General features: G+C 40.6%; 2 protein-coding genes across 4 annotated transcripts in view; one reads left to right on the plus strand and one right to left on the minus strand.

Moving 5' to 3' along the window:
• The window catches only part of LOC139761372 (pancreatic triacylglycerol lipase-like), a 22,127-nt gene extending 17,541 nt beyond the window's left edge, over positions 1–4,586 (plus strand). The window contains exons 7-9 of the mRNA XM_071685484.1: positions 1,429–1,603; positions 1,695–1,795; positions 2,570–4,586. Of these exons, the coding sequence (XP_071541585.1) occupies positions 1,429–1,603; positions 1,695–1,795; positions 2,570–2,766 (473 nt within the window). The 3' untranslated portion in view covers positions 2,767–4,586. The remainder of the gene's footprint in view (positions 1–1,428; positions 1,604–1,694; positions 1,796–2,569) is intronic.
• A 10,656-nt stretch (positions 4,587–15,242) lies between these two features.
• LOC139761374 (uncharacterized) lies at positions 15,243–55,623 on the minus strand. Of its 3 annotated transcripts, none has more exons than XM_071685485.1 (9): positions 55,432–55,623; positions 52,248–52,306; positions 50,820–50,908; positions 43,009–43,142; positions 39,940–40,015; positions 33,744–35,500; positions 24,036–24,116; positions 22,809–23,810; positions 15,243–17,624 (listed from the first exon to the last, which is right to left on the minus strand). In XM_071685485.1, the coding sequence occupies exons 1-8, from the start codon at positions 55,606–55,608 to the stop codon at positions 22,845–22,847; spliced, it is 3,339 nt and encodes a 1,112-aa protein (XP_071541586.1). In that variant the 5' UTR covers positions 55,609–55,623; the 3' UTR covers positions 15,243–17,624; positions 22,809–22,844. The 3 variants fall into 3 exon arrangements, with proteins under 3 accessions (XP_071541586.1, XP_071541588.1, XP_071541587.1); XM_071685487.1 differs by lacking the exon at positions 22,809–23,810 and adding an exon at positions 23,865–23,939; XM_071685486.1 differs by lacking the exon at positions 24,036–24,116.
• Between the last annotated feature and the right edge of the window lie 5,325 nt (positions 55,624–60,948).

Consider the following 60,948-nt stretch of genomic DNA (forward strand, 5'->3'; position numbering starts at 1 on the left):
TTTCTTTCAAAAAAAGTAATTTCATCAAAATTCTACTCTCCCTTCCTGTGAGATTTTTTGAAAAACTTGATCTCATAGTTATCCAGCAAAAACTTTGGAACATCTTTTGAAGTTATGCAAAATGTGTCTGAGATAGCTGACACTTTATTTTTTCCTTACATGATTGCCTTTTCCTGTGTTAGCAACAGGAACAGATGAAAAAAGGCTGCATTTGCTCAGATCCATTCTCTAGCTGTTGTGTAATGCACCAAACCACAGCTCCCTATCCACATCCAGGCCCCACAGACCTTTCCATGGTTTACCTCAGATGCTTCACATGCCCTGGTTCAGTCCATTGACAGCACATCAACCTCGGTACACCACATTATTCCAATGTACTCTATCCCATGCACACCTGTCACCCTTCTGTACGTTCAGGTCCCAATCACTCAAAATATTATTAACTACATCATTCCATCTCCAGTTTGGTCTTCCTCTTCCCCCCTTCTTGTTTCTTCCACCTCTGACACATATATCCTCTTTGTCAGTCTTTCCTCACTCATTCTCTCCATGTGACCAAACCATCTTCGGCTCACTCAACCACAATCATTTTATTACCACACCTCTCATAAAAACAGTTTCAAAGATTCATTCCCCCACTGAAAGTTTTTGAAAAAATCTCTTCATGTTACCAAGCCAAACCTGGAAAAAGGCTGAGAATTATGCAAATATCTCAAAAGCATAAAAGGATATATTGAGGAATGTTACATACCTCTTCTGCATAGCATGGATGGTACTGCAGAAAGAGTTGCAAGTCCAGACAAAATTACAAGCTGAAATTTGGTGCAAAAGATTTACTTTATGAAATGTCCTGTTTTATCAGTTTTAGAAATAAACATAATGATGTCATAGAATATTCCACTCTCACTGACGCTTCTTGATTAAGGTGCCTTGTAGAAAAAGTTTACTGCAGTGGACTAATGGCAAATTAGCCTTCCAAGTCCACTGAATAATTCTTTCAAATACAGAAAGTCACATTAGGCACTGAAACTGTTCAGTAACATACGAGCAGGCTCTGCTATACCATAATTTGTGGTTAGTACATTACTTGTGAATCTCATCCATTCATAATACTAATATATTATAGTACTTAGCAATAATATTCAGTTAAATTGCTTACTAAAGTACTTCAGCATCACTCACTCACATGTAAAAGTAATGTAACTTTTCCATTTTGCATATAAAATAGTTTGTTTTCGTTATTAGTTTTAGAGGTACTTTAACATTTCTTTGTTGCATATGAAAATTCTTTAACTTCTGTGTAGTTCATATAAAAATATATAGCATCTCTTTGTTGCATATTAAAGTACTTTAACTTCTCTATATTACTTATAAAAGTACGTTATCTCTTTCTGGCATATAAAAATATTTTAACTTCTTTAAATCCAGATGGCAGCAGTTGTGACCATGGAATGGCTTACGTCTTTTACATAGAAAGTTTGGCCTACACGGCCTCCACCACTCGCTTCCTGGCAAGGCCCTGTATTTTATGGGAACTGTATAACAATGGCTCCTGCCCATGTAGCCATCCTGCACAGTATATGGGGTACAATGTCAATCCCAAGTAAGTTTGAAGAACTTTTTTTTATTACCCTTTGATACATTTTTTTTATGTTTCGTACATAGCACTTAATGGTGTATTGATTTGTTTGCAGTGCCCCTGGAGTATTCTTCCTCAACACTAGCATCACAGCACCTTACGCTCTTTTAGATCCACACTGTTCCCCTGGAGTCTTCTCTGCCCTGCAGATCATTGGTAAGTCCTTGAGTCCATGCCTGTCACACTTTACAACAGTATGGATGTAGGATTATTTCCCCCTTTTCCAACACAGCCAGTCTTTTCTGTATTCTTTACTGCCTGGTGAGTGTAGTGTACGATGTTTGTGTGTTTGGCGAAGTGGAGTTTAAGACTGGGTTGGGAGGGTAGTGGCCTAGAGATAGTTGTCATTATTGTGATTCTGTTATGAATCAGTTTTTCAGAAAGAGTTTGTGTACCGAAGGCAGTACTGCAGTGATATAGAGTATCAAGAGGAATAGGAGTTTGGTGATTTGGAGGGTTTTAGGTTAGGTTTAATGCTATCACGTTTCTTGATGTTAGGGGTAAACCAAATTGGTTAGGAGAATGAAGTGAAAGTTTTAGAAGGGTTGGGCCTTGAACATGCAGAAGGGTGTGTGGTGTGCACAAAAATGAGTGAATTTGAGAAATATGGTAAACAGGGGGTGACATGCTATCACTGGAATGAACCAGGGCATAGGAAGCAGTCAGGAGAAACCATGGAGAGGTCTGTGGGGCAAGCTTGGTTTTGGATAGTGGGTTCTGGTTTCAGTTCATTATACATGACGGTTAAAGTGGATACAAGGAAACAAGCCCATTCTTTGACTGATGGTGTTAATGTTGGAAACTGCAGACAATTATGGAAAAGGTACAATAAATCCTTTGAAAATTTTAAATTTTACAATTGTTCAATGAATAATGTTAATTCAAAGTCCTTTAATTTACAGTAACATCGCTTCACTTTATCTTCCACAGGTTTAGTGCTGGTGACAGTATTTTTGGTACTCATGTTGTTGCTGGTAGTGTTGACACTCTTGCCGCTGCACTCTGGCATGCCAGTTGTTACAAGGGTGAAGGTAGCACTGGGTATGGACATCAGCAGCTGGCATGGCACAAAAGAATCCCAGTCAACCCAGTGTTTGGCTGGTGAGGACAACAAGGTTCTTATTTGAGTTAAACATTTAGTCCTTTGAAGAACAGACTTTGAGACTCGTATGGCACCTAATGTATCCTCTTCTGTCAAATGTGATGATGGCTGTACCATTTCATCTTCTGAGTGTACTCGACCAGTTTAATATTTGGTAGACATATGGTGTTCAATGCAGCTCTCATTTTACTGTTTTTATTTATTCCATGACAATACAGGTGGCTTATAGCCCAGAGGTAAGATTAACCTTGTAGGCACTTAACTTAAAGCTTTAAACAGATGTTCTCTGATGACAGTGTTCTTGTTTATAGGTATACACTCTGCATCAGACATTTATATTTGCTAACTTTGACACACCAGATGTTTTCCTTTGCTGCCTGTAATGTTAACGTAAGAAAAGGTTCCATTAGTTCGCAAGTGTTTGTTCTAGTCTGATGATGCCATTCACTGTGAAATGACTTTTAAACAAGACGTATGATAGGTCTGGTGCTGCCTTATGTACAATTGGTTTGTTTGTCTTGGCTGCAGGCAACTTGTTTGTAGCGCCTTTTAATCCTTACATGTGCTACATAAATTTTGTGTGATCTCTTATATGTGATATGGACCCAAGTTGCAGTTGACATTGTATGGCAAAATTTGAGAAGGGTAAAGTGACAGTGGACTAATAGAAAATCATGCAGTTAAACTGTTACAACTATGTAAGTTACAAAATAATTTTGAAGATCACTTCAGCACAGTTGCATTTTGCACAACATTTTGCTTTAAATATTCCCATTAACTGCATTTCGTTATTAGAATGATTATATTAATTATACATCATTAAGATTTCAGACAAATGTATTTCCTTTAAAGAATGTTTACTGCTCAATTTTTGTTACTGTTGTGAAAATTACTTTTTATGAGCTTCCGTGGTGTAATGGTTAGTGTTGCTGACTACAAATCACATGTGGGCCCAGCGGGAATCTTGGACAGGGTAGTCGGCTCACAGTCAACCCAGCTGGTCATTCTCTCCTAGAGGGCTGTAGGCTGGGATTTGAATACATTTATATACATATATTTATAGCAAATCTGAGATGGCTATGATTGGGGCATATAGTTAGTTGCCCATGCCATCTTAACTATCATTTAAATATATATATATATATATATATATATATATATATATATATATATATATATATATATATATATATATACTCTTTTGTATTGTACTTTTGAATGCAAAGGTAACCTTCTGAAGGATATAAATACATCAGGATACACTTTAGACAAAAGGTAAATTTAGAATGTTTGAATAAGCAAACCTATTCTCCACTCATTTCATAGTTATATATATCGCACAATTATCCTTTTCTTCTATAGCAATGCCATTGATATAGTCAGTGTGTTCTGAACATGTTTCCTCAAAACGTTGATTTATTTTATGGTCAAGATCTGTCATTTGGTCAAATACTTTTTTATTAAGATCTGCCGTCTGGTCAGAAAATTTTTAAAGTATTTTAACAATGCACAAACCTTTAAATAAGCTTTGCATTGGTATAAAGTAGGTAAAAAAACTGACAATGTAAAATGATTATGCAATATTTCATTATATGAAAAGTTAATGATTGAGCGTGGTTGTAAAAACTCCTTTTCACATGTTTTTCATTTACAGCAGGTATGTGCACTTATTCAGGTGAACGTGTTTCTCATCACATTTATATTCACAAATTCAGTTGTACTGGTGTGGTAATTCATATGTTAGCCCTTAGTCTCATGCCATTAATATTGTTTTTCAAGCTGCACAAATTTAATATTATTGAATACTATATACACATAATAAAGGAAGTAAAGTTATTAAAATGTTATGGTTTCTTATTCATATCCTCCCAGGCCTTTGTAGTTGATATGGCACATGATTATAGATGACTGTTTTAGAACAATAATGTTAGTGAATGTAAAATTTGAGCTATTAATGAACTACAAAGCAAAAAATTCTTGCCAGCAAAAATCTGGAGTAATATGTGGAAGGAGGCACCTGGCAGTAGGTGAGACATACACTGTCCATGGATGAACTGTACTCCCATGTGGATACTGGGAAGGATAGCCAGCATCATGCTGTTCGTCACACATACCTCAGATCACAGTTTTTGCTCTTCTTACCTTGCATACACACGGGGTGCTTCACCAATGCATCGTGTGTCTTACATTCTTCTTGCTAGCTGTTGCTGATGGAGGGTAGGGAGCAAGCCTTTTACTGTTCTATCCTTACCTCTATTTATCTATATTTCTAACACCTGTTCCAATTGGAACTCCCTCAGATGGGTGGCCACAGCAACAGTCTCCATAACTAAAGAACTCCAGTGCCACTTCTTAGCATTTAGTGCCTCACCCTTAACACGCTGCTGGCAAGAGGGCAAGTCTAGCGCAGTGTTTGCAGAGGCTCCTATCTAATGTTCCTAATGACTACTTCTACGTAATGCTTCTACCTACTACCACTATCTAGTAATCCTGCCTAAATGTTCCAACCTACAACTTCCATCTACTGCTCCTATCATTTTGCCAAAAGGCAGGGATAGCGCATAGTGCTCACCACAGGAAAATCTAGTTACAAAGAATGAGCTACGTGAGTTAAATGTTGTCAAGTATTACATATAAGGAGGAGAGCTTGTATATTTGTAGACAGAATGCCAGTAGTCCACAAGAAGAAATACATTTAAGCTCAAAATAGAAAACCTAGACATGGGCCCTCTATTGTCTCTTTCCAAGTACATATACTCCTATGTACTCTACTATCATCAGGAGGAAAAAGCATATGATTTAGATGACATACCCTCTCAAGTCTTGAAGACCTATTACACTGCACTAGCCCCAATTCTTGCTCACACCCCCCCCCCCCTTTTTTTTTTTACTATATAACTATACTTGAATTCCTTCCTCTTGAAACCATTCCTTGGTGCAGCCCATCCCTAACAATGAAGACTGCTCTAATTCCTCCAACTATTGTCCTGTTGCGCCCATTTCTGCTATCTTCAGTCTTTGAAACTCAACACTCACTTTCTCAAATACTTAGAATACCTTTCTGTTCATTCTGATTCACTAATATGCATTCGGTAAAAATGTTCATTGATCATCTTTCTTATGTGACTCAACTCAAGTCTTCCACTCCCAGAGGTTTAGGCAAAACTTCTGTCACACCCATCATCTCCAAATGACAGGGCCAAAGCACAGTGCTCATCGAAGGAAAATTTAGAGTTACTAAGAATGAGGTGTGCAAGTTAAGTGCTGTCAAATGTTATTAAGACAAAGAGAGATAGTATGTTTCTGGACACTACACCATTAGTCCATGTGTGGGTGAGGCAGAAAGAAAACACAGCTACCCAAGTCAAGAGTTGTGTAACTTGAAAACCACTGAAGTGCTGGCTCACCACACATCACTGACCCTCCCAATACCCAGGAGGTTGGCACTAGAAATATATTTCCCTGGTTGTTGACTGTCTACCAACTACTACCTTCTAAATTCCCTTGCTTTGGTTTTTCTGTTCCCTAATTCATAGTTTCCACTCCAGGCATTCTACTGCAGTAGAAACTGATAAGAGCAACTTCTCCCTCATTCCATCAGCAATGGTGTTCCTTACAAGTTCTGGGCTGTCACATATTCTCTTTCTTCCTGATAAATGAAATCTTTTACTTCCAACTCTATTCACTCTTAGTCATGCTGAAAATTCCACTTACATACCTGACCTGAACTCATTTTCCTTCTAATACTCATTCTCCTAATGATACTGAACACACTTCCTCCCACAATATGGACCCATGCAGTATCACAGAATAGAGAACCAGTGACAATGAAATCCAACAGTACAAAAATGCAGTTTTCCCCATAAATCACTCTTTGTCATTTGTGTTTCTCTGCTAAATTCTGGTACATTATACATTTCATATGCTTAATACTGTACACAACCTACCTTAAACATTCTTAAAACACTTACATTAGCCTGCAGTTGAACAAAATCATCTCACACAAAGCATATTTTATAATAAAGTGTTAAACATCAAAAAATCATAAGTTGGGGCCATTTGTACAACATCTCTGATGCCTATTCCCTCTGGAAATTTCCTCAAGAGTGAGAGGCTATGGCAGAAGTTTCCATAGCTGGTGAATTCCAATGCTACTTCTTAAGCTTTAGTGTCTCACCCTTAACAGGTCACTGGCAGAGGGCAACAACGGCAGTGTTTCCAGAGGCTCCTACCTAATTTCCTACTAACTACTTCTACCTAATGTTTCTACCTACTATCTATTGCTCCTATCATTTTGCTAAACAGCATGGATAGCATGTTGTGCTCACCACATGAAAAATCTAGCATTCCCATGCATGAGTTGTTAACAAGTGGTGTGTGACATGGAGAGTATGAGGACAAAATGCCAGCAGTTGAAGCAGAGAGAAAAGACAGTTACCTGGGTCAGAAGCGTGCAACTTGACAACCACTCAAGTGCTGGCTCAATACGCAACTAACATTAACCATCTTAACACCCAGGTGGGTAGTATTGGTAATAAACCTCTCTAGTTAGTGGCTGCATACCAACTACTTTTACCACCATAGCCACATATTTTTATTCTACTTTGTCGCTGTCTCCCGCGTTTGCGAGGTAGCGCAAGGAAACAGACGAAAGAAATGGCCCAACCACCCCCATACACATGTATATACATACGTCCACACACACAAATATACATACCTACACAGCTTTCCATGGTTTACCCCAGACGCTTCACATGCCCTGATTCAATCCACTGACAGCACGTCAACCCCGGTACACCACATCGCTCCAATTCACTTTATTCCTTGCCCTCCTTTCACCCTCCTGCATGTTCAGGCCCCGATCACACAAAATCTTTTTCACTCCATCTTTCCACCTCCAATTTGGTCTCCCTCTTCTCCTCGTTCCCTCCACCTCCGACACATATATCCTCTTGGTCAATCTTTCCTCACTCATTCTCTCCATGTGCCCAAACCACTTCAAAACACCCTCTTCTGCTCTCTCAACCACGCTCTTTTTATTTCCACACATCTCTCTTACCCTTACGTTACTCACTCGATCAAACCACCTCACACCACACATTGTCCTCAAACATCTCAATTCCAGCACATCCATCCTCCTGTGCACAACTCTATCCATAGCCCGTGCCTTGCAACCATACAACATTGTTGGAACCACTATTCCTTCAAACATACCCATTTTTGCTTTCCGAGATAATGTTCTCGACTTCCACACATTCTTCAAGGCCCCCAGAATTTTCGCCCCCTCCCCCACCCTATGATCCACTTCCGCTTCCATGGTTCCATCCGCTGCCAGATCCACTCCCAGATATCTAAAACACTTCACTTCCTCCAGTTTTTCTCCATTCAAACTCACCTCCCAATTGACTTGACCCTCAACCCTACTGTACCTAATAACCTTGCTCTTATTCACATTTACTCTTAACTTTCTTCTTCCACACACTTTACCAAACTCAGTCACCAGCTTCTGCAGTTTCTCACATGAATCAGCCACCAGCGCTGTATCATCAGCGAACAACAACTGACTCACTTCCCAAGCTCTCTCATCCCCAACAGACTTCATACTTGCCCCTCTTTCCAAAACTCTTGCATTTACCTCCCTAACAACCCCATCCATAAACAAATTAAACAACCATGGAGACATCACACACCCCTGCCGCAAACCTACATTCACTGAGAACCAATCACTTTCCTCTCTTCCTACACGTACACATGCCTTACATCCTCGATAAAAACTTTTCACTGCTTCTAACAACTTTCCTCCCACACCATATATTCTTAATACCTATATATATATATATATATATATATATATATATATATATATATATTTTTTTTTATTATACTTTGTCGCTGTCTCCCGCGTTATATATTTTCTTTTCTTTCAAACTATTCGCCATTTCCCGCATTAGCGAGGTAGCGTTAAGAACAGAGAACTGGGCCTTTGAGGGAAATCCTCACCTGGCCCCCTTCTGTGTTCCTTCTTTTTTGGGAAAAGAGAGAGAGAGAGAGAGAGAGAGAGAGAGAGAGAGAGAGAGAGAGAGAGAGAGAGAGAGAGAGAGAGAGAGAGAGGGGGGGGGGGAGGATTTCTAGCCCCCGCTTCCTCCCCTTTTAGTCGCCTTCTACGACACGCAGGAAATATGTGGGAAGTATTCTTTCTCCCCTATCCCCAGGGATATATATATATATATATATATATATATATATATATATGTACGTCTAGGAAGAGAGGAAAGTGATTGGTTCTCAGTGAATGTAGGTTTGCGGCAGGGGTGTGTGATGTCTCCATGGTGGTTTAATTTGTTTATGGATGGGGTTGTTAGGGAGGTGAATGCAAGAGTTTTGGAAAGAGGGACAAGTATGAAGTCTGATGGGGATGAGAGAGCTTGGGAAGTGAGTCAGTTGTTGTTCGCTGATGATACAGCGCTGGTGGCTGATTCATGTGAGAAACTGCAGAAGCTGGTGACTGAGTTTGGTAAAGTGTGTGAAAGAAGAAACTTAAGAGTAAATGTGAATAAGAGCAAGGTTATTAGGTACAGTAGGGTTGAGGGTCAAGTCAATTGGGAGGTGAGTTTGAATGGAGAAAAACTGGAGGAAGTGAAGTGTTTTAGATATCTGGGAGTGGATCTGGCAGCGGATGGAAACATGGAAGCGGAAGTGGATCATAGGGTGGGGGAGGGGGCGAAAATTCTGGGAGCCTTGAAGAATGTGTGGAAGTCGAGAACATTATCTCGGAAAGCAAAAATGGGTATGTTTGAAGGAATAGTGGTTCCGACAATGTTGTATGGTTGCGAGGCGTGGACTATGGATAGAGTTGTGCGCAGGAGGATGGATTTGCTGGAAATGAGATGTTTGAGGACAATGTGTGGTGTGAGGTGGTTTGATCGAGTAAGTAACTTAAAGGTAAGAGAGATGTGTGGAAATAAAAAGAGCGTGGTTGAGAGAGCAGAAGAGGGTGTTTTGAAATGGTTTGGTCACATGGAGAGAATGAGTGAGGAAAGATTGACCAAGAGGATATATGTGTCGGAGGTGGAGGGAACGAGGAGAAGAGGGAGACCAAATTGGAGGTGGAAAGATGGAGTGAAAAAGATTTTGTGTGATCGGGGCCTGAACATGCAGGAGGGTGAAAGGAGGGCAAGGAATAGAGTGAATTGGAGCGATGTGGTATACCGGGGTTGACGTGCTGTCAGTGGATTGAATCAAGGCATGTGAAGCGTCTGGGGTAAACCATGGAAAGCTGTGTAGGTATGTATATTTGCGTGTGTGGACGTATGTATATACATGTGTATGGGGGTGGGTTGGGCCATTTCTTTCGTCTGTTTCCTTGCGCTACCTCGCAAACGCGGGAGACAGCGGCAAAAAAAAAAAAAAAAAAAAAAAAAAATATATATATATATATATATATATATATATATATATATATATATATATATGATTTGGTAAACAGAGAAGATGTAGTAAAAGCTTTGCGGAAGATGAAAGCCGGCAAGGCAGCAGGTTTGGATGGTATTGCAGTGGAATTTATTAAAAAAGGGGGTGACTGTATTGTTGACTGGTTGGTAAGGTTATTTAATGTATGTATGACTCATGGTTTTTTTTTTAATTTTCCAAAAGAAGGAACAGAGGGGGCCAGGTGAGGATATTCCAAAAAAGGCCCAGGCCTCTGTTCTTAACGCTACCTCGCTAACACGGGAAATGGCAAATAGTTTAAAAGAAAAAAAAAAGAATGACTCATGGTGAGGTGCCTGAGGATTGGCGGAATGCATGCATAGTGCCATTGTACAAAGGCAAAGGGGATAAGAGTGAGTGCTCAAATTACAGAGGTATAAGTTTGTTGAGTATTCCTGGTAAATTATATGGGAGGGTATTGATTGAGAGGGTGAAGGCATGTACAGAGCATCAGATTGGGGAAGAGCAGTGTGGTTTCAGAAGTGGTAGAGGATGTGTGGATCAGGTGTTTGCTTTGAAGAATGTATGTGAGAAATACTCAGAAAAGCATATGGATTTGTATGTAGCATTTATGGATCTGGAGAAGGCATATGATAGAGTTGATAGAGATGCTCTGTGGAAGGTATTAAGAATATATGGTGTGGGAGGCAAGTTGTTAGAAGCAGTGAAAAGTTTTTATTGAGGATGTAAGGCATGTGTACGTGTAGGAAGAGAGTAAAGTGATTGGTTCTCAGTGAATGTAGGTTTGCGGCAGGGGTGTGTGATGTCTCCATGGTTGTTTAATTTGTTTATGGATGGGGTTGTTAGGGAGGTGAATGCAAGAGTTTTGGAAAGAGGGGCAAGTATGAAGTCTGTTGTGGATGAGAGAGCTTGGGAAGTGAGTCAGTTGTTGTTCGCTGATGATACAGCGCTGGTGGTTGATTCATGTGAGAAACTGCAGAAGCTGGTGACTGAGTTTGGTAAAGTGTGTGAAAGAAGAAAGTTAAGAGTAAATGTGAATAAGAGCAAGGTTATTAGGTACAGTAGAGTTGAGGGTCAAGTCAATTGGGAGGTAAGTTTGAATGGAGAAAAATTGGAGGAAGTAAAGTGTTTTAGATATCTGGGAGTGGATCTGGCAGCGGATGGAACCATGGAAGCGGAAGTGAATCATAGGGTGGGGGAGGGGGTGGAAAATCCTGGAAGCCTTGAAGAATGTGTGGAAGTCGAGAACATTATCTTGGAAAGCAAAAATGGGTATGTTTGAAGGAATAGTGGTTCCAACAATGTTGTATGATTGCGAGGCATGGGCTATGGATAGAGTTGTGCGCAGGAGGGTGGATGTGCTGGAAATGAGATGTTTGAGGACAAAGTGTGGTGTGAGGTGGTTTGATCGAGTAAATAATGTAAGGGTAAGAGAGATGTGTGGAAATAAAAAGAGCGTGGTTGAGAGAGCAGAAGAGGGTGTTTTGAAATGGTTTGGTCACATGAAGAGAATGGGTGAGGAAAGATTGACCAAGAGGATATATGTGTCGGAGGTGGAGGGAACGAGGAGAAGTGGGAGACCAAATTGGAGGTGGAAAGATGGAGTGAAAAAGATTTTGTGTGATCGGGGCCCTGAACATGCAGGAGGGTGAAAGGAGGGCAAGAAATAGAGTGAATTGGATCGATGTGGTATACCGGGGTTGACGTGGTCAGTGGATTGAATCAAGGCATGTGAAGCGTCTGGGGTAAACCATGGAAAGCTGTGTAGGTATGTATATTTGCGTGTGGACGTATATATATACATGTGTATGGGGGGGGGGGTTGGGCCATTTCTTTCGTCTGTTTCCTTTCGCTACCTTGCAAACGCGGGAGACAGCGAGAAAAAAAAAAAAAAAAAAAAAAAAAAAAAAAATATTTTATTAATATTTTGCTTTGTCGCACACACACACACACATACATATATACACACGCACACAATTCACACTGTCTGCCTTTATTCATTCCCATCGCCACCTCGCCACACATGGAATACCATCCCCCTCCCCCCTCTTGTGTGCGAGGTAGCGCTAGGAAAAGACAACAAAGGCCCCATACTTCACACTCAGTCTCTAGCTGTCATGCAATAATGCCCAAAACCACAGCTCCCTTTCCACATCCAGGCCCCACAGAACTTTCCATGGTTTACCCCAGACGCTTCACATGCCCTGATTCAATCCACTGACAGCATGTCGACCCCAGTATACCACATCGATCCAATTCACTCTATTCCTTGCCTGCCTTTCACCCTCCTGCATGTTCAGGCCCCGATCACTCAAAATCTTTTTCACTCCATCTTTCCACCTCCAATTTGGTTTCCCACTTCTGCTTGTTCCCTCCACTTCCGACACATATATCCTCTTGGTCAATCTTTCCTCACTCATTCTCTCCATGTGCCAAAACCATTTCAAAACACCCTCTTCTGCTCTCTCAACCACGCTCTTTTTATTTCCACACATCTCTCTTACCCTTACATTACTTACTCGATCAAACCACCTCACACCACATATTGTCCTCAAACACCTCATTTCAAGCACATCCACCCTCCTGCACACAACTCTATCCATAGCCCACGCCTCGCAACTATACAACATTGTTGGAACCACTATTCCTTCAAACATACCCATTTTTGCTTTCCGAGATAATGTTCTCGACTTCAACACATTCTTCAAGGCTCCCAGGATTTTCGCGCCCCCTCCCCCACCCTATGATTCACTTCCGCTTCCATGGTTCCATCCACTGCCAGATCCACTCCCAGATATCTAAAACACTTTACTTCCTCCAGTTTTTCTCAATTCAAACTTACCTCCCAATAGACTTGACCCTCAACCCTACCATACCTAATAACCTTGCTCTTATTCACATCTACTCTTAACTTTCTTCTTTCACACACTTTACCAAACTCAGTCACCAGCTTCTGCAGTTTCTCACATGAATCAGCCACCAGTGCTGTATCATCAGCGAACAACAACTGACTCGCTTCCCAACAGACTTCATACTTGCCCCTCTTTCCAAAACTCTTGCATTCACCTCCCTAACAACCCCATCCATAAACAAATCAAACAACCATGGAGACATCACACACCCCTGCCGCAAACCTACATTCACTGAGAACCAATCACTTTCCTCTCTTCCTACACGTACACATGCCTTACATCCTCGATAAAAACTTTTCACTGCTTCTAACAACTTGCCTCCCAAACCATATATTCTTAGTGCCTTCCACACAGCATCTCTATCATATGCCTTCTCCAGATCCTTAAATGCTACATACAAATCCATTTGCTTTTCTAAGTATTTCTCACATACATTCTTCAAAGCAAACACCTGATCCACACATCCTCTACCACTTCTGAAACCACACTGCTCTTCCCCAATCTGATGCTCTGTACATGCCTTCACCCTCTCAATCAATACCCTCCCATATAATTTACCAGGAATACTCAACAAACTAATACCTCTGTAATTTGAGCACTCACTCTTATCCCCTTTGCCTTCGTACAATGGCACTATGCACACATTCCGCCAATCCTCAGGCACCTCACCATGAATCATACATACATTAAATAACCTTACCAACCAGTCAACAATACAGCCACCCCCTTTTTTAATAAATTCCACTGCAATACCATCCAAACCTGCTGCCTTGCTGGCTTTCATCATCCACAAAGCTTTTACTACCTCTTCTCTGTTTACCAAATCATTTTCCCTAACCCTCTCACTTTGCACACCACTCAACCAAAACACCCTATATCTGCCACTCTATCATCAAACACATTCAACAAACCTTCAAAATACTCACTTCATCTCCTTTTCACATCACCACTACTTGTTATCACCTCCCCATCACCCCCCTTCACTGAAGTTCCCATTTGCTCCCTTGTCTTATGCACTTTATTTACCTCCTTCCAGAACATCTTTTTATTCTCCCTAAAATTTACTGATAGTCTCTCACCCCAACTCTCATTTGCCCTTTTTTTCACCTCTTGCACCTTTCTCTTGACCTCCTGTCTCTTTCTTTTATACTTCTCCCACTCAATTGCATTTTTTCCCTGCAAAAATCGTCCAAATGCCTCTCTCTTCTCTTTCACTAATACTCTTACTTCTTCATCCCACCACTCACTACCCTTTCTAAACAGCCCACCTCCCACTCTTCTCATGCCACAAGCATCTTTTGCGCAAGCCATCACTGCTTCCCTAAATACGTCCCATTCCTCCCCCACTCCCCTAACCTCCTTTGTTCTCACCTTTTTCCATTATGTACTCAGTCTCTCCTGATACTGCCTCACACAAGTCTCCTTCCCAAGCTCACTTACTCTCACCACCCTCTTCACCCCAACATTCTCTCTTCTTTTCTGAAAACCCATACAAATCTTCACCTTCGCCTCCACAAGATAATGATCAGACATCCCTCCAGTTGCACCTCTCAGCACATTAACATCCAAAAGTCTCTCTTTCGCGTGCCTGTCAATTAACACGTAATCCAATAACGCTCTCTGGCCATCTCTCCTACTTACATACGTATACTTATGTATATCTCGCTTTTTAAACCAGGTATTCCCAATCACCAGTCCTTTTTCAGCACATAAATCTACAAGCTCTTCACCATTTCCATTTACAACACTGAACACCCCATGTTTACCAATTATTCCCTTAACTGCCACATTACTCACCTTTGCATTCAAATCACCCATCACTACAACCCGGTCTTGTGCATCAAAACCACTAACACACTCATTCAGCTGCTCCCAAAACATATATATATATATATACATACACACTAAAGCTAAACTAAAACCTTTCAGCATATCTCACACTGGTGGAAATAATGCGAATTCAAAACGATAAAGTTTTGTGCATACATCTAAACAATTCTGGAAACCTTGGCTTTATTTTGTGTTTAACTGTTTTAGGTACCTCACAGAGCACCATCTGTTATAAGGGTGACAGGCTAAGCAAACTAGACCACATTTAGTACGAGTTTCTGGGGGTAAAAATTACACTTTCAAACAATAATACATATTTAATGTTTATTAAAAAATACCTCTTAAAATGCAATGCAACAATCACATATTTACATACACACTCAAGTCTCACAGCAAAGGTCACATGCAACCAAATGAATTATGTATACAAAACATCCTCTCAACGCCTACATAAACATTTACACAACTGCCAACCATTCCCTCAAACAACTACAGAAACAAAATGTCAAGACCAACCTGTAATAGACTTACGTTAACATGCCATTTATGGCAAGGGCAAACTAATTTCCATTATCAAATTACCCAATGCAAAAACAAGGTATTTAGCTTGCAAACCTTCAAGAAACAAATCATCATATTGCAGAAAAGGGAGCAAGTCCTATCAACTCTTCATATTGCAGAAAAGGGAGCAAGTCCTATCAACTCTTCATATCATGTTCACATGTACTTGAGAGGCTTTTGCCCTTCTTTGCCTTTAGTGCCAGACCATCCAGCACTTTTATCACATATACTAATCAACTGGTTCTCTCGGTAACCTTCAAGGAAATTCAGAGTTTTTTCAGCATAATCATGAATTTCATTTCTATATCATGAACCTAAATACTTGAAAGCAAAAGGGCCCTACAAGCGTGAGGTCGTACTGTACAATGTGATGCATATTTTGGCCATTTAGGGACATTTAAAAAAATCCTTCTTTAAATGTCTGGAGGACAAGTAGCCTAATTTCCTGTCAACTCACGCTCTGTTAAATATTGATGGAGTATACACAACAATCATGAGAAAACTGCCATTATGGAGAATACACATGAATAATATTTTTTATCTCCAATAATACTAAGTCATATTTAGCATGAACACTCATGCAACCAGACCACAAAATAAATATGAAAATACAAATACAAATCAATGAAATACTAAAACAATCAACACTCAAGAGCTCACACAGTCCTTTTTAAATATCAGTACAAAAAAATATGAAGATATCATTTCCATATTTTATGACCCTTGTGTTTCCAAATCACCCATCAAAGTTCTCAATGAACTGGCATATATTTTGCCATATTTCATCCCTAAGACATAAAAGCAAGATCATAAAGGCTCTTTTATCTCCTCTTTGACTGTATCATGAATCTAGGAAACTACAGTTGGTACAAAACTTAAATCTACATTCATTCTGTTCTACCACATCCTAATTAGTGAGACTACTATTAACGGCATGAGAGAAATGTGGGAATAACCTGAGGTTAAACCACTCATGAGGAACAAAATTTTAAAAGTATTTTCAATTCAACTCACACAGCTTTTACCACTGAGATAATATTTTGCGTTTGCAATCAGGATTCAACCTAATAAAGTAGGGAATTCAGCAATGACACAGTGACATTCCACATAAATGTTAATGGAGGTGCTGGGTAGTAGATTCTGGGATTTCTGAGCGACCCAATACTACTGAGATGAAAACTAAGTGTATATCCTGAGGTTGGTCAAGATGTATACAGCAGCACAGCAGAAGATATAAGGTGGAAACGTAAACAACAAAGGAGATAAACAGATAAATATGTCATGAGTGAGATGATCTGTGCTATGAATATCTCAGATGAAGATGTAAGGGGAATGACTGGGGATTGGATACAACGGAACCATCTTGTATATAGAGGTGGTGTGAATGAAGATGTTCGTCTTAAAAGATGAATCACCTCAGTGTGTAAAGTGAAAACTAATGAAGTTTTATAAGTATGGAAGTCCATGTTTCACTTATGTCCACTGGGCACAAGATGAGGATGTGTGTAAGTCATGTTGCATGTACCTACCCCAACCCGTTACAATGGGAGTTGAGTGATGAAAACAGATAAGACAGCGTATCCTGAGGCAAAGGAGTAGTGCCATGCTGCAAAATGAGAAAAGCATGTACTGCTACCTGGAGGTGCAATATAGCAGTAACTACATGCTTTTTCTTTCTTAACTAGAGAACATTTTCAATCATACTATTTTTAGGCAGTTGCAAAAACATTTCATTCCATACCTCTCACACATCACACCCATTTAACAACACATAAGTTACCGATATTTTCACACTGAAAGAAAAGTATTGCCCTCCTCTACAGGTAACACATGAAAATACCTGCACAGTGTGTCTAAGACCTCTTCTTAGCATTCAATAAATGTTTCTAATAACACAATCACTTTCACACCACTGAGTTCAAATTTGCATTTTCAATACATTGTATATTGTATACATCAAAGATAACCATCATCAATCTGAATCAAACTTAATTGAATTGACACCCAAGTCTAAAACACCACCTCGATATGATCCCTTCTTCTTCTTGTTCTTTTCTTGACGAAAGCCCTTGCCACGAGTACTTTTCAAGTCATTGAAAGCCCGTTCACCCCAGGAGCCATAGGAACGTCTCTGAAACAGAAGATACAATTTTCAAAAAAGAGGGAAACTGAAGCTTACTTTTCTTTTTTCAAGATAATAAAATAAATTATTTAGTAAATGTACATATCAAAATTATCCTCACCAGCTGGAATGAAAGAATACAACCCTTTTACCTTCTATACATTACAAAAGCGACTAAGAGGAGAGGGAGTTGTGGGGGCTGAAAAACTTCCCTCCTGTATCGTCACATAAAAACACAGAAGCTGGGTTAATATCTTTCTATTCGTAGGCCCACTCATCTATTTCCAGTACTTTCTAACTTAAGAAATGCCCAACAGGTATGGAAAAAAGACATCTCTAAATAAAATCTGGCTATGATGGAGGAGACTATGATCAGCCTTATACTTAAGAGATCTATTACTATATTATTATACTTTGTTGCTGTCTCCCACGTTTGCGAGGTAGAGCAAGGAAACAGACGAAAGAAATGGCCCAACCCCCCCCCATACACATGTATATACATACGTCCACACACGCAAATATACATACCTACACAGCTTTCCATGGTTTACCCCAGCGCTTCACATGCCTTGATTCAATCCACTGACAGCACGTCAACCCCGGTATACCACATCGTTCCAATTCACTCTATTCCTTGCCCTCCTTTCACCCTCCTGCATGTTCAGGCCCCGATCACACAAAATCTTTTTCACTCCATCTTTCCACCTCCAATTTGGTCTCCCTCTTCTCCTCGTTCCCTCCACCTCCGACACATATATCCTCTTGGTCAATCTTTCCTCACTCATTCTCTCCATGTGCCCAAACCACTTCAAAACACCCTCTTCTGCTCTCTCAACCACGCTCTTTTTATTTCCACATGTCTCTCTTACCCTTACGTTACTCACTCGATCAAACCACCTCACACCACACATTGTCCTCAAACATCTCATTTCCAGCACATCCATCCTCCTGCGCACAACTCTATCCATAGCCCACGCCTCGCAACCATACAACATTGTTGGAACCACTATTCCTTCAAACATACCCATTTTTGCTTTCCGAGATAATGTTCTCGACTTCCACACATTCTTCAAGGCTCCCAGGATTTTCGCCCCCTCCCCCACCCTATGATCCACTTCCGCTTCCATGGTTCCATCCTCAGCCAGATCCACTCCCAAATATCTAAAACACTTTACTTCCTCCAGTTTTTCTCCATTCAAACTTACCTCCCAATTGACATATTCATGCATGTTCAAATCAAAGAATGGTGGTTATAAGGCTCTTGCCAAGTACTTCACTCTAACATTTGTTATACATTATCATCATCATTATACTTAACCTCTGGTTCCCATATCAGCGAGGTAGCACAAGGAAACACACAAAGGATGACCTAACCACTTACATACACATGTATATACATAAATGCCCATAGAACATGGAATGTTCAAATGTGTTCAAAGGGTTGCTACCCAAATCAAAACATATATAATTTCCTTTTACTTCGGGTGCATCAAAAGCAAGATTGGCATGTAAACAGTACTGACTGAATTAATGGGAGGGAATCTAAGGCTCCAGAGAAAAATTTACATTAAGGCATTCTTCTTCTAAATCTGATACTCTCAAGTGGGGGAAAAAAATGAAAACTCCTCTTCTGGCACAAAGGGGTACTTGAATGAGAGAGAATTTGATGTTTCCTCCCTGCATCAGCAAGGTTGCACCAGAAAAGAAACTAACAAGGGTATTCTCGGCTGCATCTTCTATTTGTAATGTGAGGCCCATCTAATACTGAGTACGATTCTATGGGAAGAGCAGTTTTTGAAGATTTCTCACTTGAGAACACTGGTAAAGAAATAAAATATCATGACATATAATAACAAATCATGAATCATTACTTAATAACTTGACAAACAAGCTATAAGGTACATTTTGAGTTTAAACAATCTCGTCTAAAAAAAATCAGTGGAGGTAGTTCATGGTTACAATTTGGTGACTTCGTAAAACCATCAAACAAATAACTCACGATGCCTAGAAGCAAAATCACTCACACTTCCTTTCTTTCTACGCTTAAGACACCACCTCCACAAACACACACTTCCATTACTCGTAAACTTTATATGTATATAAGATTACACAAAGCAAACTCATTTTGCATTAATTACAGTGTGATCAGTATGTCTGATCACCTCTGAAACTATATGATACTAGTTTAATCCTTATTTAATAACTCACACAATGGAAACTCCATCTTATAAAAGCAATTTTCAAATGAGGAAAAATATTAGATGCAGCTAAATATTGACAGACAAGATTAGTTTCAAAATGTCAAGGATGCAAAATAAAGACACTTAAAGCAGGTATGTGTGAAGGTTAACAAGACAGAACCTGCTTTGCTTCTATCTATATCTCTGACACCTGTTCCACCTGGAACTCCCTCAAATGGGTGAACATGACAACAGTCTCCATAACTAAAGAACTCCAACACCACTTCATAGCCTTTAGGGCCTCACCCTTTAAGAGGTCACTAGCAGAGGTTAAGTCCATTGTGGTATTTGCAGAGGCTCCTATCTAATGTTCCTAATGACTTCTATCTAATGCTCTTACCTACTACATCTATCTAATGTCTACCTAATAATCCTGCCTAAATGTTCCCACCTTCTACTTCTATCTACTGCTCCTTCCATTTTGCCAAAAGGCAGGGCTAGCACACAGTGCTCGCCGCAAGAAAATCTAGTTACAAAGAAGGAGCTGTGTGAAAGAAGTGTTGTCAGGTGAGCTACATTTGACATGATGACATTGTAAGTTTGTGGACAGAATGCCAGTAGTACACGTTAGTGAGGGAGAATGAAGACATATATCTACTTTGTTTCTCGATTGGAAAAGTCTACAATAAGTCACCACCAATTTTATTCCATTTAAATAAGTAAATCAAGTGTGTAATGACATAAACTTTCCATGGGAATCATTTTTCATACTTGGGTTTACTAATCATAACCTGCAGGATGGCAAAGGACAAGCACAACTAGGTCCTTCAGGAAAATTTGCTACACTGCATCCATAAAGCTAAAATCTTATTCATTAATATAAAATTTGTTATTAACTTTTTTTTTTTTTTTTTTTTTTTTTTTTTTTTATACTTTGTCGCTGTCTCCCGCGTTTGCGAGGTAGCGCAAGGAAACAGACGAAAGAAATGGCCCAACCCCCCCCCCCCATACACATGTACATACACACGTCCAGACACGCAAATATACATACCTACACAGCTTTCCATGGTTTACCCCAGACGCTTCACATGCCTTGCTTCAATCCACTGACAGCACGTCAACCCCTGTATACCACATGACTCCAATTCACTCTATTTCTTGCCCTCCTTTCACCCTCCTGCATGTTCAGGCCCCGATCACACAAAATCTTTTTCACTCCATCTTTCCACCTCCAATTTGGTCTCCCTCTTCTCCTCGTTCCCTCCACCTCCGACACATATATCCTCTTGGTCAATCTCTCCTCACTCATTCTCTCCATGTGCCCAAACCATTTCAAAACACCCTCTTCTGCTCTCTCGACCACGCTCTTTTTATTTCCACACATCTCTCTTACCCTTACGTTACTTACTCGATCAAACCATCTCACACCACACATTGTCCTCAAACATCTCATTTCCAGCACATCCATCCTCCTGCGCACATCTCTATCCATAGCCCACGCCTCGCAACCATACAGCATTGTTGGAACCACTATTCCCTCAAACATACCCATTTTTGCTTTCCGAGATAATGTTCTCGACTTCCACACATTTTTCAAGGCTCCCAAAATTTTCGCCCCCTCCCCCACCCTATGATCCACTTCCGCTTCCATGGTTCCATCCGCTGACAGATCCACTCCCAGATATCTAAAACACTTCACTTCCTCCAGTTTTTCTCCATTCAAACTCACCTCCCAATTGACTTGACCCTCACCCCTACTGTACCTAATAACCTTGCTCTTATTCACATTTACTCTCAACTTTCTTCTTCCACACACTTTACCAAACTCAGTCACCAGCTTCTGCAGTTTCTCACATGAATCAGCCACCAGCGCTGTATCATCAGCGAACAACAATTGACTCACTTCCCAAGCTCTCTCATCCCCAACAGACTTCATACTTGCCCCTCTTTCCAGGACTCTTGCATTTACCTCCTTTACAACCCCATCCATAAACAAATTAAACAACCATGGAGACATCACACACCCCTGCCGCAAACCTACATTCACTGAGAACCAATCACTTTCCTCTCTTCCTACACGTACACATGCCTTACATCCTCGATAAAAACTTTTCACTGCTTCTAACAACTTGCCTCCCACACCATATATTCTTAATACCTTCCACAGAGCATCTCTATCAACTCTATCATATGCCTTCTCCAGATCCATAAATGCTACATACAAATCCATTTGCTTTTCTAAGTATTTCTCACATTAACTAACATCACATAATACAATTTAGCCTATGAATTCATGATAATGAACAAAGATGCAATTTGCTTCAAGTAAATAAAAGTTTACAGCTCTACTCTTAGAGAAAAAAATACCAATACCGATGTCCAAACCATTTGTACACAATGACACAGGGAAAGCTGTAATGTAATTATCTAAAGCATGACTATTCAGTTATCAAACCATAACTACAAAACTTACAAAAAAACAATCCCTAATTCATCAACTTCCCAAAAGATGAGCATCCTACTATTCATCACTGTGGTGAACTAATACAAATGTGCTAAGAACTCAATCAACCATTTTGACGAGAAAACTGCACAAGTACAAACTATTGCTGAATAAGGTCCAGTGCCATCCACAAATGAAATCTGGGTATGAGTGTGGTGGTACATTCAACCACTTGGCTGTGATAATAATACTAAAAAGAAATTTAACTGGAAAATTTATATGCATTTCCCAAATAATAAAGCTGAGAAATTCTGCTTCCCAATAAGTATGCCCCATAAGTGAAAACAACATCTGCCACTCAATGAAATGTTTTTCTGAGAGCAACAAGGAAAGGATAAGAGCATTATCTCTGTCTGTACCTTTAATTGGTGCAAAACACCAAGAATAACATAAGTAATTATGACCCAATTTACTAACGAAAAGCCAGAGATGAATGGCTTGATCTTATAGTCTGAATGATCAGGTTTAGTAAATTAAAATCAACTTTATTACGGATACAGCTGAACTTACTATTTTCTTGCCTGCCCTGTGTCAAGGTGCTGCAGCTTAGTCATCAAAAGTTATCTTCTTGTTTAAGCCAGTACCTTGATCCATGCCTAGACCTGGGTTCTTATTAAAACCACCCCCAAAGGAACCACTTCTAAAGCCTCTTCCATTACCACCCCTAAAACCCCCTCTGAATCCACCTCCAAATCCCCCAAGACCGCGGGGAGAAAACTCTCTGTTGCCATCATCATCATTTTCTCTATAACGTTTAAAGCCACCCCTATCTCCTCTAAAACCACCACGACCTCCTGAAGAGAAACCTTTATCTTCACCATCATTATTTTCATTATTTCTGAAGCCACCCCTATCTCCTCTAAAACCACCAAGACCTCCTGAAGAGAAACCTTTATCTTCACCATCATTATTTTCATTATTTCTGAAGCCACTCCTGGAGCCTTCATCTTTGTCTCCCCTGGAGCCTTCATCTCTGTCTCCCCTGAAGCCTCCACCTCTGCCTCCCCTGAAGCCATCCCTACCTCCTCTAAAATCACCACGACCTCCTGAAGAGAAACCTTTATCTTCACCATCATTATTTTCATTATTTCTGAAGCCACTCCTGAAGCCTTCATCTTTGTCTCCCCTGGAGCCTTCATCTCTGTCTCCCCTAGAGCCTCCACCTCTGCCTCCCCTGAAGCCTCCATCTCTGCCTCCCCTGAAGCCTCCATCTCTGCCTCCCCTGAAGCCTCCATCTTTGCCTCCCCTGAAGCCTCTATCTCTGCCTCCCCTGAAGCCTCCATCCCTGCCTCCCCTGAAGCCTCCATCTCTGCCTCCCCTGAAGCCTCTGCCCTTTCTGATACTTCCCTTTCCATCTGTGTCCCCATGGGATCTTCGCCTTCTAAAATCATCTCTGAAACTTCTGCCACCCCTAAACCCACCATGACCTCTCTGTGAATCATTTTTAGAGCCCAGGCCTTCATGGAAAGGTTTATTGCTGGCATCGCCATCCACTTCCTTCTCACTCTCGTCCTATAAAGAAAAAAGAAAGAAGATACCAATAGAATAGGTGGCCATAACTATTACCTTGGCTCCAAAAGAATTGTCAAACTTGAGGCTGACATCCACCTCTTCTGCACGTACTCTCCTGTATGGTTCCCTCTGTTTAAATAGAATAAAAATTCACATTAAACAGAGACTAATAGAAAAACTGAAGTGGATTGTTTGATGTTTATATCAATTAGGTCACAAACTTACCTTGTAAGAGCTACCAGGTGTAGCATATGATAAATTCAGGGACCCATTCCTGGAGGAATTCTGCGAACAATTAAATGAGTCCTGAAAAGGAAAATGCATTAGTAATAAGCAAAATTCTGTACAACAGGATTCTAATGTGTTGGCAAAGGTATGCAATTTATCAGCCAATGTTGGAAAAGGATTTCTTTAATCCATAAAAATTCATTCTCAATACCTCTGAGTATACTCTGTACTCGACATTTTTTTTTACCTCATCCTGTGTTTCTAGCAACTTACTTCCACAATTAAAATATCCTTTCTCCAAGTTTCTCCATACTGAATAATTAAGTCACCTCAACATTAATCTTTGCTTACAAATCTCTTTTACAGTTCCTTCCTCTTCCAGAATTCAATTACCTCCTTGTCAAAATATACAGTCCATTCCTCACCCTGCCTTAATACTGCATTCATTCCCCTCCTTGTTTTCCTCCTAGACCATTAATACTTTTCACCTGCTACATTTCCATGCTTCCCACATGTAATATTCTACCAAATGATTTTCCATATAATCTTCCCATCTACTTATCTGTATACAATATCTCATTCCCAATTTAGTGAGGTGGACCAGGTACAGACAAGCTCTTAAAAAACACTCATGTGTCTTCAACTCATGACCAGTGTTTAAAGCACAACAGACTCCACACTAATAAATATATATCTTATATTCTGAGACTCCACACTTATAAATGTATCATCATTATTTTTCTTATTATACTTTGCCACTATCTCCCGCGTTAGTGAGGTAGCGCAAGGAAACAGATGAAAGAATGGCCCAACCCACCCACATACACATGTATATACATACACGTCCACACACACACATATACATACCTATACATCTCAACATATACATATACTACACACTCAGATATATAAATATATACACATGTACATAATTCATACAGTCTGCCCTTATTCATTCCTGTCGCCTTTCCACCACACATGAAATGACAGCCCCCTCCCCCCGCATGTGCGCGAGGTAGCGCTAGGAAAAGACAACAAAGGCCACATTCGTTCACACTCAGTCTCTAGCTGTCATGTATAATGCGCCGAAACCACAGCTCCCTTTCCACATCCAGGCCTCACAAAACTTTCCATGGTTTACCCAAGACACTTCACATGCCCTGGTTCAATCCAGTGACAGCACATCGTTCCAATTCACTCTATTCCTTGCACGCCTTTCACCCTACTGCATGTTCAGGCCCCGATCACTCAATATCTTTTTCACTCCATCTTTCCACCTCCAATTTGGTCTCCCACTTCTCCTCGTTTCCTCCACCTCAGACACATATATCCTCTTGGTCAATCTTTCCTCACTCATTCTCTCCATGTGACCAAACCATTTCAAAGCACCCTATTCTGCTCTCTCAACCACACTCTTTTTATTACCACACATCTCTCTTACCCTTACATTACTTACTCAATCAAACCACCTCACACCATAAACTGTCCTCAAATATCTCACTGCCAGCACATCCAGCCTCCTCTGGACAACGCCATCTATAGCCCACGCCTCGCAACCATATAACATTGTTGGAACCACTATTCCATTACACATACCCACTTTTGCTTTCCAAGATAACGTTCTCGACTTCCACACATTTTTCAACGCTCCCAAAACTTTCACCCCCTCCCCCACCCTATGATTCATTTCCGCTTCCATCCACTGCCAAATTCACTCCCAGATATCTAAAACACTTCATCTAATCCAGTTTTTCTCCATTCAAACTTACCTCCCAATTGACTTGTCCCTCAACCCTACTGTACCTAATAACCTTGCTCTTGTTCAAATTTACTCTCAGCTTTCTTCTTTCACACACTTTACCAAACTCAGTCACCAGTTTCTGCAGTTTCTCACCCGAATCAGCCACCAGCACTGTATCATCAGCGAACAACAACTGACTTGCTTCCCAAGCTCTCTCATTCACAATAGACTGCATATTTGCCCATCTTTCCAAAACTCTTGCATTCACCTCCCTCACAACCCCATCCATAAACAAATTAAACAACCAAGGAGACATCATGCACCCCTGCCGCAAACCTACATTCACTGAGAACCAATCACTTTCCTCTCTTCCTACACATACACATGCCTTACATCCTCGATAAAAACTTTTCACCACTTCTAACAACTTGCCTCCCACACCATATATTCTTAATACCCTCCACAAAGCATCTCTATCAACTCTTTATCATATGCCTTCTCCAGATTCATAAATGCTACATACAAATCCATTTGCTTTCCTAAGTATTTCTCAAATACATTCTTCAAAGCAAACACTTGATCCACACATCCTCTACCACTTCTAAAACCACACTGCTCTTCCCCAATCTGATGCTCTGTACATGCCTTCACCCTCTCAATCAATACCCTCCCATATAATTTACTTATACCTCTGTAATTTACTTATACCTCTGTAATTTGAGCACTCACTCTTATCCCCTTTGCCTTTGTATAATGGCACTATGCAAGCATTCCACCAATCCTCAGGCACCTCACCATGAGTCATACATATATTAACCTTGCCAACCAGTCAACAATACAGTCACCCCCCTTTTTAATAAATTCCACTGCAATACCATCCAAACCCACTGCCTTGCCAGCTTTCATCTTCCGCAAAGCTTTTACTATATCTTATATCATCACTTTAAACACTTTACTGATTTGTCAAAAAAGATGTCACCATTCTTACCATCTTAAAACAGCACATAAATTGCTTCCAACACATACGATCACCAATCAATCTTTTAATATTCACAGCCACAGTGCTACATCACTGCTGCAACAAGTATTATTCACTTAACCCTTTTCCATAAACTTCGAGCTACCAATGAAACAAAACTTTTTCTTCCCTATATGACTTTACTTTCAACTTCACTTTTTCCACTACCACCCTCACTATTACATTCATCCCCAATTTTCAATTCTTCACCCGACAAACTGATCATACACCCTAATCTTCAATATTTTTTAAAAATTTTCATCTTAATCATTGTTCCTATTCATTTTCTGCACCCTCTACCTACATACCACCATTATAGCCCACCATTCTATTTCTTCTGATTTAGCTAAAGACACAGCATCATCTACATACAACTTCTACTTTGTCTCACCATAGTTAACTATCACACCACAATTGCTGAACTTCACTCTTTTCTCTTGCAATGCCAATCCATAGAAACATTAAATAACAATGATGACATATACCTTTTGACAACTAAGTTGATCTTTTATCCTTCTTTTTTGAACTTGTAGTTTTTGTGGAGCATTAAAACTTTTTTCACACATATTCGCCATTTCCTGCATTTGCAAGATAGCAATGAAGAACAGATGACCGAGCCTTAAAGGAAAAACTTCTCACTTGGCCCCCTTCCCTGTTCCTTCTTTTGGAGAAGTAAAATTGGAGGGGAGGATTTCCACCACCCTGCTCCTGCCCCTTTTAGTTGCCTTCTATGATACACAGGGAATATAAGGGAAAGTTGCCATCTATGATACACAGGGAATGTGTGGGAAGTAATCTTTTTCCTCTATCCCAAAAGTAAATACCTATTATCTAAACTTTTTCATCAGAATAAAGTACTTCACAACACATAACCTTAAGTTTTCATTTCTGACACAATTAAGAGGAACACCATCCCATTAATACTTTTTCGTATCTGTCAGCCATTTCCTGCTTCAGCAAAGTAGCACTAGGAACAGATAAAGAAGAGAGGCCACATTTATTCAAAACCATTCCCAAGCTGTCATGTGCAATGCATGGAAACCACAGCATCACATCCACAACCAGCCCTATCCCTGGGGATAGGGGAGAAAGAATACTTCCCACATATTCCCTGCGTGTCGTAGAAGGCGACTAAAAGGGGAGGGAGCGGGGGGCTGGAAATCCTCCCCTCTCGTTTTTTTTTAATTTTCCATAAGAAGGAACAGAGAATTGGGCCAGGTGAGGGTATTCCCTCAAAGGCCCAGTCCTCTGCTCTTAACGCTACCTCGCTAATGCAGGAAATGGCGAATAGTTTGAAAGAAAAAGTAACAAATATTAATAACAAATAACTGCGGCCTATTTGCTGTACACTGGCTCGGAATACAAAAAGCAGCAAAAGTTGGACAACTTTCTCCTAGTTAATGCACAATCCTGCCCCGAAGAGTCAATACATCTTTTTCTGCAATTCATGCACATTCCTTCCCTGTATACTAGAGTCCATACACTTCCTTTTTCTATAACACTATCAATCAAACTTTTTCATTCCATTGTTCACTATCCTTTCTCATACGTCCACATCCCACCTACTGGAAGCCACCTACACTCCTTTCTCACATCCTTATCTCATGCCATTCTTCACACAATCTTATACTCTTAAATAAATGATATATGAACAAACATGAAGAGAGCAAGTGTTATCTTAGCAATCTTTTTTTTTTTTTTTCGCTGTCTCCCGCGTTTGCGAGGTAGCGCAAGGAAACAGACGAAAGAAATGGCCCAACCCACCCCCATACACATGTATATACATACGTCCACACACTCAAATATACATACCTACACAGCTTTCCATGGTCCACCCCAGACGCTTCACATGCCCTGATTCAATCCACTGACAGCACGTCAACCCCGGTATACCACATCGATCCAATTCACTCTATTCCTTGCCCTCCTTTCACCCTCCTGCATGTTCAGGCCCCGATCACACAAAATCTTTTTCACTCCATCTTTCCACCTCCAATTTGGTCTCCCACTTCTCCTCGTTCCCTCCACCTTCGACACATATATCCTCTTGGTCAATCTTTCCTCACTCATTCTCTCCATGTGCCCAAACCATTTCAAAACACCCTCTTCTGCTCTCTCAACCACGCTCTTTTTATTTCCACACATCTCTCTTACCCTTATGTTACTTACTCAATCAAACCACCTCATACCACACATTGTCCTCAAACATCTCATTTCCAGCACATCCATCATCCTGCGCACAACTCTATCCAATGGATAAGCCCATGCCTCGCAACCATACAACATTGTTGGAACCACTATTCCTTCAAACATACCCATTTTTGCTTTCCGAGATAATGTTCTCGACTTCCATACATTCTTCAAGGCTTCCAGGATTTTCGCCCCCTCCCCCACCCTATGATCCACTTCCGCTTCCATGGTTCCATCCGCTGCCAGATCCACTCCCAGATATCTAAAACACTTCACTTCCTCCAGTTTTTCTCCATTCAAACTTACCTCCCAATTGACTTGACCCTCAACCCTACTGTACCTAATTACCTTGCTCTTATTCACATTTACTTTTAACTTTCTTCTTTCACACACTTTACCAAACTCAGTCACCAGCTTCTGCAGTTTCTCACATGAATCAGCCACCAGCGCTGTATCATCAGTGAACAACAACTGACTCTCTTCCCAAGCTCTCTCATCCCCAACACACTTCATACTTGCCCCTCTTTCCAAAACTCTTGCATTCACCTCCCTAAAAACCCCATCCATAAACAAATTAAACAACCATGGAGACATCAAACACCCCTGCCGCAAACCTACATTCACTGAGAACCAATCACTTTCCTCTCTTCCTACACGTACACATGCCTTACATCCTCGATAAAAACTTTTCACTGCTTCTAACAACTTGCCTCCCACACCATATATTCTTAATACCTTCCACAGAGCATCTCTATCAACTCTATCATATGCCTTCTCCAGATCCATAAATGCTACATACAAATCCATTTGCTTTTCTAAGTATTTCTCACATACATTCTTCAAAGCAAACACCTGATCCACACATCCTCTACCACTTAGCAATCTAAGTTACTTATATACCTGTAAAAGCAAGAGAGAATGAGTGAGGAAAGATTGACCAAGAGAATATATGTGTCGGAGGTGGAGGGAACGAGGAGAAGAGGGAGACCAAATTGGAGGTGGAAAGATGGAGTGAAAAAGATTTTGTGTGATCGGGGCCTGAACATGCAGGAGGGTGAAAGGAGGGCAAGGAACAGAGTGAACTGGAGCGATGTGGTATACCGGGGTTGACGTGCTGTCAGTGGATTGAATCAGGGCATGTGAAGCGTCTGGGGTGGACCATGGAAAGCTGTGTAGGTATGTATATTTGAGTGTGTGGACGTATGTATATACATGTGTATGGGGGTGGGTTGGGCCATTTCTTTCGTCTGTTTCCTTGCACTACCTCGCAAACGCGGGAGACAGCGACAAAGTATAAAAAAAAAAAAAAAAAAAAAAAAAAAAATGAGAGTTGGGGTGAGAGAGTATCATTAAATTTTAGGGAGAATAAAAAGATGTTCTGGAAGGAGGTAAATAAAGTGCGTAAGACAAGGGAGCAAATGGGAACTTCAGTGAAGGGCGCAAATGGGGAGGTGATAACAAGTAGTGGTGATGTGAGAAGGAGATGGAATGAGTATTTTGAAGGTTTGTTGAATGTGTTTGATGATAGAGTGGCAGATATAGGGTGTTTTGGTCGAGGTGGTGTGCAAAGTGAGAGGGTTAGGGAAAATGATTTGGTAAATAGAGAAGAGGTAGTGAAAGCTTTGCGGAAGATGAAAGCCGGCAAGGCAGCAGGTTTGGATGGTACTGCAGTGGAATTTATTAAAAAAGGGGGTGACTGTATTGTTGACTGGTTGGTAAGGTTATTTAATGTATGTATGACTCATGGTGAGGTGCCTGAGGATTGGCGGAATGCGTGCATAGTGCCATTGTACAAAGGCAAAGGGGATAAGAGTGAGTGCTCAAATTACAAAGGTATAAGTTTGTTGAGTATTCCTGGTAAATTATATGGGAGGGTATTGATTGAGAGGGTGAAGGCATGTACAGAGCATCAGATTGGGGAAGAGCAGTGTGGTTTCAGAAGTGGTAGAGGATGTGTGGATCAGGTGTTTACTTTGAAGAATGTATGTGAGAAATACTTAGAAAAGCAAATGGATTTGTATGTAGCATTTATGGATCTGGAGAAGGCATATGATAGAGTTGATAGAGATGCTCTGTGGAAGGTATTAAGAATATATGGTGTGGGAGGCAAGTTGTTAGAAGCAGTAAAAAGTTTTTATCGAGGATGTAAGGCATGTGTACGTGTAGGAAGAGAGGAAAGTGATTGGTTCTCAGTGAATGTAGGTTTGCGGCAGGGGTGTGTGATGTCTCCATGGTTGTTTAATTTGTTTATGGATGGGGTTGTTAGGGAGGTAAATGCAAGAGTTTTGGAAAGAGGGGCAAGTATGAAGTCTGTTGGGGATGAGAGAGCTTGGGAAGTGAGTCAGTTGTTGTTCGCTGATGATACAGCGCTGGTGGCTGATTCACGTGAGAAACTGCAGATGCTGGTGACTGAGTTTGGTAAAGTGTGTGGAAGAAGAAAGTTAAGAGTAAATGTGACTAAGAGCAAGGTTATTAGGTACAGTAGGGTTGAGGGTCAAGTCAATTGGGAGGTGAGTTTGAATGGAGAAAAACTGGAGGAAGTGAAGTGTTTTAGATATCTGGGAGTGGATCTGGCAGCGGATGGAACCATGGAAGCGGAAGTGGATCATAGGGTGGGGGAGGGGGCGAAAATTCTGGGGGCCTTGAAGAATGTGTGGAAGTCGAGAACATTATCTCGGAAAGCAAAAATGGGTATGTTTGAAGGAATAGTGGTTCCAACAATGTTGTATGGTTGCGAGGCGTGGGCTATGGATAGAGTTGTGCGCAGGAGGATGGATGTGCTGGAAATGAGATGTTTGAGGACAATGTGTGGTGTGAGGTGGTTTGATCGAGTGAGTAACGTAAGGGTAAGAGAGATGTGTGGAAATAAAAAGAGCGTGGTTGAGAGAGCAGAAGAGGGTGTTTTGAAGTGGTTTGGGCACATGGAGAGGATGAGTGAGGAAAGATTGACCAAGAGGATATATGTGTCGGAGGTGGAGGGAGCAAGGAGAAGAGGGAGACCAAATTGGAGGTGGAAAGATGGAGTGAAAAAGATTTTGTGTGATCAGGGCCTGAACATGCAGGAGGGTGAAAGGAGGGCAAGGAATAGAGTGAATTGGAGCGATGTGGTATACCGGGGTTGACGTGCTGTCAGTGGATTGAATCAAGGCATGTGAAGCGTCTGGGGTAAACCATGGAAAGCTGTGTAGGTATGTATATTTGCGTGTGTGGACGTGTGTATGTACATGTGTATGGGGGGGGGGGGGTTGGGCCATTTCTTTCGTCTGTTTCCTTGCGCTACCTCGCAAACGCGGGAGACAGCGACAATAAAAAAAAAAAAAAAAAAAAAAATATATATATATATATTATCCCTGGGGATAGGGGAGAAAGAATACTTCCCACGTATTCCCTGCGTGTCGTAGAAGGCGACTAAAAGGGGAGGGAGCGGGTGGCTGGAAATCCTCCCCTTTCTTGTTTTTTTTTTTTAATTTTCCAAAAGAAGGAACAGAGAAGGGGGTCAGGTGAGGATATTCCCTCTAAGGCCCAGTTCTCTGTTCTTAACGCTACCTCGCTAACGCGGGAAATGGCAAATGGTATGAAAAAAAAAAAAAAATATATATATATATATATATATATATATATATATATATATATATATATGCTGATTCATGTGAGAAACTGCAGAAGCTGGTGACTGAGTTTGGTAAAGTGTGTGAAAGAAGAAAGTTAAGAGTAAATGTGAATAAGAGCAAGGTTATTAGGTACAGTAGGGTTGACGGTCAAGTCAATTGGGAGGTAAGTTTGAATGGAGAAAAACTGGAGGAAGTAAAGTGTTTTAGATATCTGGGAGTGGATCTGGCAGCGGATGGAACCATGGAAGCGGAAGTGGATCATAGGGTGTGGGAGGGGGCGAAAATCCTGGGAGCCTTGAAGAATGTGTGGAAGTCGAGAACATTATCTCCGAAAGCAAAAATGGGTATGTTTGAAGGTATAGTGGTTCCAACAATGTTGTATGGTTGCGAGGCGTGGGCTATGGATAGAGTTGTGTGCAGGAGGATGGATGTGCTGGAAATGAGATGTTTGAGGACAATGTGTGGTGTGAGGTGGTTTGATCGAGTAAGCAACGTAAGGGTAAGAGAGATGTGTGGAAATAAAAAGAGTGTGGTTGAGAGAGCAGAAGAGGGTGTTTTGAAATGGTTTGGGCACATGGAGAGAATGAGTGAGGAAAGATTGACCAAGAGGATATATGTGTCGGAGGTGGAGGGAACGAGAAGTGGGAGACCAAATTGGAGGTGGAAAGATGGAGTGAAAAAGATTTTGTGCGATCGGGGCCTGAACATGCAGGAGGGTGAAAGGAGGGCAAGGAATAGAGTGAATTGGATCGATGTGGTATACCGGGGTTGATGTGCTGTCAGTGGATTGAATCAGGGCATGTGAAGCATCTGGGGTAAACCATGGAAAGCAGTGTAGGTATGTTGAGTGTGTGGACGTATGTATATACATGTGTATGGGGGTGGGTTGGGCCATTTCTTTCGTCTGTTTCCTTGCGCTACCTCGCAAACGCGGGAGACAGCGACAAAGCAAAAAAAAAAAAAGCAAGAAAAAAATGGCATGGGGAAGAGTCTTTGGGAAGGTACTACCAATCAAGTGGGGTTGCTATGATATGATGGGACTGAAGAGAATCATCACTGCAGAAAAATAGACCAAAAATTGTGAAGCAAAAGGGGTCAAAAGGTGACGATTACATATCAAAAAAAAAATCTTTGCATCATATTACCTTGCTAAGGGTGCCATTGGGGGTTTTAGATACAATTTTCTTCTTATCTTCAGCCTCACTTTCTTCACTGCTAGATTCTTCAGAACTGGATTTCTTATTCTTAGGCTCTGCTTTATTTTTAACTTTTGGCAGAGGCTTCTCTGTGCTCTCATCACTCGACTCTTCCTCTGAGCTGCTTTCTTTTTTGGCTGAAGGCTTGGAAGCTGGCTTTGCTGCTGTCTTAACAGGTACCTCTTCCTCACTTGACTCCTCTTCTGAACTGCTCTCCTTTTTAGCCACAGGTTTAGCTGGTGCTTTGGTAGCAGCTTTTGCTGGAGGCTTGGGTGGGGGGGCTTCTTCTTCTTCACTACTCGATTCCTCTGAACTGCTTTCATCCTTAGGAGCAGCCTGCCCAGTCTTTCCTTTCTTGGACTTGACCACAGGCTTCAAAGGCTTGGAAACAACTTCTTCCTCAGAGCTATCACTGTCATCAGAACTTGACTCTGTCTTTTTAGCTGGTGGGGCAATCTTTGTCTTTTTAGCAGGTTTGGCAGCCTTTGCAGTTTCAGCTGGTGGGTCAGGCTTTGTCTTTTTAGCAGGTTCGGCAGCCTTTGTCTTTTTAGCTGATGGGACAGGTTCATCATCTGAACTGGATTCCTCTGAGCTGGATTCTGCTGCTTGCTTCACAGTTGTAGCTGGCTTTTGGGCTGGAGCAGTGGGCTTTGCTGGTTCATCCTCTTCAGAACTTGACTCCTCAGAACTGGAGTCTGCTGGCTTTGCAGGTGCCTTTGGCTGTACAGAAGCAAGCTTCTTGGTTGCAACTTTCGGTTTTTCTTCTTCAGAACTTGAATCCTCTGAGCTAGACTCTGAAGGTTGTGGAGCTTTTGTTACTGCTGGAGCAGGCTTTTGGACTTTAGCAGATTTCGCCTTTGACTTTACGGGCTCATCCTCTTCTGAGCTTGATTCTTCTGAACTAGATTCTGCTGGCTTTGCAGGAGCTAGCTTTTGAGGTGGAGTTGGCTTTGTTGGTTCATCCTCTTCAGAACTTGATTCCTCTGAGCTGGACTCTGCAGGCTTACTAACTTTTGACTCCACTGGCTTCTGAGATGGAGTTTTCTTCACAACTGGTTTTGTAGGCTTCTCCTCTTCTGAGCTTGACTCCTCTGAACTAGATTCTGCAGGCTTTGCAGGGGCAACCTGTTTAGGAGCAGAAGGGGTTGCCTTTTTGGGAACAGGCTTCGCAGGTTCCTCCTCCTCAGAACTTGACTCTTCTGAGCTGGATTCTGCTGCTGCCTTTGCCGCTGATGCAGCTGGCTTTTGCGCAGGGGTTACAGGCTTCGATGGTTCATCATCTTCATCTGAACTTGACTCCTCTGAACTAGATTGTGCTACTTTTGCTGGCGTCTTCATAACAGGAGCAGATTTTGAAGGCTTTGTTGGGGCAGCTGTTTTATTAGCAGAAGGGGTCGTCTTTGTAAGAGCAGGTTTGGCTGGTTCGTCCTCCTCTGAACTTGACTCTTCTGAGCTGGATTCTGCAGCTGCCTTTGCTGCTAAAACAGCTGGTTTTGAACCAGGGGTTACAGGTTTTGCTGCAGAATTTGAAGGTTTTTCATCCTCAGAACTTGACTCCTCTGAACTAGATTCTACTAGTTTTCCTGGTGCCTCCAGCACAGGCTTAACCACTTGTTTGACAGAAGGGGTACTCTTCAAAGCTGGCTTTGCTGGCTCCTCCTCCGAGGATGATGATGATGATTTTGAGCTGGATTCTGCGGGCTTAGCTGTAAAGAAGAAAAATGAAGATGAAGACTTCAGCACAGAGCTATGTGAAAAGCTTGAGGAGAATAAAAAAAAACTATATTGGAAAAGTGTAAGAAAAGAAAGATGGGGAAAGTGCAAAAAATGCTTTAAGAACTTATAATGCTCACTTTTGATTACCTTTGATATGGTACTAAATTTGAAAGTACTTCATAAACATGATGGCATAGCAGAACAGGGGTGAGGCAGTTATACCATGCAAAAGAATGGAAAATTTCAATACAAAAAATAATCATACTATTATTATCCTTGATTACCCTTTCCCATGTTAGCAACGTAACGCCAGGAAACTGACAAAGAAAGACCCATCCACTCATATACATACATATGAACATGTACATATACATACATATTTACTCATACTTATCTCCATTTTCCGCGTTAGAGAGGTAGCTCCAGGAAACTGACAAAGAATGACACATCCACTTGTATACACACACATATATACATAAGTGTACATCATTTCTTATTTTTTCTTTATACTTAACTGCTGTCTCCCGCATTAGTGAGGTAGCGCAAGGAAACAGATGAGGAATGGCCCAACCCACCCACATACACATGTATATACATAAATGCCCACACAAGCACATATTTATTTATTTATTTATTATACTTTGTCGCTGTCTCCCGCGTTTGCGAGGTAGCGCAAGGAAACAGACGAAAGAAATGGCCCAACCCCCCCCCCCATACACATGTATATACATACGTCCACACACGCAAATATACATACCTACACAGCCTTCCATGGTTTACCCTAGACGCTTCACATGCCTTGATTCAATCCACTGACAGCACGTCAACCCCGGTATACCACATAGCTCCAATTCACTCTATTCCTTGCCCTCCTTTCACCCTCCTGCATGTTCAGGCCCCGATCACACAAAATCTTTTTCACTCCATCTTTCCACCTCCAATTTGGTCTCCCTCTTCTCCTTGTTCCCTCCACCTCTGACACATATATCCTCTTGGTCAATCTTTCCTCACTCATCCTCTCCATGTGCCCAAACCACTTCAAAACACCCTCTTCTGCTCTCTCAACCACGCTCTTTTTATTTCCACACATCTCTCTTACCCTTATGTTACTCACTTGATCAAACCACCTCACACCACACATTGTCCTCAAACATCTCATTTCCAGCACATCCATCCTCCTGCGCACAACTCTATCCATAGCCCACGCCTCGCAACCATACAACATTGTTGGAACCACTATTCCTTCAAACATACCCATTTTTGCTTTCTGAGATAATGTTCTCGACTTCCACACATTCTTCAAGGCCCCCAGAGTTTTCGCCCCCTCCCCCACCCTATGATCCACTTCTGCTTCCATGGTTCCATCCGCTGCCAGATCCACTCCCAGATATCTAAAACACTTCACTTCCTCCAGTTTTTCTCCATTCGAACTCACCTCCCAATTGACTTGACCCTCAACCCTACTGTACCTAATAACCTTGCTCTTATTCACATTTACTCTTAACTTTCTTCTTCCACACACTTTACCAAACTCAGCCACCAGCTTCTGCAGTTTCTCACATGAATCAGCCACCAGCGCTGTATCATCAGCGAACAACAACTGACTCATTTCCCAAGCTCTCTCATCCCCAACAGACTTCATACTTGCCCCTCTTTCCAAAACTCTTGCATTTACCTCCCTAACAACCCCATCCATAAACAAATTAAACAACCATGGAGACATCACACACCCCTGCCGCAAACCTACATTCACTGAGAACCAATCACTTTCCTCTCTTCCTACACGTACACATGCCTTACAAGCACATATACATGCATATATTTTTCAACGTATACATAAATATACATATATACACACGCACATATTCATACTTGCTGCCTTCATCCATTCCCGTCGCCACCCGCCACACACAAGTAGCATTCCTCCCCCCCTCCAGAGAAGCAGCACCAGGAACAGACGTATAAAGGCCGCATTCATTCACACGCAGTCTCTAGCTGTCATGTGTAATGCACCCACTGAAACCACAGCTCCCTTTCCACATCCAGGCCCCACAGACCTTACCTAGATGCTTCACACGCCCTAGTTCAATCCACTGACAGCACCTTGACTCTGGTATACCACATCGTTACAATTCACTCTATTCCTTGCACGCCTTTCACCCTCCTGTGTGTTCAGGCCCCAATCGCTCAAATTTTTTTTTACCCCATCCTTCCACCTCCAATTTGGTCTCCCACTTCTCCTTCTTCCCTCCACCTCTGACACATATATCCTCTTTGTCAAACTTCCCTCTCATTCTCTCCATGTGTCCAAACCACTTCAACACACCCTCTTCTCCTCTCTCAACCAAACCCTTTTTTTATTACCACACGTATCATTTACCCTTTCACTACTTACTCGATCAAACCACCTCACACCACATACTGTCCTCAAACATTTCATTTTCAATGCACCCACCCTCCTCTGCACAACCCTATCCACAGCCCACGCCTCGCAACCATACAACATTGTTGGAACCACTATTCCTTCAAACATAACCATTTTTGCTCTCCAAGATAACGTTCTTGCCTTCCACAAATTCTTCAGTGCTCCTAGAACCTACCCTCCCTCCCGACCCTGTGACTCACTTCTACTTCCATGGTTCCAATCGCTGCTAAGTCCACTCCCAGATATCTAAAACACTTCACTTCCTCCATTTTTTCTCCATTCAAACTTACCTCCAAATCAACTTGTCCTTCAATCCTAATGAACCTGATAACCTTGCTCTTATTCACATTCACTCTCAACTTTCTTCTTTCACACACTTTAACAAACTCAGTCACCAACTTCTGCAGTTTCTCACCTGAATCAGCCAAAAGCACTGTATTATCATCGAACAACAACTGACTTACTTCCCAAGCCCTCTCATCCACAACAGACTGCATACTCTCCACCCCCCAAACTCTAGCATTCGCCTCCCTAACAACCCCATCCATAAACAAATTAAACAACCATAGAGACATCACGCACCCCTGCCACAAACCGACATTAACTGGGAACCATTCACCTTCCTCTCTTCCTACTTGTACATAAGCCTTATACCCTTGGTAAAAACTTTTCACTGCTTCTAGCAATTTACCTCCCATACCATATCCAAATTTCTAAAAAGGGAAACAGAAAATAAAGGAAAATACACATAAATATTCACACTCGCATGCCTTCATTTACTGCTGGTGCCACTCCACCCCACTGGAAACAGTATCACCACCCCCTGCATCAGTGAGGTAGAGCCAGGAAAAAAAAAAAAAAAAAAAAAAAAAAAAAAAAAAAAAAACCACATTTGCTCACGTTCATTCTCTAGCTGTCATGTGTAATGTACTGAAACGACAGCTCCCTGTCCACATCCAGGCCCCACAGACTTTTCCCTGATTTACCCCAGATGTTTCAAATGCCCTGGATCAGTCCATTGACAGCACATCAACCCTTCTATACCACATCATTCCAATTCACTCTATTCCAAGCATGCCTTTCACCCTCCTGCATGTTCACACCCCAATAGCTCAAAATCTTTTTCCCTACATCCTTCTGCCTCCAATTTGGCCTCCCACTTCTTGTTCCCTCAACCTCTGAAACTTATATTTTCTTTTGTCAACCTTTCCTCTCATTCTCTCCATATGCTCAAACCATTTCAACACACCCTCTTCTGCTCTCTCAACCACACTCTTTTTATTACCACATCTCTCTTACCCTTTCATTACTTACTCGATCAAACCACCTCACACCACATACTGTCCTCAAACATCTCATTTCCAACACATCCACCCTCCTCCGCACAACCCTATCTATAGCCCATGCCTCACAACCATATAACATTGTTGGAACCACTATTCCTTCAAACATACCCATTTTTATTCCCTGAGATAATGTTCTCACCTTCCACACATTCTTCAATGCTCCTAGAACTTCCCTCCCTCCCCCACCTTGTGACTCACTTCCATGGTTCCATCCGCTGCTAAATCCACTCCCAGGTATCTAAAACACTTCACTTCCTCCAGTTTTTCTCCATTCAAACTTACCTCCCAATTAACTTGTCCCTCAACCCAACTGAACCTAATAACTTTGCTCATTCACATTTACTCTCAACTTCCTTCTTTCACACACTACCAAACTCAGTCACCAACTTCTGCAGTTATCTAAAATAATAGTGGTGCAGCAGCTTGCCTGTGGATTTAACAAAACGTAATCTACTTTTACACTGTGTACCTCATTCACTGTAGGGATATATTCATTTACAAAACAATTTAAAAAGTGTTATATGGGCACAGAGATGAAACAAACATGAAGCTACAGTTACAGCAGTCTCACTACGAAGAGTAAACCACTTTGATGTTAATGGCTTAAACTGTTTTAATGTAAAGAAAAAAAATCATCATAGTGGCTCTCAATACTCACCTGCTTTCTTTGGAGGGTCATCTACATCAGAACTGCTGTCCTCACTGCTCTCCTTAGGGGCCTTCTGAACTGCAGCCTGTAATACAGATATAGCAATCCTGATATATGGCTTGTTCCAGAAGTCATGTTAACAATGACCAGCCTTTTCTACTACAGGCAGTACTCTGACATACCATCATAACCTTGCACAGGGCCATCAATGACTTTTTCTCCAACAAATACTTTTGCGTAACAACTGATCAGTTAAGGACCACTAAAGGCTGCTAAGGTACACTATGAATGCCATACCCCCCCCGAGTGCACACCTGACCAACAAAACCTGTTGTACATGCACTGAATGCTGCCATACAAGATATTCAGGAAAAAACTGGACAAGCAAAGAGGCCTCAGTGTCTGATATCTTAATAAAAACCAATCAACAGAGTACATTAATCAATGGTACAAACAAATCAACAGAGTACATTAAACAATCGATTTCATTTCCAACACACACCCACTTTACAATTACAACTAAGGATTGTTTTGCATCCATGCTTCACCTACAAGACTACCATACCATCAAACATACATACCAGTGTCCTTTTAAGACAATGACCTCTCTTTCCATACATTTCTCAATGTGCCCAAGACTTTTGCATCTACCCACCCCATGGCTCAATTCAGCTCCCACAGTTCCATTTACTGACATTCCCACTCCCAGTTACCTAAATTCCCCATTATCTATTAATTTCTCTGATGCCTGCTCCCTTCTGGAATTCCCTCAAGGAGGTTGCCACAGCAAGTCTCCATAACTAGCGAACCCCAGTGCCACTTCTTAGCCTTCAGTGCCTCACCCTCAAAAAGCCACTAGCAGAGAGCAAGTCCAGCATGGTTAACCATCTTGAAGAGGCTCATATCTAATGTTCCTATGGACTACTTTTACCTAATGCTCCTGCCCAATGTTCCTACCAGCTACTTCTACCTAAAACTCCATCAACTTCTATCTATTGCACCCACCATTTTGCCAAAAGGCAGGGCTAGCACATAGCACTCACCTCAAGAAAATCTAAAGTTATGAAGAATGAGCTGTGTGAGTTAAGTGTTATATGCTATGTATGACAGGGAATGAGTGTGTGTTTATGGACAGAATGCTAGTAGTCTTCATGTGAGTGAAGCACAGAGAAAAGAAAATTACCTGGGTACAAAGGGTGCAACTTGCTGACGACCAATGAAGTGACAGCTCACTACACAGCAGTCACTAATCCTCCCAATACCCAGAGGCACTACTGGTAAAAAAGCTTCCTGGTTGTTGGCTTCCTACCAACTATTCAGCTTCCTCCATTTTTTATCTCCTCAAACTCACATGCCAATAAATTTCTTTTTGCTGCTAAACCTAACAACCTTCTTTTTATTCAAATTTACTCTCAACTTTCTCCTTTCACACAATCCTAAACTTAAACATCTGCAGTTTCTCACCTAAATCTTCTATCAGTGCCTTTCCATTAGCAAATATCTGACTCACCTAGAACCCTCAACATACTACATAGCTCTTCCTCTCTCTATGACCCTTGCATTTACCTCCCTCATCACCCAAAGAATAAACAGATTAAACTGCCATGGTGACATCACCACCCCTGATATAGACATATCTTCACCTGGAACCATTCCCTATCCCCACCACATACTCAAATATACACTTTTACTTTCTTGACAAAAACTCCAATGCTTCTAATAGCTTTCACCCTACACCATACATTCATAGCATAGCACTTTCCACATATCAGTATGGTAAGTGTGAAACCATACCTGGAAAAAACATAGTATGTGTAATGTAATTAGAAGCATGTAGAATGAAATCCTACATGGAAAAACCCCATACTTTTTTCATACTATCAAAGACGAGGAGCATCCATGCTGCCATTTCAGGTTCTTCGCCATTCACTCAAAACTCCCACACCCACACCAATAAAGAAGTACACTATCTATATCTTTGACATCCATTCCCTTTGGGAACTCCCTCAGAGCAATGGCAAAAATTTCAATAACTGGTGACTCAGAGCCATCTTTTAGCCTTTAGAGCCTCAACCTAAACAAGTCCTAACACGCCACTGGCAGAGGGTACTCTAGCAAAATGTTTTCAAAGGTTCCAACCTAATGTTCCTACTGACTACTTCTAACTAATGCTCTCATCTGATGTTGCTACCAACTACTACTAGCTATGCTCCAGTCTAATGTCCCTATCTACTACTACTATCTATTGCTCCTACCATTTTGCCAAAAGGCATAGCTAGCAAATAAAGCTCACTGTAGAAAACATGTAGTGATAAACAATGAACTGTGTGAGTGAACTGTCAAGTGTTGTGTGTCAAGGAGAGATTGTATGTTTGTGGACAGGATGCCAGCAGTCCACATGTGAGAGGCAGAAAGAAAAGATGCCAACCTGGGTAAGTGGAGTGCGGAGTGCAGACTGACAACCACTAAGGTGCCGATTCACTTCGTAGAAGATTGCAGAAGGTTATTCAAAACTTTTGTAACAACACAAAGCTGTTTTCCAGAGGTCACTAAAGGTATTAATAACCAAATCATGGCAAATAAGTGCTACAAATGTAACAACATGAGAAAGGGATGTGATGAAGGTGGGATGTGCACAGACTATGGTGCAAAGTTTTGGGAGCAAGGACAGTTGATGTGTGCACATGAAGATGGTCTATTATGTGTATTACAAGTCATGAAAAATTGGATAATACTTGACTGAGTGTTGCAAAAATCTTAAAGCATGATAACAGTCTTTGGTTTTCTAAGATGAAGCTGTCTGAATGTGGAAGAACTTAAAGCTACAGAGGGTTTTAGGATCACTGTTCAATAAGGATGGTGGCTGAAAATCATAAATTGATAGAGTAATACAAAGACAAAGGCTTGAGATGAGTTGCTGTGAGAGCCCTGATAAATGGTCATAGGCTGAGCACAAGAAAAAGCATTCATCATAAAAGTTTCACACCTATGCTCAACAGGTACAAGTTCTCTCATAACACAATATTTAGCTTTGTGCAATTACCTACAATAATACTACATGGACCTAATAAACCTAACCTTCTTTTTCTTCGGGGGTTCTTCAACACTGTCTTCAGATTCTGCCACCTTGCCTTTGGTCTTCCTTGCTTTGGGTGTCTTTTCTTTGCCGTTCACCATGGGGGAGCTAGTTTTCATAAGTTGCACCTGTTCCTCTGTTAAAAACATAATCATCATAACTGGAACAGTCTTCTTGAATGCCTTTGGCACCTCTGTTAAAAATAAATCATCATTTAAAAAGAAAAACAAAATCAGTTGTAAAATCACCAACAGATGGCAAACACACAGCATCTCTTCTTTACCATATATACAGCTTCCAGCATTCACAGTAAAGTGAGTCATGTAACCTATCTCTTGAACACTTCAGTTGCCAACATGCTACTTCAGGGTGACCACAGCTCTTTTGGCCATGTTTAAGTCATGAAATATAATATTGTATACAGGTGTCTTCATCAATGTCTGAAGACCAAACATCTATTTCTGTAAACATTCTGTGTACATTGTATCATTACTTAATATCTAATAACAAAATTGTACTTCATAAGTAGAAACTACCATAAATAATATAATTCGCCTTTCAAATCGGTGGTGGTGGTGTAACAGTTTTATGAATTTTCATCCAATGTCAGGCTGTTGATAGGGCACTGCATGACATGTCTTGGATACTTTAGGATTTGTAATTACCATAACTCATATGCTCAGCAGCGATGGAAGAATAGATGTGAAGTGGGAGGATGGAAATGAGTACAGTCAAAAGCAAAGCAACAGATGAGCTGATGGTCTATGACAAGTTTTACATGAGAAAGACAGACAACAGGAGGGATGATTGGCCCAAGACTGGGTTGTCTGATAAAAAGATAAAATGGGATACAACTTAAAAAAAAAAAATAAAAAAGTAATTCTGCTCAGTAGATTTTCAAAATATCACCAACTCCTCCCTGCTGTACATTTGCCTTCTAGTGTCCCCATTACTGCTCTTGTTTGTAAATTTATTTCTAACATTTTTCTGAAGGTACCTGAATTTATAAAATATGTCAACTTTTAAAGGTATTTATAGTTTTAGCATTCACTACGTCTGACAGTAACTTATTCCAGTGCTAAACACATCTATAGGAAAAGAAGCTTCTTCCCACGTCCATACTACATCTTTTAGCTTTGAGTTTTATTTCATTTGTCCTAGTAACTACATTTTCTTGAATTTCGAAAAGATGCTCATGGTTTATCAAATTTATTGAGAACTTTGAACACTTCGATTAAGTCACCGAGCGAAGTCTACGTTTTTTTCCTAAGTGTCTTTGTACCTGCTCTATTTTTTCCTCATCTTTTTTATAGGTTGGGGACCAAAAATGGACTGCATATTCAAGGTGTGGCCTTACTAGAGAATTATAAAGTCTGAGAATTGTTTCTCATGTCTTGAAATCATTCTAGGTTATTGCCTGAATACCATATACAAGATTTTCCCATTAGGCAGGGCTACACGTGCATAGCTCTTAATTACAATAATAATTACTAATATCATCACTGGGGATAGGGAATAAAGAATATTACCCACATATCTCCTGAGAGATCCTTATCCCTGGGGATAGGGGAGAAAGAGTACTTCCCACGTATTCCCTGCGTGTCGTAGAATGCGACTAAAAGGGGAGGGAGCGGGGGGCTGGAAATCCTCCCCTCTTTCTTTTTTTTTTTAATTTTCCAAAAGAAGGAACAGAGAAGGAGGCCAGGTGAGGATATTTCCTCAGAGGCCCAGTCCTCTGTTCTTAACGCTACCTTGCTAATGCGGGAAATGGAATAGTTTGAAAAAAAAAAATCTCCTGAGAGTCCGAAAAGGCAACTAACAGGGACAGCAGTGGGGGATTTCCTCCCTTTCTGGACCAATTTCCAGGAGACAGAACAAGAGGATGAAGCCAAGCAAGAGTTAGATTCCTTTAAGGCTCGGTCATCTCTTCTTGATGAGGGAAAAAGCAATTATGTATGAAAAAAAGTATGAAAAGTCTTAATCTAATAAGAGAAAGAGGACTTTCCAAAAGGATGATTCTCTCCTATGGCTCATACATCTGTTCCTAAAGCTACCTAGCTTTGGCAGGAAACAGCAAACACGAATGAGAAAAAAAGCAATACACAAACAGTCACAGGATAATACAAGGCCCTTTATCAGAGAAAGATATGGAAAAGACTGGGGATGATGGGGAAGAGTGAGGCAGTGGCCAAGTAATTATCTTATTTCTCTACTATCCATTTTCCCTTATGATACTCATTCTTCTGGTTATACATTGTCAAAAAAAATACGGAAGTCTATTCAATGACCTAATTATTCAACTCAGAATTCTTATCTGGTTTTCAAATGTGTTTTTTGTTCCCTTTATTTCCTCTGGTGCTGCCACAATATTTGTTTTACTTTTACTTAAGAAGAAAACTTTCCTGACCTGGCTTTTTTTTTGTTTAGCTTCACTTCGCTTTCTTTTGCTCTCCATCAATCTACTGTGTTTATCTTTTGCTCTCCATCAATCTACTGTGTTTATAAGACCAAATTTCCAGGCAAAAAATTATGAGGTCGACATATACATGGGTAATAGTTTCGTCAAGTTGAAATCCGCGCATGATGGGAAGGGCTAGGAGCAACTTTTAACTTCAGACATGAAATATATTTACCAGTTCCTGCCAGTGAACAATGAAAACACAAAACTGTGTACCAATTAGTAATGTAAAGCTGTGCAATGACTTCAGCAGATGAAGCTTAACTTAAAGCAGGCTAACTTACCTTACAACAAGTTTTCAGTATTCTACTTACAACATGTTTTCAGAAGTCTACGTTGAAGTTCTTAGCACAGGCTAACTTATCAAATCATATACAGCATCAGTAGCCGCAGAACCAGTAATAAAAACCTTTTCAATATTTCACTCATTATGATAATCCACCTCAATGTCATATTGTTTACAATCATATATGATGCATCACCAACTGTTGAGTGTTGGCACAGCTGCCTGGGCAGATCTCCTGCATCATCACAGTAAGCCCACAGTAGCCAAATGCATGGTAAGTTACGGTATGGCGACAAGACAATGTAACACATATTCATTTTTAAAATTCATTTACAGATTTTTCCATTAAACTTGCAACATTTTTAGTTTAAGAAATTTGAAACAAAAGAAAACTATGATACCATATTTTTGAGTATTTTCATTAAATCAAAATCATTTTCCTTGTCACTGTCTTCCACACCAAACAGCTCCTCCCAGTCCTCTCTTCAAACAGCATAATCATACGGATCAATACCATCATCAGTCATAGGATCATCAACATCTCTATCCTCAATCACACTGTCATAAGCCTTCTAATCCCACTACTAGTTATCCTCTGTTCCATCAAGATTTTCTGAATGAGTCACATATGCCAAAAAATATTGCCCTTTATTACCCTAATTTATTGTTCAATTACCCTCAAAAGCTTGGGTCGACCTATACATGAAGCATATCATAAATCAAAGATTTCTTGGCCAAAAATAAAGGGTCAACCTATAAACTACGAAGACACAAACGAGTATATACGGTATATTTTGGCAATGCAATCATAATCTTCATTTTTCAGCTAAAACATTTCAGTGATCGACTTCTGTCATCTCCCCTCCTTCCATCACAATACCAAACACATGAAATTTCTAATGAATCCATGCACATGCACACACATCAAACCATAAGCTTAAACTGAAATTTTTTGTACTACTTTTCTCAATTCTTTCCTTTTTTGTTCTTTTATACTTGTTTGGCATTTCCCTTATTTGCGTGGTACTACAAGGAACAAACATGACTGCAGTCGAGCTAAAAAAACTTGCCGCCTTTCCATACAACTATATACATCACATTTTTCTTTCTGATAATTACAATTTTGCTTACCTTAAATATGGCCATATTCTAAAAATTTACCATTCACATCATTCTACATTCCCTTGCTAGGTGGTTACCTAACAGTTTCATATTAACATGCTTTCTCACTACAATGCAATACTTCCATAACCATGCCTCAAGTAGTATTCTTGAATTTTTTGGAAAATAAGTAATAAATGAAAAGACTATATTACTCACTGACTCTAACCTAACAAGAGGCATTTCGGTGACAGGGTCTGGGAGTGACTGTGGCAAAAAGAAATTTCTGGGTAAATGTGAACAAAAATAAAGTACTGTGAAGCAACAGGTGGAACAAGACAGGATAGTATAATTTCAAAAGGGGAGTACATGCAGGAAGTGAATATAGCAGCTTATACAACCATGGAGTATGAAGTACAACACTGGGTAGGAAGGACTATGGTCATGGGTGTATTAAGGGTCATATGGAAGGGGAAATCATTGTCTCTCAAGGTAAATAGATATGTTTTATGGTACAGCAGTCCTAACAGTGTTGTATGGATGTGAATCTTAGGCCATGAACACGAAAGAAAGCTATAGGGTAAATGTGTTGGAAACTAAATACCTAAAAACAATACTTGGAGTGAGATGGATTGATGGTGTAGAAAATGACTATAGGAGGGGTGTAGCAGTCTCAGTGCAGAAGATGGACTGTATAAATGTTTCAGACATATGGAGATGAGAGAAATACTGACCATGAGGATCTATGTCATACATGATAATGTTTATCTATTACACTTATTATACTTTGTTGCTGTCTCCCATGTTGGCAAGGTAGCACGAGGAAGCAGACAAAAGAATGGTCCAACCCATCCACACACATATATATATACATACACGTCCACACACACATATACATACCTATACATCTCAACGTATACATATATATACACACATAGACATATACATATATACACATGTACATAATTCATACTGTCTGCCCTTATTCATTCACATTGCCACCCCGCCACACAAGAAATGACAACCCCTACCCCCTGCATGTGTGCGAGGTAGCACTAGGAAAAAACAAAGGCCACATTCGTTCACACTCAGTCTCTAGCTGTCATGTAATAATGCACCGAAACCACAGCTCCCTTTCCACATCCAGGCCCCACAGAACTTCCCATGGTTTACCCCAAACACTTGACATGCCCTGGTTCAATCCATTGACAGCATGTCGACCCCAGTATACCACATCGTTCCACTTCACTCTATTCCTTGCACGCCTTTCACCCTACTGCATGTTCAGGCCCCTGATCACTCAAAATCTTTTTCACTCCATCTTTCCACCTCCAATTTGGTCTCCCACTTCTCCTCGTTCCCTCCACCTCTTACACATATATCCTCTTGGTCAATCTTTCCTCACTCATTCTCTCCATGTGACCAAACCATTTCAAAACACCCTCTTCTGCTCTCTCAACTACACCCTTTTTATTACCACACCTCTCTCTTACCCTTTCATTACTTACTTAATCAAACCACCTCACACAACATATTGTCCTCAAACATCTCATTTCCAACACATCCACCCTCCTCTGCACAACTCTATCTATAGCCCATGCCTTGCAACCATATACCATTGTTGGCACCACTATTCCTTCAAACATACCCATTTTTGCTTCTCGAGATAATGTTCTCGCCTTCCACACATTTTTCAATGCTCCCAGAACTTTCGTCCCCTCCATCTCCCTATGATTCACTTCTACTGCCATGGTTCCATCCGCTGCCAAATCCACTCCCAGATATCTAAAATACTTCACCTCCCCCAGTTTTTCTCCATTCAAACTTACCTCCCAATTGGCTTGTCCCTCAACCTACTGTACCTAATAACCTTGCTCTTATTCACATTTACTCTCAGCTTTCTTATTTCACACACTACAAAACTCAGTCACCAGTTTCTGCAGTTTCTCACATGAATCAGCCACCAGCGCTGTATCGTCAGCGAACAACAACTGACTCACTTCCCAAGCTCTCTCATCCATAACAAACTGCATACTTGCCCCTCTCCAAAACTCTTGCATTCACCTCCCTCACAACCCCATCCATAAACAAATTTAAACAACCATGGAGACATCACACACCCCTGTTGCAAACCAATGTTCACTGAGAACCAATCACTTTCCTCTCTTCCTACTCGTACACATGCCTTACATCCTCGATAAAAACTTTTTACTGCTTCAAACAACTTGCCTCCCACGCCATATATTCTTAATACTTTCCACAGAGCATCTCTATCAACTCTATCATATGCCTTCTCCAGATCCATAAATGCTACATACAAATCCATTTGCTTTTCTAAGTATTTCTCACATACATTCTTCAAACCAACACCTGATCCACACATCCTCTAACACTTCTGAAACCACACTGCTCTTCCCCAATCTGATGCTCTGTACATGCCTTCATCCTCTCAATCAATACCCTCCCATATAATTTCCCAGGAATACTCAACAAACTTACACCTCTGGAATTTGAGCACTCACTCTTATCCCCTTGCCTTTGTACAATGGCACTATGCATGCATTCCGCCAATCTTCAGGCACCTCACCATGAGTCATACATACATTAAATAACCTTACCAACCAGTCAACAATACAGTTACCCCCTTTTATAGATAAATTCCACTGCAATATCATCCAAACCCGCTGCCTTTCCAGCTTTCATCTTCCGCAAAGCTTTTACTACCTCTTCTCTGTTTACCAAATCATTCTCCCTAACCCTCTCACTTTGCACACCATCTCGAACAAAACACCCTATATTTGCCACTCTATATTCATCAAACACATTCAACAAACCTTCAAAATACTCACTCCAACTCCTTCTCACATCACCACTACTTGTTATCACCTCCCCATCACCCCCCTTCACTTTTGTTCCCATTTGTTCCCTTGTCTTATACACTTTATTTACCTCCTTCCAAAACATCTTTCTATTCTCCCAAAAATTTAATGATACTCTCTCATCCCAACTCTCATTTGCCCTCTTTTTCACCTCTTGTACCTTTCTCTTGACCTCCTGTCTCTTTCTTTTATAAATCTCCCACTCATTTGCATTATTTCCCTGCAAAAATCATCCAAATGCCTCTCTCTTCTCTTTCACTAATAATCTTACTTCTTCATCCCACCACTCACTACCCTTTCTAATCTGCCCACCTCCCATGCTTCTCATGCCACAAGCATCTTTTGCGCAAGCCATCACTGCTTCCCTAAATACATCCCATTCCTCCCCCACTCCCCTTACCTCCTTTGTTCTCACCTTTTTCCATTCTGTACTCAGTCTCTCCTGGTACTTCCTCACACAAGTCTCCTTCCCAAGCTCACTTACTCTCACCACTCTCTTTACCCCAACATTCTCTCTTCTTTTCTGAAATCCTCTACAAAACTTCACCTTCGCCTCCAGAAGATAATGATCAGACATCCCTCCAGTTGCACCTCTCAGCACATCAACATCCAAAAGTCTCTCGTGCACCTATCAATTAACACGTAATCCAATAACGCTCTCTGGCCACCTATCCTATTTACATACATATACTTATGTATATCTCGCTTTTTAAACCAAGTATTCCCAATCACAAGTCCTTTTTCAGCGCACAAATCTACAAGCTCTTCGCCATTTCCATTTACAACACTGAACACCCCATGTACACCAATTACTCCCTCAACTGCCACATTACTCACCTTTGCATTCAAATCACCCATCACTGTAACCTGGTCTCATGCATCAAAACTACTGACACACTCACTCAGCTGCTTCCAAAATACTTACCTCTCATGATCTTTCTTCTCATGCCCAGGTGCACATGCACCAATAATCACCCATCTCTCTCTCCATCCACTTTCAATTTCACCCATATCAATTTAGTTTACTTTCTTACACTCTCACATGATAATGTATAAACATAAAAAGTGAACAGAACCACAATACATTACCTGACTTTCTTCCAGGTAAAACCCCATCTTTACGACGCTTTTTAGCGGGAGGATTATCAAGACTTAAACGTCGCTTATAAGGAGAAGTTCTGAAAAATGTAAAAAGATTTTAACCACAAATCTTCAAATTACAATAACATACTTAAAAATGCTTTCTTTTTCATAATACACTGTAACCCTGATTACAAGAGCAGCAGAAAAGTATTAAAACATCAAGAATGTTTAACAAGATGAAATGAAATTCATATGAATGCTAGTACCATTAGCAGCAGCTGCCAAGGTACTACCAAATTTTCTTCCGTTAATAATTTTCTTAACAAAGATAAATTGTAAGGGAATATTTTTTGTGGTGAATAATCCATGTTAAAATCTGAGTATAGATTTCATTGATTCTGAAAGTTCTAGTAGTTCTGAAGGTATATCCCAACCCTAACTTCCTCCTTGCCATCTTTTGAAGCAAATAACAAATAAAGAATTCGCCTTATAATCTAAATGTAAAACCTTATGCAAATTTTACTGGCATTCCAAGTTTTCATAAAAACAAAATCCCAACTTCTCTCCCTTGTCTTCCTCTATGGCAAACAGGGAAGAGAATGATCTGTGGAAAAAGTCAGAACCAAAAACATAAGCAGCACAATCAACGAGTTGTTCTTGACAAACAATGTCTCCCATTCAGAGAGTGTTCTGTTCACTACTAACTAACAACAACTAATTTTGATGACATTAAACATAGGTTACCCAATAACCAAAAAGAAAACTCATGATTTTGACAATCGTCTGACTTTGATAACAAAAGTCAAAGACCTTATTACAGTACGTAACACATTATCCTCTTTGAAACCCAAAGCTACAATGTCATGTAAGCTTGCTGTATACTTTCATAAGCAAATACATGAAATGTCCGAAGACTATGTTAAGACTATATTCCACAATACTGACAATAATCTGACACTATATGATACGAGTGTTCCCAAATCTCCCGAGGGTTCCCAATCTCCAGCTGATGTCTACATGGTAAAAAATGACCAAGCCAGGTATATTCCATGAAGATGACAATCATCAGAAACTGACCATGAAACACACATAGGTAGGCAATGACAGACAAAACACGTTCATGTGAAAACAGATGCTATTCCAAGTTTCATGTCGATATCTTTCATAAAGTATTGTCAAAAAAGACTTACTCCACTTATGTTGGTATCTTTTTTGCAAATATAATAGACCAGACTAGCTAATTCTAAGGAATTAATAATAACTGTGCCTAACTTTGCATCAACATGGAACGTGCTAAGCTTCATATAATGTCAAAAAAATCATGACCCAAATTATTGAACTTAAAGAAATAATATAACATTTCCATAAGAGGTGACGTGACTACAGTATCTAGAACAAAGTATTTACATGCAGCAAATAATGAGTAACACTTACGAAAGAAAGTGCTCTACAAGTTCTGCCACAGATGGCGCATCCTCAGGCAACTTTGGCACCTGGAAATCAAAATAATCTTAGGGAAACCCACTTTTTAAACATAATGACTTATTTACATTCACCTTTCTGACAACAGTCAGAAGAAATTCAGAACCAATAAAAAATACTGAATGAAGCTGAAACCTTCAAGAAAAATATTCGTGAGGATTATATATATGAAAATTTTCACAATTACATAAATAGGATATTAAAAAATTATCACATAAATGTCACTTAGTATACCAACCCTAAAAACCTAAACTACCCTAGCCTAACCAACCTAATGCTTTTTGGAAGTGATTGCTTCTGGTAAAACAGTATTCTAAATATTCTTTAGATAACATGTTCACTAATTTCCAATAAGTTAAATTCACTGCACTCCTAAAGCTAACATTCATTTCGACAACGAATAAGAAAGGCAATAACCTAAGATAGTAAACAGTCAAGCATCACTTAATCACTTTAGGATTATAAAATTTTCTTTAAAGTAACAGTTCAGCACCAACACTTAATAGCCTTATATTATAAGATTTTCTTCAATCTGGACAGATATTAGTGAGGTTTTGAATATCAAGTAATCAAAGCATGAAGTACGTAAGGCACAGAACCTGCAAAAACCCAGACCTACCTTGACCTAGCAGCCGAGATTTAACCTAATTTTTTATTCTACAGGCAAAGGACATAATGAAACTCGGTGTTATCCAGTGAGATAGGAAAACTGTACATGGCAAGCAAAACATTAAACAAAAGCAATCACACGATTTTCAAAGTGTACTAATTTGTTTAAGTGTTCTTCCTGCAGTACTTTTACATTAATCAAACCCCACACATTCCACGATTTCCATAACCATCCCCACTATCAGGTTATTACAAACTTCACTCTGCTGACGGGCTATGTCTGTATGTTGGTACATGTGAGGCATATGGTATCATTACAACTCTGTTACAGCTGGGTTTACCAGGATTCCCATCCAATATTTTTGAACTACAGGTGGTTTCTTTCAAAGTAGACAACATACTCAGGAGCTTTTTTGGTTAAGACATGTAACTGATCTGGTTTAAAGTAGATCTCCGTTTATCACTTTTCTAAAGTTATAAATTAGAGATGAATGGAGGGTAAAGATGTAAAGCAAAATAAAAACCCATGAGAATGACAAGCTAATAGGATATATCAATAATAGAAGAGCAAATAAGGATCTCCGTGTAAAATGAATCAGAATACGAATGAAAAAACATGATACTCTGGAAAGAGGTGAATAAGATGAGAGGAAAGGTACATGTAAGAAGAGAGTTTCTTAGAAAAGTCTTAGGAGAACAATGGTTACACAGAGAAAAGTTTGTTAAAAGACATAGAAAGTATCCTAAAGGTATGACTGGAGACAACAGTGAAAGATGTCTTTTAGTATAATTGGAAGAGTGATTGCACGGTGAAGAAATGGAAGTCGTGGAGGAGATTAAATATTTTGAAGTTTAGCATGGATAGCAGTTGGTACAAGGAAGCTGAAAGTAGTCTCATTAGGGAGAAACATTAAGGGAGCACTGAAAACTTTGGCAGGGAAGAAAAATTTAAACACGAGAGCTAAATGTTTGAATGATGGAGAGTTTGTCCCAGCAGTGATGCATGGTTTCATCACGTTTTCAAACAAGCCAGGGGTTTTGCATCCAGTAAGTCTGGCCTATCATAAGCATAATTAACAGATCAGGCAGGAATTCATGGTGTACAACACCAAACTGCTTGAGGAAAGTTACTACGAAAGAAAATGGTGGTTCACGAAAAGTAAAGATCATCATTTGTATAACCAGCTGGTTATGGAGGAGGAGAAAGTCCTGTAACATGAAATTCAAAACTAATGGCATCACATTCTATCTAAAGGAATGGGCAAGTATGTATAGATTTTTCCCAAGTAAAACTGAGCCAAGAAACATTTGCTCGTACTACAAGAAATGTAATGGCATCATCATCAATGCTAGAGTAAACAAACTGTTGGCCAAACTATGATGACTAAAATATCATATCTGAAAATAAATCAAAACTTTTCATGGGATAAAGTTGGTATTTTGAAGGTTCAGAAGATATTTTACAGGTGACAATTACGTACTCTTACATTCCTTAACCCCGTATCTTTCATGATACCTTACATTCACTTGATTTAATCGAACTCAACAAATATTCATTCTCCGCTACTGGTATTAAGTCCCCTAGAGTAAACAAACTGTTGGCCAAACTATGATGACTTAAAATATCAAATTTAAAAATAAATCAAAACTTTTCATGGGATAAAGTTGGTATTTAGAAGGTTCAGAGGATATTTTACGGTGACAATTACGTACTCTTACATCACTTAACCCCGTATCTTTCATGATACCTTACATTCACTTGATTTAATCATGCTCAACAAAAATTAATTCTCCACAACTGGTATTAAGTCCCCATAAATACTACGCAAGAACAAAATCACACAATATACAGAGCTAACAGCAATGTGCGGAGCTAAACTGGACTCTTCACCAACATGCACACAGGAATTCATTGATACATGAGTTGTCTAACATATCCCATGTAATTTCCGTGGTGCCCCCATACTGGAAACATTGCCTTAAGGAGCTAATAGAATGACCAGACTAGACCTCAACCATGATAAAGAGATTCTACGATACATAACAGTAGGTCATATAAAAAAAAAAATTGAAATTCATTACAGTAGACTTTGTCCATTTATGTAACAAGATCAACAACTTTGAAAACTAGTTTGCTAGTCTTACATTGAAAAAAAAAATAAGCTTCTTGGTGATAATCATACTTCATAAAACCATTTAAATCAATTTAATCATTACATTATAAATACCATTTCAACTTGAAACCTCGGCTGGGCTACCCCAGACTTCCACACCTAACCCACACAACCATCCATACACCTCCAAGGTTCACACTGGGGATATTCATGGTGCAGTGGGGGCCCTAGAGTTAGTGGAAACGACTCCACCATCATAAATACTCCAGTGGATAAATTTCTACCAAACGTGGCGGGAGTCACCCCACGTGTATACATGTACAGACGACGCACGCTCACACTCACATCATCCTCTTACGCACACCACGACGTCATTTCACGCATTATATGCACCCAACTCGGATACTACTCACCTCTCCTAATTTCTTCTCGGCCGAGGATCCCAATTTCTTGTTCTCCTTACTCAGATAATCACAAATTAAAGCTTTAGCTATCTGGTCCGCCTCCGCCATGATTTCTGTTGTGTTGAGCGAGGAAGACTCGCTCGTGGTGGCGTCGTTGGTGAAGGCTCGCGGGCTAGCCGCCCTCATGCTTCGTGTGTGTGGATTCGAATGAAACGAGTCCGTTTCGTAAGGTTTTTTCTTCCTTATCTGAAAGAGAGAGAGACAGAGAGAAAAAGCCCCCACTTTGTGGATATTGAATGCCAACAGGGTCCTTTTCTAAGCACGTACTGAAAGAAAAAGGAATGGGAATACTTTTCTCAGTTATGGAAGATAAATATAGGTATGCCCATTACTCGCTTCCATTGTATCATTGCATGAAATGACCCCCCATCTTGCCTGACTGTTCCACCAAGTGGGTTCGAAACCGTTTCGGAAAGGCCACGTGAGCCTATGTGAAATGGTCAGGTGGTTGGAGTTTAAGAGAACTAATAAAATCCTGTAGATTGAGACAGATTACGCTACGCTTGGAAGTGTGGGATAACCTAATTTCTAGCTCTTTTAATCAATCAAAAGAAAAACAATGCTTCAACCCAGCATCGAAGCCAAAGTGGCTAAACGTTTTGTGGTTCATATGTAATAAAAATGATTACTTCACCGTCTATCAATGTCTCACATCTCTAGTAACATCAAGATAAAAGTGTTGAAAGGTAGAGTGTAAGAGCCTTTAACAAAATCATGTCCAAAAAAACGACCAAAGATGTTTAAATTCCCCTCAGACCAATAAAACTGCCTTGCTACTTTGGATTCGATCAGTTCAAAGACGAAATCTATATAATCATTAGGGATATAAAGGACACAAAAAGTTTCCAAAACTTGAGTTAGGTTCGGCATGAACTAAGTCGAAGAAAACCCTCAAAGAAATCAACCCTTTTTTTATTTAAGCTTTAAGGAAGCTTCACTGTGGTGTAACTAAAAGAAAAAACGTTTCAGTATAAACAAGAACGTTCTGTTACCAACTATAACTCAATGACTTAACGTCTTTTACGTTATAAATCTATTTTCAATGTAATGTTCACAAGAGGTGCCAATTCTACCCCATGAGGTCGGACTCACGCAATGGCATGATGTCTCCCGCCAAAAGACATTTATTATTCTCCCACTTTGTGAGACCACTTAGCCCTTACATCATTAACCATCGTCGCTGAAAAATCCTAATTTTACAAAAAAAAAAAAGGGTTGGTCAATATCATACTTTACACGTATTATTTAAATCATTTTTTAAACACATACACTAACATATTATTTTATTTGTGAATGCATACTAAACCTGTAGTCTACCATGTATAGAAGGTTAATGGTCGTAATCTATTTATTTGGCAATTTGAATGGTTTCCCGTTACTACTAGCACAGGTCAGGTGTGTGTTCTTGGGGTACCATTACTAGCACAGGTCAGGTGTGTGTTCTTGGGTACCATTACTAGCACAGGTCAGGTGTGTGTTCTTGGGGTACCATTACTGCCACAGGTCAGGTGTGTGTTCTTGGGGTACCATTACTGCCACAGGTCAGGTGTGTGTTCTTGGGTACCATTACTGCCACAGGTCAGGTGTGTGTTCTTGGGTACCATTACTAGCACAGGTCAGGTGTGTGTTCTTGGGGTACCATTACTGCCACAGGTCAGGTGTGTGTTCTTGGGTACCATTACTAGCACAGGTCAGGTGTGTGTTCTTGGGGTACCATTACTGCCACAGGTCAGGTGTGTGTTCTTGGGTACCATTACTGCCACAGGTCAGGTGTGTGTTCTTGGGGTGCCATTACTAGCACAGGTCAGGTGTGTGTTCTTGGGTACCATTACTAGCACAGTCAGGTGTGAGTTCTTGGGGTGCCATTACTGCCACAGGTCAGGTGTGTGTTCTTGGGGTACCATTACTGCCACAGGCCAGGTGTGTGTTCTTGGGGTGCCATTACTAGCACAGGTCAGGTGTGTGTTCTTGGGGTACCATTACTGCCACAGGTCAGGTGTGTGTTCTTGGGGTGCCATTACTGCCACAGGTCAGGTGTGTGTTCTTGGGGTGCCATTACTGCCACAGGTCAGGTGTGTGTTCTTGGGTACCATTACTGCCACAGGTCAGGTGTGTGTTCTTGGGGTGCCATTACTAGCACAGGTCAGGTGTGTGTTCTTGGGTACCATTACTAGCACAGGTCAGGTGTGTGTTCTTGGAGTACCATCACTGCCACAGGTCAGGTGTGTGTTCTTGGGGTACCATTACTTCTAGCACAGGTCAGGTGTGTTCTTGGGGTACCATTACTAGCACAGGTCAGGTGTGTGTTCTTGGGGTACCATTACTAGTACAGGTCAGGTGTGTGTTCTTGGGGTACCATTACTGCCACAGGTCAGGTGTGTGTTCTTGGGTACCATTACTAGCACAGGTCAGGTGTGTGTTCTTGGTGTACCATTACTACTAGCACAGGTCAGGTGTGTGTTCTTGGGGTACCATTACTAGCACAGGTCAGGTGTGTGTTCTTGGGGTACCATTACTGCCACAGGTCAGGTGTGTGTTCTTGGGGTACCATTACTGCCACAGGTCAGGTGTGTGTTCTTGGGGTCACATTACTAGCACAGGTCAGGTGTGTGTTCTTGGGGTACCATTACTGCCACAGGTCAGGTGTGTGTTCTTGGAGTACCATTACTGCCACATGTCAGGTGTGTGTTCTTGGGGTACCATTACTGCCACAGGTCAGGTGTGTGTTCTTGGGGTCCCATTACTACTAGCACACGTCAGGTGTGTTTTTGGGTACCATTACTAGCACAGGTCAGGTGTGTGTTCTTGGGTACCATTACACAGGTCATGTGTGTGTTCTTGGGGTACCATTACTGCCACAGGTCAGGTGTGTGTTCTTGGGAACCATTACTGCCACAGGTCAGGTGTGTGTTCTTGGGGGTACCATTACTGCCACAGGTCAGGTGTGTGTTCTTGGGTATCATTACTGCCACAGGTCAGGTGTGTGTTCTTGGGGTACCATTACTGCCACAGGTCAGGTGTGTGTTCTTGGGGTACCATTACTAGCACAGGTCAGGTGTGTGTTCTTGGGGTACCATTACTGCCACAGGTCAGGTGTGTGTTCTTGGGGTACCATTACTGCCACAGGTCAGGTGTGTGTTCTTGGGTACCATTACTAGCACAGGTCAGGTGTGTGTTCTTGGGGTACCATTACTGCCACAGGTCAGGTGTGTGTTCTTGGGTACCATTACTAGCACAGGTGTGTGTTCTTGGGTACCATTACTAGCACAGGTCAGGTGTGTGTTCTTGGGTACCATTACTACTAGCACAGGTCAGGTGTGTGTTCTTGGGGTACCATTACTGCCACAGGTCAGGTGTGTGTTCTTGTGGTACCATTACTGCCACAGGTCAGGTGTGTGTTCTTGGGGTTCCATTACTAGCACAAGTCAGGTGTGTGTTCTTGGGGTACCATTACTAGCACAGGTCAGGTGTGTGTTCTTGGGTACCATTACTGCCACAGGTCAGGTGGTGTGTTCTTGGGGTACCATTACTGCCACAGGTCAGGTGTGTGTTCTTGGGTACCATTACTAGCACAGGTCAGGTGTGTGTTCTTGGGGTACCATTACTGCCACAGGTCAGGTGTGTGTTCTTGTGGTACCATTACTGCCACAGGTCAGGTGTGTGTTCTTGGGGTACCATTACTGCCACAAGTCAGGTGTGTGTTCTTGGGGTGCCATTACTGCCACAGGTCAGGTGTGTGTTCTTGGGGTACCATTACTGCCACAGGTCAGGTGTGTGTTCTTGTGGTACCATTACTAGCACAGGTCAGGTGTGTGTTCTTGGGGTACCATTACTGCCACAGGTCAGGTGTGTGTTCTTGTGGTACCATTACTGCCACAGGTCAGGTGTGTGTTCTTGGGGTACCATTACTGCCACAAGTCAGGTGTGTGTTCTTGGGGTGCCATTACTGCCACAGGTCAGGTGTGTGTTCTGTCATATATTTCCATGGCTGGGTATCATGCAACAAAATTAGTATTCTTGCATGGCAATGTGAATAACCCATACTTAGTTATGTAACTTATGTAGTGTCACTATGTACAGGTATATATATATGAGAACAGTTCATAAGTTCTATTGTGTGGGTAGTATTTTCAATAATGATATATGTAGAGGTAAACGCATGATAAATTAGTATTCTTGCATGGCAGTGTGAATAACCCATACTTCGTTATGTAACGTATGTAGTGTCATGATGTACAGGTATACGTATGAGAACAGTTCATAAGTTCTATTGAGTGGGTAGTATTTTCAGCAACAATATATGTGGAGGTAAATGCATGATAAAGGCAAGTATGTTAATGGTGTTTTGAAAAGACCATCAGGTTTGGCATTTTTTTTCTTTAAGAAGTGGCAAGATCTATTGAATGCTTCTGAAATGAGATGCTTCAATAAAACATTGACTAATTGAATATATGCAGCTGTGGTGCATTGAAGATATAAGAGATGAGAAATTAAAAACAAAATTGGGATTCTAAAGGAAAGATTATTAACTTAAACATATAGTAATGTGGAAATCAAGATATGAAAAGGGAAGTGAACTTCAAAGATACAGCTACAGAAGCATGTATAGGTAAGGAGACTACATGTGTGTTGCGCTAAGCTGCTTGCTGAAGATGCCTCTTTCATAGAGGTTGGGATGGTTATAACTAAATAAATAAGTAAGGAGACCAGAAATGGATATGTAAAGGAAAACCAAATTCACGACATTAGGATGGAGTCATGTGCTGTATGTGTAGGGTGGATCTCAGTGGAGACATAAAAGGATTATGTTTTGCAGAGAGGCATTTACACAAGTCATAGCAGTATAGCTTGTTGTGAATGGTGGGCACAATAAACAAAGCAACTGTTTCCTGCATATTGTTTTAAAATATTACCTACAGTATTCTACATTTTTCAATTAATGATATACGAATAGAAAAATCTAAAAAAAAGACAAAGTATTCCACAACTTTATTCAGTACAGGATAGGGTCTGAAGATAAGCATCATCGGATTGTTCAATACATGCAGCCAAATCTCAGCTTCTCAGATAAGCCCTCTTTCATAATCTAATAATGGTTTGCTTACATACTTGAACTCTGCTGTAACTATTGAAATTTTATAAAATCACAATGAATTTCAATTGAATTTCAAAGAAACTTTACGTCAAATCCTTCCATTTTGCAATTAGAAATAGGCATAATTTCTTTGTTTTGCCATATTATTTTTAACACCATACAATAATCAACAAAACTGATGCTTCCTTCAAAATTCAACATCCTTCAATATTTTCATACCAAACCAAATGTATCCTAACAATCTTTTTTACATTCAGGCATAAAAGAGATTATCTTTTATTATAAAAAGTCAAACAGCCACATAACTCGAAAGAGTTCGTGAAATAACATTTGTTTATGAAAATCCTTTTACACTTGGTAAGATTTAACAC

Source organism: Panulirus ornatus, chromosome 40 (assembly GCF_036320965.1).
Source record: "Panulirus ornatus isolate Po-2019 chromosome 40, ASM3632096v1, whole genome shotgun sequence".
Lineage (NCBI taxonomy): Eukaryota > Metazoa > Arthropoda > Malacostraca > Decapoda > Palinuridae > Panulirus > Panulirus ornatus.

Excerpts from the sequence above, each read along its gene's own strand:
- LOC139761374 (XM_071685485.1), bottom strand. The coding sequence starts at position 55,608 with ATGAGGGCGGCTAGCCCGCGAGCCTTCACCAACGACGCCACCACGAGC. Across the intron at positions 52,307-55,431 it reads CCGAGAAGAAATTAGGAGAG|GTGCCAAAGTTGCCTGAGGA; the intron begins GTGAGTAGTATC and ends TTTGATTTCCAG. Across the intron at positions 43,143-50,819 it reads TTTACCTGGAAGAAAGTCAG|AGGAACAGGTGCAACTTATG; the intron begins GTAATGTATTGT and ends TGTTTTTAACAG.